Here is a 67,256-nt window from a genome sequence, read left to right on the forward strand (position 1 = left end):
ATGGGCACCGTGCGTTCAGTCTAACGGGCTCCGGGCAGGGCAGGAGCCACACAAGGGGCACCCAATGCATGGGGCTGTAGCCCACAAAAGCTTATGCTCTTCGAAATGCGTTTGTCTCCAAGGTGCCACAAGGCCTCCTGTTCTTTCTGCGGACACAGACCCACGCGGCGGCTGCTCTGAAACAAGGGGGTGATTGAGTTTCGCAATCTCTCAGGAATGGGGTGCAGCTCCCCATGCCATCACTAGGGGGGGCTGCGGGTGCGGACAATGCGGTTTGGTGGTGGAAAGCCGAGTGAGCCAGGGGCGGGGGTCTATTCCGGGCTCTGCTGGTGACCTCGGGGCGGGGGGGGGGGGGGGCTCTCCGTGCCTCAGTTTCCCCTCCTGCCCCTTCCACAGTTAGCTTGTGAGTCCCGTGAAGCAGGGACTGTCCCGCGCTGTGTGTCTCTGCAGCGCCCAGCACAATATGACCCTGGTCCTGGTTGGGGTCAGTGAGGAACTGGGCACGATCGACCCTCAATATAAGCCAGGGTCTGGGCGGCGCCCGGCGCGACGGGGCCCTGGTCTTGGGGGGGTCTGGGCGGCGCCCGGCGCGACGGGGCCCTGATCTCGGTCGGGGTCTGGGCGGCGCCCGGCGCGACGGGGCCCTGGTCTCGGTCAGGGTCTGGGCGGCGCCCGGCGCGACGGGGCCCTGGTCTCAGGGGGGGTCTGGGCGGCGCCCGGCGCGACGGGGCCCTGGTCTTGGGGGGGGTCTGGGCGGCGCCTGGCGCGACGGGGCCCTGGTCTCAGGGGGGGTCTGGGCGGCACCCGGCGCGACGGGGCCCTGGTCTTGGGGGGGGTCTGGGCAGCGCCCGGCGCGACGGGGCCCTGGTCTCGGGGGGGGGGGGTCTGGGCGGCGCCCGGCGCGACGGGGCCCTGGTCTCGGGGGGGGGTCTGGGCGGCGCCCGGCGCAACGGGGCTCTGGTCTCGGGGGCGGGGGGGGGTCTGGGCGGCGCCCGGCGCGACGGGGCCCTGGTCTCGGGGGGGGGTCTGGGCGGCGCCCGGCGCGACGGGGCCCTGGTCTCGGGGGGGGGTCCGGGCGGCGCCCGGCGCGACGGGGCCCTTGGCTGAGGGCTCTGTGTAACGTGAACAATGAAGGATCACGCTTGCACGGTTGCCAGGAGCACTGTTCTGATCAGCTCCGGCCACCCGCCCCAGTAACGGCACGGGGAGCTGGCGGGTCACGCTGACAATATTTACACCCTTTATTTGCACCAGCAGGACCAGCCCCGTTGGTGCTTTACAGCCTCGTTCTCGTTAGCCGGCCCGCGCTGGGGTCTCCGTGATTTTAGCTCCTGGCTCAACCCAGGTGGACAATCTTCCCTGTCGGCAAAGCTCCCGTCGCCCCAGGCCTCTGGGCTGCTTCTCATTTGTAGTGTGGCAGCTGCCAGGTGCCCAGGGCCTGCTCCAGGGCGTCGCGGGGCCGGGTCTCTGCCTTGCACCTTGTGCTGTTACTTACCCCAGTGCAAAACGGCGTTACCTGGCAGGACGCCGGCGGGGCTGGGCCAGTGCTCTGAGCGGCTCCTTCCCCCAGCTGCTGGGCGGGTGAGTCTGACTCACGGCTCAGGGCTGTCAGAGTGGGGCTAGAGCGGGAATTTTCCCCTCTGTAGCGTGGGGCCTGGACCCCCCGGTCTTCGGATCACTCCAGCACAGGGCCCCTGATCAATTCCCTGCATGGCAGAGCCTCCAGGGCTGGTTGCTTCTGTTCTCTGCCCCGGGCCTGACCTGCTGGGCTCAGCACAGGGGTGACGTGCTGAAAGGCTGGACTGTCCCAGGGGCTCAGCACCCAGCCTCCGGGCGGGCGCCCCAGAGCCAGCCCCCAGAGAGGCGCCCCGAGAACCGCCGGGTTGGCCCGAGAGCTCCTTCATGCCGCCCAAACGCGCCGGGCTCTGTTGGCAATCCCGGCCCCGAGGCACTCTGCAAATGCCACTGACCCTTTAACTCTGCTGGCTCCAGGGCCAGCTGCTCCCCAGCCCCTTGACAACAGCAAACAAGCCGCGTGGTGGGAAAAGTCCCGCAGGGGAATGTACCAGCGGTTGCCTGGGTCATACGAACAGGTCCCTTCGCCCCCTGCCAGAGTCTCTCCCTTACGCTCTCTTCACACTGACTGGGGCTTTCACTTCCACAGTTATTAACGTCATTGACCTCCCCGCCCCTGTACCGGGGTCCCTGCCATGCCGCGCCCGGCTCAGCCCCCACAGGAGAGGGAGCCTGGTGTCCCTGAGTCCACTCCATGGCTGGGGATATGCGGGGACAGAGGGTCTTGCCATTCAGCTGATGCGAGTAACGGACCCCATGGCCCGTCTCAGTTGCACAGACCCGGCGATCCCAAAGCCCGTCTCATTAGTGTCGAACCGTTTTCACAGTGATCCCGTGGGTCTCTCCGCGTCGTGACCTGGGCGGCCGCCTCCCCAGCTGGGGCAGAGCTTGTGTGCGGCTCGGAGGCGCCTTCCCCATTGCTGGGAGAAGCGGTTAGAGGTGGCCGTTAGCGCTGTTCCCCTCCCCGCACAACTGTTCCGACTTTATTGTTATTAGGCGTTTCCTGCTGGGACCGGGGTCTCCCAGCCACCTGCTTCCCCAGCAGGGCAGATCTCAGCTGCAGCCAGACGTCCCTCCAGCCAAGGACATGGGAGATTCCAGGCCTGGACATCCTGGGGGTGTCTGTCCTGCTCCGGACGCCTCCCTCCCTCTGATCATTGCTCTGCGGAGAGCAGCGGGTGTGTGCAAGGGAGGGCCCCGTGCTGCCAGAGCAGAGGCCATGAACCCCCAGTCCCGTGGCATTGCCCAGCATCCCAAGGGCTAACGGGGGCCTCCCCATGGGCCAAGGGGGAAAGCAGCAGTGAGGAGCCCCAGAGCTCCGAGTCCTGCAGTCCAGGCCTAGACTCTGTGCTCCACTTCAGGTGTGTTCTGCGCGGCCCCGTTCAGGCTCACCTGCTCGGCCGGCTTGCCCTGCTCGGCCGGCTTGGCCTGCTTCTGCTTGAGCCGGTACTTGCGGATTCTCGTGGAGCGGTAATACAGGTAGATCCCCCCGCCGAGTCCAGTCACCGCAGCGGTCACGGCGAGCAGCACCAGGACCAACAGCAGGACGTTGAGATCTGTTACAGAAGGAGCGAGGCCGAGGAGGACTAAGAGCTGGTTCAGCCTAGTGGGCAGGGCCGCGGGCAGTGGGCTGCGACTCAGGACACCTGGGTTCTACTCGCCTCAGCCACTGGCCTTGGGCAAGTCACTCATGCGCTCAGTGCCTCCGTTTCCCCTTCCACTCTTTGCCTGTTTACATGGTGAGCTCTCTGGGGCAGGGACTGTCTCTCACGCTGTGTCTGGGCAGCGCCCGGCACGACGGGGCCCTGATCTCGGCCGGGGTCTGGGCAGCGCCCGGCGCGACGGGGCCCTGGTCTCGGTCGGGGTCTGGGCGGCGCCCGGCACGACGGGGCCCTGATCTCGGGTGGGGTCTGGGCAGCGCCCCGCGCGACGGGGCCCTGATCTCGGCCGGGGTCTGGGCGGCGCCCGGCGCGACGGGGCCCTGATCTCGGCCGGGGTCTGGGCGGCGCCCGGCGCGACGGGGCCCTGATCTTGGCCGGGGTCTGGGCGGCGCCCGGCGCGACGGGGCCCTGATCTTGGCCGGGGTCTGGGCGGCGCCCGGCACGACGGGGCCCTGATCTCGGTCGGGGTCTGGGCAGCGCCCGGCGCGACGGGGCCCTGATCTCGGTCGGGGTCTGGGCAGCGCCCGGCACGACGGGGCCCTGGTCTCGGCCGGGGTCTGGGCAGCGCCCGGCGCGACGGGGCCCTGGTCTCGGCCGGGGTCTGGGCGGTGCCCGGCGCGACGGGGCCCTGGTCTCGGGTGGGGTCTGGGCAGCGCCCGGCGCGACGGGGCCCTGATCTCGGTTGGGGTCTGGGCAGCGTCCGGCGCGACGGGGCCCTGATCTCGGTTGGGGTCTGGGCAGCGCCCGGCGCGACGGGGCCCTGATCTCGGTCGGGGTCTGGGCAGCGCCCGGCACGACGGGGCCCTGATCTCAGCTGGAGTCTGGGCAGTGCCTGGTGCGATGGGGCCCTGGTCTCGGTCAGTGTTCTGCCATATTACACATAATTTAGTAGTAGGATGAGTTGGGACAGAGATGAACCTGAAAACCACCAGGCTGCAGGATGCTGGACCCATCCCCACTCTCTTCTGGGTGGGAGTGATGCTAGGACGCACCCCCTGAGCCTGGGGGTGGGGAGCTGTGCCCTGGACGAGCCTGCAGAGTACAAGCCACACCGATGGAATGGCCAGACGGGATCACAGGGCCGGCCAGTCTGACCTCCAGCAGGCCACCAGGCCGGAGAATGGCAGCCCGGAACCCCATACTGAGCCCCCATGGCTTTGGGGGCCGTTTGGGCTCCTAAATCCCAAGGAAAGCCAATGGGATTTTACCTAAGAGACCCATTCACTTGTGTTCCTAAATCTCTTTGGGGCTTTTGCAAGCCTACCCTCCAGGTCGCCTGCTGGAGGATCCACCAAAGGCTACTTACACTCCACGTGGATGGTCACATCCCGGCTGGCGTAGCCGTAGCTGTTGAATGCTTTGCAGTGGTAGGTCCCGGCGTCCTCTCTCCTGACCTGCTGCTGCACCCCGATGCTGAAGGGCACCCCGTCCTTCTTGCACACCACGGCTGGCTCTGGGTTCCCCTGTGCCTGGCAGGAGAAGGTTTGCTCCGTCCCCTCCTTCCAGGTCCACTCTCTGGGGCAGCCGGAGTCGTCCATCCTGGGCCCGTCTGGAAGCGAGAGGGGGCAGTTGGTTACGCTGCCCAGTGCCGTGTAGCCCCATCTCCTGCCTGCCCCCGGGGCTGCTGCCAAGGATGGCGTCTCTCCCCTGCCACACGTGCCTCCTCGCTGGGCTCTCCCCACTGCCCCGCCTGGCTCCAGCAGGCCTTGCTCTGGGGCAGCAAGGGGGCCCTGCGTGCAAGGCAAGAGCCTGGACTTGGGAGCTCAGGGGTCAAGCCCTGCCTCTGTCATGGTCGCCCGCTGTGACCCTGGCCCTGGGGCAAAGCCCAATAGTCACGAGAAGGCCTCAGGTTCCCCATCTGTAAAATGGGGCGAGGGATTCTTCCTGCGGCTGGCTCGTCTCATTAGCTTGGGAACATTCCCTGAGGCAGGGACTGTGTCTGGGAGGCGCCCGGCGCGGGACCCTGGTCTGGGCTGGGGTCTGGGCGGCGCCCGGCGCGACGGGGCCCTGATACCCTAATGCTAAGAACTGACTGGACCCAGAGCATTTCTCTGGCGGCTGCTGCATAGGAATGGCCGCCCCAGGTCGCAGGCACAAGGAGAGCAGCCGAGTGCCTCTGAAGAAAAGCTTGTGGGAGCGGAGCGGGAGGATGGGCCAGGAGCCCTGGGTTCGAGTCCTTGGCTGAGGCACTGAGGCTCTGGGGGGCTCAGCTGCCATCTCTGAAAAGGGGGCCTTGCTTCCTGACTGCAGGGGGGTGAGCGCAGAGCGTGGGCCGTGGTGAGGGGCCGGAGCAGCACCTAAGACAGCCCCTGCACTCACAGAGGACAGTGAGCCTGGCAGACGTGCGTTTCACGGTTTGGTTGGCTGAGGCAAGCCTTGCTTCACACGTGAACTCCCTCCCGTTGTCTTCCTCGCCAGCCGTCAGCGGGAAGTCCAAAAGGGGCTGGGCGGGGGCGCTGCGGACCAGGACTCGCTTGGCGTCTCTGAGCTGGAGCAGGACGTCCGGGGGGTGGGCTTCAGGAGAAAGGCACGTAACGATGACGCTGCTGTTAACGTGGATCTGGGACTCAGTTATCTCCAGGATGGGCTCAGGGAGACCTGCAAGGGACCAGGACAGACCTGCAGTTTGGCCTCGGCTGCTGATCCCCCCTCCGAGGGGCTGCCCGCTGGCCTCCCCCAGCAGGACGCTTCCCTCGAGATCGGACGCGTGAGAGGGTCGAAGCCAGCTGGGGCACTGGACATACCTGGCCCATTCAAGTTAACACCCAGATCCCGAATGGAGTTAGGCCCAGATCCCATGGGAGTTAGGCACCTGAGTACCTTTGAGGACGTGGGCCCAAATTCCTCCTGAAATTTGCTCCATGCATGGACTGGTACCTAAATCCCCATGGCTCCCCCCACATCTCCCCTCCAGCTCCGGCCGGTGAGGGCTCCGTTCTCTGGAAGCGCCCGCTCCTCATGCCGTGCGTCAAGGTATGAACCTGCCACTCCCTAGCGGGGCAGGCCAGGCCCGGGGCAGACTGACCCCAGTCTCCACATGGCGGGGGGCTCGGTGGCCTTGCCCACTCCCCTTCCAGCCCAGCGCGGCTCTTACTCTCTGGAGTCGCTGGGAGGAATTCCCTGGCCTGGGCTACGCAGCTGCTCGGACGCGGTGATCTGAATGGTTTGATGGGAGCATCCCCGGCTCAGTGGAGCACCCGTGTGGAAGGGGAGCCAGGTCAGAGCCCCACCGAGGGTCTGTCGGGAGACAAGTCCCAAGCCAGGCTAGGACTGGGGGCGGGAGCAGGGAGGGGATCTGGGGCCGGGGGGCCTGTGGGAAATTGGGCTGGGGGGCTGAGTTTCCAGTGGAAAGTCCAGGGGGAGGAACCGACGTGAACTGAAACCAGCCTCCGTGGGAGGTGAACCCACAGAGATCTGCCCAGCCTCTGTGCCATCCTGGCCCACAGTGCAGACGTCACCTGCCGAGCCCCCGAAATCTGGGCACGCCCCGCTCTGGGCGTGGCCGGGAGACCCCCAGACACTCACTGTAAACGAGAACGCTCTGCCCTGCAGATCTGGACACGGGCCCCACGGACACGGTGCAGGTCAGCTGGCGCTCGCCTGCGGACAGGGGCCGAACCTCGCCCTGGGCTGTGGCCATGTCATTCGACGTGGTGACGGTGAAGTTCAGGCGCTGACCCCCAAAGGACAGGGTGAACCGGGCCTCTCCAGCGGCAGGGAAGACCTTGGTCACGTCACAGCGGGCGGTCGCCTTGTCGCCTACCTCTATATGGTGGGAGATTTGGAGCTGGGGCTCCTCTGGGAGAGCTGCAGCAGGTGAGAAAAACCATCGCGGGGCATCAGGGAAACGTTCAGAGGCATGTAGCCGAGTAGACAGACCAGCAGCCTGGGACTCAGGACACCTGGGTTCTATTCCCGGCTTGGCCACCGGCCTTGGGCAAATCCTTCCCTTTTCTCTGCCTCTGTTTCCCCTGCCACCCTCTGTCTAGTTAGACTGTGAAATCCTTGGGTTAAGGGCTCTCCAGGTTTGGGAAGCACCTGCCCCCATGAGATGCTGAGATGCAGTTTGCTCCAGATCTAACTACCAACCTGTTTATCTAGCCCTGTGCTGTCCCCCCTTCTAGTCCTCTAGCCCCATCTCGTCTCTCTCTATCCCCCCACTGTCCCCTACAGCTGTCTGTCCATCCCCTGCCCAGACTGCACCCCTCTATCTTCCTATCCACCCCCAAACTGTGCACACACACTTCTCTTTCCATCCCTGTACCCCCGCCCATCTAATGGCCCGTCTCTGAACTTCCTGGCCTGTTCCATACCCTGCTGTCACCAAAGCCCCGTAGCAGCCCCGAGCGCGCTCTGCCATCCTCTGCTCCGGCCAGGCCAGGCCCCGAAGGGGACGAGGCACGTGGAGGGGAAGGTTGAAAAAGGGGAAGAAACCATCACCCCAAAGGGGAAGCATGAGCCTGATGCCTCCTGCGCGACTGGGTGTTGCGGGGAACTCCGTGCTGCGGGGGTGAGACAACCCACCCCCTAGGGACCCTCCCTCTGATGGGTGGGCGGGGTGCCCCTCCCTGGGCTCGGACAGTACCCTCGGCCCTGAGCCTCCACCCCTAGCGCTTTGGCAATGTGACGACACGTCCTCCCTCGATGTGGGGCATGGGAGAGGGTGGCATCCCTTTAGATAGCTGTGAACCCTCCACGGGTGCTCCCTGTGTTCGGCATGTCAGAAGCCAGCCCCAGGGTGTGGGGAGCTGGGCCTGGTGGGGCCGGGTGGAACTCGCAAGCAGGGTGATGTGGGACCTCACGCTCTGGTTGTGCAAAGAGCAGGAGCCGCATCAGTCGGCGTTAGGGGAGCTCCCAAAGGGGTAGCCCTGGAAATCTCGGCCACCTGGGAGAACAGATCTCAGCCCCCAACCTGGGACCGGCATCAACGGGCCCAGGACAGCACAGACTCCATCCTGGCCAGGGAGCATTTGTTGCCCCTTTGTGGGGGTGTGAATGTTGGCGGGGGTGCAGGGAGCTGGGCAGTCAGACAAAGCCCATGTGTCCCCTGAACTGCCAGCACCTGGAGCGGTGTGTCTGGCACACAAAGCAGGTCTCCGGTGCACAGAGGACAGAGCAGGGTCTCTGGTGCACGGAGTGGTGTGTACGGCACACGGGGCATGCAGGAACTCACCATAAACCTTGAGCTCCACCGCAGAGGAGCTGTTTTCCAAGTGCGGCTCGTGCGGCGTCAGGTCCAGGGCTGTGTGGCAGGTGACCTCCTGCCCGTGGTCCCCTTGCTGAGGGGTGATCTCCTTGGTCACCGTGACGTCGTCGGGTCCGGCCCTGGTGCGGTTCTGGAAGGTCTCCGTGTGCAGGGTCCGTCCCCCCTGGCGGAGGGTCACGGTGAGGTGCCTGACGGGCGCCACGTTCAGAACCCGGCACGTCAGGCTATAGGCCCGGCCCAGCTCCAGCTCCGGGAGCCGCTCCAGCACCACCCGCTCCGGCGCCCCTGGAACCAGAGGGGGAAGGACCCGAAGGTTGGTTAATTGGATCCCGTAGACCCGGGTGCTGCTGAAAGCCACCTCCTGGGGGAAGAGCCTGGAAGGTGCATTCCTGCACCCCAGGCCGGCTGAGCCGCAGGGCAGCTCCCCCACAAGCAGGGCCCTGCCCCAGAGGGGGCCCTGACCGGCCAGCCGGAGCTCTAAGTGGGGCAGGGGGCTGGGATGTGGATTCCTGCCCTGCCAGGAGCCGGACTAAGACCCACCAACTCGTTCCACCCAACGGCCGCCAGAGGGTAACTACTCGCCGGTGCTGCCTGGCTTAATGGAGCGGAGCCAGTGGCCCCAGAGGGGAAAGGCCCGTGTCCCATTCTCTGCCCCCCGAGCCAGCCAGTCCCCTGCCCTAGGGCCAGATCACAGCTTTGTACCCTATTTTCTGCCAGCGAGTTTCCCCTTTCTCTGGCACAGCCCTGCACCCAGAAAGTCTCCGTGGCACAAAAGCCGCCCCAGACCCCTGCAGCTGGGAGCCAGCGGCACTTACGGTAAGTGGAGATGTTTGCAAACACCACCTTCACACGGCCACGGCAGCTGAAGTAGCACTGGGGGGCCGACGCCCACTCCGTGATATTTTTAAGGAGGAAGGCCACCCACCCGGGTCCAATTTTTTCGTCGGTTTTGGTGAGCGAGGTCTCCAGGCTGCCCCTGACGTCAGGATCCTGGCACGTGGTGCTGCAGTTTATCCAGACGGCCCCCCCGTACGCCACCATGGGAGCTTCTGGCAAAACGCTCACGTCGAACGAGCCCCGCACGGCCCCTGGAACGGCAAACGGATCCGTCACGCTGCGCCTCCGGGGCACGCACACGGCAAAGCAGCGGGCGAGACTCACAGCACAAGTGGGTGAGCCCAGCCCCTTTTCCCTGGCGGGGCCCGATCCTCGCCGAGGTGCAGGGTGGTTTGGCTGGACATGGCTGGGGGTCTGCGCTGCGGCCCGAAGGGGGCCGTACCTAGCCGCTGCTCTTGGCCAGATGCTGGCTGAGCGCAGGCCCCAGCGTCCCCCTCGCTTTGGAAAGGGGCCCGGGTTCGGTTAGCTCCCGGCCTGAGGCGCAGTCGAGGGCCGGAGTGACGGGGAAGCACTTGGGCTCTGCAGCCCCTTTCCAGAGAACCACCTGGTGCTAACGAGGCCCCGCTCCTGCCCGTGCCTTTCCCCGGGCAGGAGGAGCTCGGCCGGCGAGCGTTGTGCAGGGGAACCAGGAGAATATCCCCACCCTCCTTCCCAGCGCTCAGAGCCTGCCAGCAGCCCTTCGCCGCTCTCTCGAGATTACCAGGAACCTGGCTGAATGCGGACGCCCGCCAGGTGCCCCCTCACCTCTGCACTCTGCCCCTCAGCTGCAGTGGGGTTCGAGCGAGGCCTGCGGCTTTGCACCAATCTGCCGAGCCCTGGGCCTGAGTTGTTTGCTTTCCCGGGTCATGGGAGTGGGGAATTCCTGGCCTCGTCCCGCCCAGCCGCGCCCGCTGGGCACAGGAATTCCAAAGAGCGTCCACGGCGGACTCTGCCCTCGCTTGCGGTAGCAGCCACTTACCCCGGGGCAGGAGCCCGGTCTCCCCTTTCACCGGCTCCCCCAGCCCCCCCCAAAGAATTCCGGGTCAGATCCTCAGCCAGTGGGAATCAACCCAGCTCCCTCGGCTTCAGTGGGGCGACGCTGACTTACATCCGCCGGGCACCAAGCCCATCATATGAAATTGGCAAGGACACAGAATAAACAGAATGGGCCAAGCGTGTCCCTGTTGTAACCCCCCTGCAGAACTTGGCCCTGCACAGGGGCTGGGTTTAATACTCAACAGGCTGAACTCTGTGTCCTTCATCTAGCAAAAACATGCTGTTGATTCCAGTGGGAGTTTTGCTCCAAGAGGGACCGGAGTTTTGGCCTCATAATTAACCACCCTAAACTATTCGTGTCGCGTTCCAACCCTCTGAGTCCTGCTCCGGCCCAGGCCCCCCGCCAGCTGAACAATGGCGAGCGGCGGGTGTGCCAGGAGGAGGAAAAGCACTTTCTCTCCCTGCAGCGTGCGACCGCTCCAGCGTGCCAGGTCCATGTCGAATCCAGCCCTTAGATTCCCGCTAAAGATTTAGGGGCTGATTTACCCACCCCCACCTCCCGGCCTGGCTCACCATGCATTTGACCCCCGTGCAAAGCGAGCTTGAAACACTCCTAGATCCAATGGGGGCAGCGCTCCCCTCGCACTTGGGAGTCAGGCCCCCTTCATCAGCCCCACGCACAGGGGCACATTCCAATCTCAGTTTGCCAGCATCGATCCAGAGTCACTCCGGAGTAAGGGGAGGGGGCATAGTCACAGCAGGATGCACAAGAGTGGAATCTGACTTGTGGGTCTGGAAACTTTTACACACACATACATAGTATATGCACTAGGGACATAGACCCCTCCCACACACACACACACACACACACGCTGTGTAAGCACTGGGGACTCACACACACACTGTGTGGATAGAACACTGGGGACACACTTTGCTTCTCGGCACAAGCATCACTTTGGGAGATGCGTGCACACGCCCAGAGTATAACACTGGGGAGTCTCTCTCTCTGTCTCACACCCCCCCCCCTTCTGCTCCATGATCCACCCAGCCAAACCCTGTGGTGCCAGGGTGCAGCGGGCAGCGCCCGCCAGGCCAGGGGGCTGCAGGAGAGGTGATCGGTCAGGCCACTTACCTGCCAGAGCTGTCAGTGCGCACCAGGCCCAGAGCAGGACAGGGACAGGTTGAGCCATGGTACTGCCGGCAAACCCTTCCTGGGGGCTCCGGGGATGGACCCTCCCTGGGGAGCAGCTGGGCTGGTCCTGTGGGGACGGCAGGCGCTGAATGAGCTGCCTGAGAGCTGCTTTATATGTTTAGACCAGAGTTCAGTGCAGTTCCCGGAAGCCCCAGCCTTTCTCGGCTGTGCTGGAGGAGGGGATTTCCAGCCTTGCTTTGTCTGAGGGAGTTTTGATTTTCTAAGGCTTTCCAAGGCGTGGTTTCCCAGGGAAAGGCACACAGCCCCCGTCCCCCAGCCCCCCAGCCCTGGTGCCCTCCAGGGGGGCTGGCTTGGTTGGGACAGAGCCCTGACAATTGATTATGTAGCAACAGGGACAATATAGTGGCTTACCCATCCCATGCTGCCAGGATTCCCAGTCCAGTCGTGCCCCCCAAGCCCCACACACATGCTGCACCAGGGGCCTTATTTGCTATGGAACCAGGGGGTCCCCCCCCCACCAGACCTTGGGTCTCTCCCCCTCCCTGACTTTTCATAGGTCTATATGCTCCACTTCCCCCTCCCCCCGTCACAGATACAGGTCTAGATGCTGACACAACTCTCCTCGCCCCCGAACAGTCGGATGAACCCCCGCACTCGCTCCAGAGGGGATCAAACCCCACAGCAGGTGCCAGGAGCCTCCTCACGATCTAGGGAGCCCAGCTTGAGACGGCGTAAAGGGGTCTGACTGACAGCGGCCCAGTGCTCGGCACTGGCTGGGCACCCAAAATCAACAGCTGCTTTTGCAAATTTTCTGCCTGCACATGGCTGAAAGAGAAAGAGAGAGAGAGAGATAGGGTGTAGATAGATAGATATATAGATAGAGGGGGTGTCTGGGGACAGATAGATAGTGTGACGAAGTGGGACTGTTCTTAATGTTTCCTCTGAATAGTGTGGGGGGTGCCTCAGTTTCCCCCATGCAGTTCTTAAGTATCTCGGGGGTGGGGTAAGGGTGTATGATCGTTGCAGAGCCCTAGAGGGCAGGTGTGTGCAGGGGTCTGGACACAGAGAATGGCCGACACCCTGTTTTCTGGCCACTGATGGCCTGGGCCCTTCCCCCCCTGCAAGGTGAGAGCTAAAGGGTTGGAGAACAAAGGAATCAGGTGCCCTCCTGGCCCAGGAAAGGGACAAAGCCCGGGGGGGGGGGGGCTGGAGGAGTTTGGGGCTGGCTGGGGATGAGGAGTGAAGGGCAGACGTGGTTGGCTGGCTCACTGCCCCCCCCAAAATGGACCCAGCTGAGGGGTCCTGTTCTCTGCACCTACAAGCTCTGTGTTAGACCATGATCCTGTCATCTAATAAACCTTCTGTTTTCCTGGCTGGCTGAGAGTCCCGTCTGACTGCGGAGTTGGGGGGCAGGACCCTCTGGCTTCCCCAGGACCCCACCTGGGGGGACTCGCTGTGGGAAGCGCACGGAGGGGCAGAGGAGGCTGAATGCTCCGAGGTCAGACCCAGGAAGGTGGAAGCCAGGTGAGCTGTGTGTCCTGCAGACAGGCTGCTCCCAGGAAGTTGACTGCCCCAGAGTCCTGCCTGGCTTTGTAGGGAGCAGGTCCCGAGCATCGCCCAGGGACCCCGTGACAGATAGATAGAGGGGGTGTCTGGGGAGAGATGGATAGATAGAGGGGGTGGATGGATTGATAGTAATACAAATAAATAAATTAGATACAAACACACAAATAAATAATTCTAATAATCTAGACAGACAGACAGATGGATGCTACGGAGGGCAAGGGGCTGTGGTTGCTGTTGTTTTTCCTTATGACAGCCGTCAGAGGCCCGGTCAGAACTAGGGCCCACTCCGGATGCTGCATGAACAACAATAAAATGTAACCCTGCCACGCATGCGCGTGTAAAACACCAGACGCGCATCTAACCCCCCGCCCCCGAGGGTCACCTTTACCCCGCCCGTGTGCGTTCCCGCGGCTGCCGCACCCCCCGCCGGCTGCCTGAGCTTGGCTGCAGGGTGAGTGACGCTCGTGTCGGTGGCGCTCTGCGGCGTCTCGTTTCATCCTTGTGGTTTAGGGGTTGAGCAAGGGACAAGCGAGTATTTATAGCATATAAATATAGCAAGACTCTCTGCAGCCAAGTGGGGGGGAACCATTTGGCCTTGTGGTCAGGGTGCTGGGCTGGGACTTGGGGGGAGCTGGTTTCAATTTGCAGCTCCACCACCGACTCCCCATGTGACCTTGGGCACGTCCCTGAGTCGCTCTGTGCCTCAGTTTCCCCATCTGGAAAACAGGGTAATACAACAAGCAAGTCCGTGTTGCCTAGTGGACAGAGCACTTTGCTGGGGCTCAGGACACCTGGCTCCCATTCCTGACTCTGGTTCTGCTGTCCTGTCAGAATGGTGCACACGTGTTGGGGGTCCTTACCAGGGCTTGACAGCTCCATCGCTGGCTTAAAACACCTCTTCAGTGAGAAATGGGGCTGTCTGCGTGTGCTGTTTTCCTTTGCGATGCTGGGAGGCCAGAGGACTGGGCTGCGTGACTCTCCGAGTGCACATGACACCCTCCCACTGGACACCCGGGAGCAAGGAAGTGGTGCTGTGGGATACACAGGCAGCCTGTTCTGCCTCTGGGATGCTGAGCATCGCTGGGGATAGCAGAGCCTTCAAAGAAAGGAAACATTGTGGAATCCATTCGCTCATTGTTTGTATTAAGGTACCTGACCCAGATCAGGGCGCCAGCAGGCCAGGCGCTGCCCAGAGCCCAACCCAGATCGGGGCCCCAGCAGGCCGGGCACTGCCCAGCCAGGGACAGCCCCTGCCCCAAGAGCTCACGCTCGGAGACAAGGGAAGGGTCATTATCCCCAGTCACAGGTGGGGAGCTCAGCCTAGCGGGATGCAGTGGTTTGCCCAAGGTCACACAGGGCGTCTGTGGCAGAGTTGGGAATCAAACCCAGGCCTCCAGAGACCCAGCGCAGAGCCTGACCCACCCTGCTCCCCAGCACCGTGTGCTGTCAGCCCGACCTGCCTACACCAGGGGCTGGGAGCAAGGCAGGCGCAGGGCCTAAGTGCCAGGGCCCCCCAGCCCAGGCCAGTCTCAGGGGCCCCTCCCCCTCATTTGAAAGTCCCGCTTCTCCCCCAGAGTGCCCGTCCCACTCCTGGGTCCTAGTTGAGCTGATCCGCACTGCACAGGAGAGGGGGGCCCGGGCAGGGCAGGGCATGCCTCAGATCTTTGGACCTGTGCATTTGCCAGGCATTTCTTCCATGTATGGAGAAGTGTCAGAGCCTTACCTGGGGATGCCTGGCCTGGGCATTAGCACCAGGGGGTTTCGCTTCCTTTTTCCAGGCTGAGCTCATCAGAGTCATTCCTGCACAGACGAAACAAGCCCACGTTCCCCAGGGGGTTCTCCAAAACGCTGCACCTAAAAACCAGGGCTCAGGATCACGCTTTAAACCAAGCTCCCACCCACGGTAATCACAACCCCCGCCCCCCGATAACGAGCTCTTAACCTGGCTCTGTTAAATAGCTAAACTCCCCTCCTGCCATTTCAGGGCAGCAGGGCTGGAGCTGGCTGCATTCCACCCTAGAGCTGGCTGCATTTCCGTTTGGCGCGGACTTTTCAGACTGCCCAGTGCCCAGTTAGGCACATGCCAAGAAGGCTGCTCAGAAAAGCTCCCTGGCTTGGTCACTAGGGTCAGACCGAGGCGGCCAAGTCTGAAAATCTGGCTGCTTATTTAGGCAGCTAAATGGCAACAGAGTTTCGGAAAGTTTGCCCCGTCTGGGGGTGCGGCTAAGCCTTTGGGAATCTGCTGTGGGAATCCTGGGCAGCTCAGACCCTACTTCCAGGGGGGCAGAGGCAGTGCGGGGTCCCCACACATCTGCCCTGAAATTCCATCCATCACCCGCCCCTTCCTGGCGGCTTCCCCTCCCCCAGCCTTTCCCCAGCGCCCGCGGCTGTGCCTTGGCGGGAGCTCCCGGACCTTGGCGCTGCGGCCAGTGCCTGGGATGTGCCAGATTCTGAGTCTTCTGGAGCCAATGCAGGGGGGCGGGGGGGGGGCATGGCCACAACTGTGACCTGTTCTGTAACGTCCTGGCGCTTCAAGGCTGCGGCTGGGCCTTGGTGGGGCGGGAGGGGGGCTGCATGGACCCAGCGCTCCCCACAGAATCCCCCAGCTTAGCTTCCCCCCTCCCCTGCTGTGAGTGTTTCCGTGGATTCACGGTCAGAATCCAAGAGCCAGATTCTTGGCTTTCCTGTTCCTGTGTTTGGGGCAGGGGCTGGAGTGTGAGAAGTGGATTTAAACCTCATTTGCATGCCCTGTATTCTGAGCCCCGCTGGGTTCCTGGTGTCCACAGAGCAGCCTCAGGGCTGCTCTAACTCACAGTCTGCTCCCCACAAGCCCTGGAAAGCGGGGAACAGCCGTGGTGCAGGGCGTCCCGCTACAGCCCCGAGCTGTGCCCTAAACCAGGGGCTGGGAGCTCCAGGCTGAGCAGGGGGCCCCCGGCACAGGGGATTCCCCGGGGGCCGGTTCCCCCTCACATTAACGCCCCTTTGCTCTGCCAAAGTAAACAGCGCTCTTCCAGACCTGGTGCAGCGTTCCGCCCCTCTGTTAGCTCCTAGTGTATGGGATCAGCTATTCACCCCTCCCGCCCCCCACCCCTACCCTCCCACCCCCATCCACACCCCTCCCTCCCTCCCTCCCCCCACCCATCCCCATCCACACCCCTCTCCCTCCCCCCACATACACACCCCTCTCCCTCTCCCCCCTCCCTCCACATACACACCCCTCACCCCCCCACACACCTCCCCCCTTTACGCCATCCTGCAGCCTGCCCCCGCAGTGAGCCCTCCCATCTCGGGCAGAGGAGCCTGCAGGGTTACGGGGCCCGAATGGCCCCTATGCATTGCTGCCTAGCGGCCTGGGCCTGAGAGATGCTTCCCCCAGCCGCCCAACGCTCCCAAACTGACACCAGCTTGCCACGAAGATGACAACTAACTAGGCAAAGCAGGTCATTAGGGTCATTATTACTGGTATTATAGTAGCGAAATCAGGGCCCCGTCACGCCGGGCGCCGCCCAGACCCCACCCGAGACCAGGGCCCCGTCGCGCCGGGTGCTGCCCAGACCCCAGCCGAGACCAGGGCCCCGTTGCGCCGGGCACCGCCCAGACCCCACCCAAGACCAGGGCCCCGTCGCGCCGGGTGCCACCCAGACCCCAGCCGAGACCAGGGCCCCGTCACGCCGGGCGCCACCCAGACCCTGACCAAGACCAGGGCCCCATTGCGCCGGGCGCCGCCCAGACCCCACCCGAGACCAGAGCCCCGTCGTGCAGGGTGCTGCCCGCTGCCCAGACCCCGGCCGAGACCAGGGCCCTGTTGCGCTGGGCGCTGCCCAGATCCCACCCGAGACCAGAGCCCCGTCGTGCAGGGCGCTGCCCAGACCCCACCCGAGACCAGAGCCCTGTCGTGCAGGGCGCTGCCCGCTGCCCAGACCCCGGCCGAGACCAGGGCCCCGTCGCGCCGGGTGCCACCCAGACCCCAACCGAGATCAGGGCCCCGTCGCGCCGGGCGCTGCCCAGACCCCACCCAAGACCAGGGCCCCGTCGCGCCGGGCGCTGCCCAGACCCCCCCCGAGACCAGGGCCCCGTCGCGCCGGGTGCCACCGACCCCAGCCGAGACCAGGGCCCCATCGCGCCGGGCGCTGCCCAGACACACAATAAGAGATAATCCCTGCATGCAAAAGTTTTGAGTCTAAACAAGGGCACAGCGAGGGGAAAGAACTTGCCCCAGGGCAGGGGCAGAGCTGGGAATAGCACCCAGGTCTCCTGAGTCTCACTCCTGCGCCCGCCCCACCCTCAGTCCCGCTGGAGCCTGCAGCTTTGTGCTCCTGCCTTTGACGGAGGCCAGGCTGCGGCTGGGTGACTCCACGGCACCCTGGGCCCTTCCGGCGCACTGTCAGCCCGGGCTCCGAGGCAGGCCAGTGCGAGAGGAAGGCCTGGTGTTCTGGGGAAATTCTTATGTGCTCAGGGTTATTTTGGGGCTGGTTTGTGGTTTAACTGTCTCTGATGTCAGCCTCACATGGAGCTGCGCTCTGCTCCGCCGGCCCCCGCCATGGCACAGGGGAGGGGTGTGCGAGGGTTTATCAATGGCCAGGGCAGGGGAGCCGTATGAGCCGAGAGGCAGGAAAGTCCGGGTGGGAGGGGAAAGCCAGGGGCTTCTGCTTTGGCCGTGAGTGTGCAGTGCCGGAAACACTGAGAGACACATGAAAGCCTGTGAAATAACACTTCCCCTTTCCCTTTGCTGCAGAGTCCCGTGGGGACTCGTACTTTCCCCGAATCTCCAGACTCTTAGCCCCCTTTCAGGGGAGCTTGGGTGGGAATTCGCCAGGAAAAGAGCTCTGGGTGCAGAAGGGCGTCACGCAGTGAGGAGACCCCCTTTGGCTCTGGAGAGAGAAACCTGGGCAGGCTGAGAGTAACTGTGCAGATAGTCTTACACCTCCCCTCATCCCCGCCAGCCCTCCCCCTCCATCCCTCCCTCCCCCTCCATCTCTCCCTATCCCTCCTCAGCCCAGCCAGCCCTCCCCCTCCATCCATCCGTCCCTATCCCTCCTCATCCCAGCCAGCCAGCCCTCCATCCATCCCCCTCCATCCCTCCCTCCCCCTCCATCTCTCCCTATCCCTCCTCAGCCCAGCCAGCCCTCCCCCTCCGTCCGTCCGTCCCCCTCCATCCATCCGTCCCTATCCCTCCTCATCCCAGCCAGCCAGCCCTCCATCCATCCCCCTCCATCCCTCCCTCCCCCTCCATCTCTCCCTATCCCTCCTCAGCCCAGCCAGCCCTCCCCCTCCATCCGTCCGTCCGTCCCCCTCCATCCATCCGTCCCTATCCCTCCTCAGCCCAGCCAGCCCTCCCCCTCCATCCATCCATCCGTCCCTCCATCCGTCCGTCCCCCTCCATCCATCCGTCCCTATCCCTCCTCATCCCAGCCGGCCAGCCCTCCATTCATCCCCCTCCATCCCTCCCTATGCCTCCTCATTCCAGACAGCCAGACCTCCCCCTGCAACCCTCCCTCCCTCCATATTTCTCCATCCATCCCCCTCCAGCCATCCGCCCATCCATCCACATCCCCCCTCCATCCATCCATCTGCAGTGGTGCTGGAACAGTTTTTAGAGTGGGGGTGCTGAGCTGCACCCCCCCTTACCCCTGTCCACACCCTTTACCATCCTCTAGAGCTGGGGCCAGGAGCAGGACTGAGGCTCCAGGAGGGGGGGACACAGACAGGGCAAGGGGGCCGAGGCTGGGGCCACAGCTGGGGGCAGGTGTGGAGCCGTTGGGCGTGGGGCCAGCAGCTGGGACTCCCCACAAAATCTGGGGGTGCTGCAGCACCCCCCACGCCCCTAGTTTCCAAGCCTATGACCATCCATCCATCCATCCCCATCCCCCTCTACCCATCCCCCCACTCCCCCACATTCTGTCACTCTACCCTGCCATCCCACTCTCTCGGTCCCTACGCACACCCCTCTAGCTATGTCCAGCCCCAGGATTCGCTTGGCTCCCTCTCAGCTAGGAGACCGGCTTGCAATGCAGCCTCATCTAGGGCTGGCAAAGGCTTCGCAGCCCCACCTCTGCAACGGTGGGGGGAGAACCCTGGGCCTCATGGACACCTGATAAATGCCAAGTCATGCACATTGGAAAACATCATCCCAACTCTACGTATAAAATGATGGGGTCTAAAATTAGCTGTTACCACTCGAGAAAGATCTTGGGGAGAGTCCTCTGAAAACAGCCACTCAGTGGGCAGCGGCAGCCAAAAAGCAAACAGAACCCTGGGGATCATTAGGACAGGCATCGATAATAAACGGAAAATATCCTGTTGCCTCTCTATAAATCCATCGTGCGCTCGCACCTTGAGTACTGCGCCCAGATGTGGTCGTCCCATCTCAAAAAAGATACCGTATATGGGATCTGGAAAAGGTACCAAGAAAGGCAACAAAAGTGATTAGGGATTGTGGAACGGCTGCCGTGTGAGGAGAGATTAATAAAACGGGGGCTTTTCAGCTTGGAAAAGAGACGACTAAGGGGGGGTATGACAGAGGTCTATAATCTCATGCCTGGTGTGGAGAAAGTGAATAAGGAAGTGTTATTTACTCCTCATAACGCAATCACTAGGGGTCACCCAATGAAATTAACAGGCAGCAGGTTTAAAACAAACAAAAGGAAGTATTTCTTCACACAACGCAGAGTCAACCCGTGGAACTCCTTGCCAGAGGATGTTGTGAAGGCCAAGACCATAACTAGGTTCAAAAAAGCACTAGATAAGTTCATGGAGGATAGGTCCATCAATAGTTATTAACCAAGATGGGCAGGGATGGTATCCCTAGCCTCTGTTTGCCAGGAGCTGGGAATGGGCGACGGGGGATGGATCACTGGATGTTTCCCTGTTCTGTTCATTCCCTCGGGGGCCCCTGGCACTGGCCGCTGTCGGAAGACAGGACACTGGGCTAGATGGACCATTGCTCTGACCCACTGTGGCCGTTTTGATATAGAACCCAGATGTATCTGCCCCCCACTGTAACCCACTTGACCCCACTCCCCTCCCAGAGCTGAGATAGAACCCAGGAGTCCTGACAGAGTCTCTCTGTCTGCAGAGTTATTAACAAAGTAAGAATAAACTTTAAATATTTAAACCTAACCAGTGTCCCTTAGGTGACTTGCCACGAGGTGTCAGAACATGTTAGTGTTAAGGCTGAATGGGTCTAATATTTATTGACTCTTTGTTCTTTTCTATAGGAATTAGATCCAGGGCTCCTGTCAGCTAAGTTCTCTGCCAGAACACTAGTTTTTTCATGTGCCTACGGGCAAAGCTGCCCCTCCCCACCAGAATCTGAAACGGCGCCCCTGGTAAGCGTGAAAGCAGCTGTGCTGGTGAGTGTGTTTGTGCGAAGGTGGGTATTGGGCCATATGTGCGTTTGGGTGGAGGTGTGCACATTGGTAAGCGTGTAGGAGCAGATGTGCGGTGCAGAGGGCTGTTTGCTTTTGCAACTCCAGCTGGCTCGGCCGTGCAGAAACAGACACCAACATTCCCGGCGCCTGAAGCCAGCAGCTCCGGATGGCTGCAACACACGGCATCCTTGTTGCTCTGCACAAGAGCCTGTGCATGGGGGCCTGGGAGTTTGTTCCTTCCAGGCCCTCAGCACAAGCCCTTCGCCCTTTCGCTGGCTCGAGGCTCGGCTCCCCGCTGCAGATTTTCCCAGCTGTTGCTTCCTCAGGAAGCTCCGGAATGGGGACAGGGATCCTGCCGGGCATGGGGGATTATTCCACGGCTCCCTCTGTGCCGGGGCGGGGGAGAAACAAGGCAGGGACCGGTGAGCTTTGCTCACAGCTGCCTTTGGTCGAGGTGCTGCCCGGAGCTGGCATTTCTCTGGGCTCGCTTCGCTCCGCCTCTCCCTGCGGCTTCCACATGCCCTAGTCCTCGTGCTCGCCCGCACAAAGCCGGCTTCCCGTGGGCCCGCCAGGAATGCAGTGGATAGAGCCGCTGCTTGGACTCCTGCAAGGTCCATTTCCTCCGAGCCCCAGCCTGGGCCGCTGACCAGCACGGAGCACCCAGCTCCTCCCAGCGCTCGGGGGGCGGGAGGCCTCGCCAATGGCCGCAGCACTTTCTCCGGGGTGGGCTGGTGCTGGGAAAGTCCAGAGGCTGCTGCGCACAGCTCCCCACGCCGCCAGAGAGGAAGTCAGCAGCTCTGGGGGTTTCTGGTGGCGGGCGCCGCATGGGGGAGGGAAAGCAGGGTGGGGAGGGAAAGCAGGGTGGGGAGAAAGCCCAAGCTGCAGGGGGAAGGTGCTGGCCCCCAGCCGAGGCTGCCGGAGAGCGGCTCTGGCTACGCATACATGGATCCCTGGCTCAGAGCTACGCGCCGTCTTCCAGCCGTCCCTGGCAGGAGCCCCTCGGCGTGCCAGAGCCCCCAGGGGACCCCCTCTTCCTACAGGCCTGACCACGCGGCCCCACGGCCTCCAAGGCTGAGTCTCTGGGCCCCAGCCCTCCTGCTGCCCCCCGTGAGCTCTGCCCGGCGGGTCCGGCTGAGCCAGATGCCTGGGCACAGACCTGGCCCCTCTGCCGGGACCAGCGCGGCTCAGCCAGGACTGGCAGCGAACCCCGGCTGCGGCCCCCAAGCAGCAATGGGCTCGTTAGCCCCCGGCCTGGGAAGGCCCCAGGTTGGCGCAGAGCAGCGAAGGATCAGACACATGGTCCGTGCGGCCGAGCCAGGGCTCCGCCCGGCCAAGCCGCCGTGGGGTCCGTCTGGGCTGGATCTCCGACTCTGTCAGTCCCGGTGAGAGCTGCTGAGCCCCTCTGCGGGCCCGTCCTCATCCCCTGCCTCCTGACACCTCCCAGGCCATCGTCCTGGCCCTGCGGAGCCCGGCCCAGGTCCCACGTGCTGCCGGCCCGTTACATGACCCCTCGGTCTCTTGCTCAGCACCCGGAGCAGCTGCTTAAGCCTCCTTTTCTCGCGGGTCGCAGTGCCGGGGCCTGGCCGCTCAGGCACGAAAATATTACAGAAAATGTCCACGTTGTTACAGGGGCTTTGGGGTCAGAGCAATGGAGCCAGGACTCCTGGGTTCTTTCCCTGGCTCTGAGAGTGCAGTGGGGTCTGGTGGGTCTGAGCGGGGAGGGAGGGGGCTAGGAGCCAAGACTCCTGGGTTCTCTCCCTGGCTCTGCCTCTGCCATATGAGTCACTGCAGCTGTCTCCTGTGGGAAGGAGCTACGATCCTGACAGGCAAGTCATGAGCCTGCGTTCTCGTGAAGACCTTGGGCCTCCTTTCCTAATCCCAAGCTAATTTCAGCAGTGCAAGCCAGGGCCTGTAGCGCCGCAGGGCGGGGGCTTGACATGCTGCTAGCTCTCACCCCCGCTGGGATGGAAGGGCTCAGGGAGTCAGGGAAACGAGTCGCTCCCATGATCGAAGAAGCTGGGGCTGGAACTGCTTGGTGCCCGAAGGAGCAACACCCCCCCCCACCCGACTGCACATTGCCTTTGGGCACCCCCCACCCCGCTGGACTCGGAGCAGCCCGGACAATTCCTGTTACCAGCACAAAAAGACAACCCTGGGCTTCCACTACCCAGCTGAAGCTGTAAGAACCTCCCCCCACCCCAGGTTTTAAAATGCAAAATAACCTCCTGAAAGACACTGCTCTAACCACTAGACCCCTCCTCCCCAAAGCTGAGAATAAAACCCAGAAGTCCTGACTCCCAGCCACACTCCTCTAACCACTAGATACCACTCCCCTCCCAGGGCAGGGAGAGAACCCAGGAGTCCTGGCTCCCAGCCCCCTGCTCTAACCACTAGCCTCCCCCGCCCCAAAGCTGGGAAGAGAACCCAGGAGTCCTGCTCCCTCTCCTTTTCTTTTGCTGCTTGTGAGCCATGATAACACCCTCTTGGCACCAGTGCAAAGCTAAGGTTCCTGCCACTCTTTCCGGGGCGGGGACAGGATCGGGTCGGCAGAAGAGGAAGCTCTTGAGGACTTTTCTTCCTCCACCGCAAACATCGGCTGGAGCGCCAAAGCAAACCGCCACATCTCCACGGAGATTATCAGCCTGGAGCCGTGTACCTGGAATTGACCGGGCCCGTCCTGGCACACACAGACTGAGACAGGCTCGAGCCAAGCAAGGAGGAGCTGAGCGGCTGCTGCCCTCAGAACTAGCCTCAGCCACAGCTGTTAAGGCCAGGAGAGACCCAGGACTAGGGCCGGTCTACACCAAGAAGTCAGGTCAGCTTCACTGCATCACTCAGGTGTTACGCCGACCTAAGTCCCAGCATGGACAGGGCCAGGCTGAGGGGAGAAGTCATCCATCGTCCTAGCTGCTGCCTCGGAGAGGTGGATTCACCCCAGCCCCAGGAGAACTGCTGCATCTGTGCCAATGTAGCGTGTCTGGTGTAGACACAGCCTAGGCCTCCTGGAGAACACAGGCCGAAGAACAGGAGAGGGGCTGATGGCATCATCCCAGACCTCTACAAAGCCTTTGGGTACCCGCCCCCCACCTTCAGACCCAACAGAATGAGCAATCAAGCCTGGCTATGTAGTAAAATCAGCTGGGGAGCTACTGCCCAAGGCCCTAGGCTGCGTGCAGCTCTGAGCGGAGCTGCGTGGGCTGGCGGGCTGCCCTGGGGCTAGGCGATCGATTGCTGTGTGTTGGAGGCAGGAGCTGTGAGAGAAAGCTGGGGCACAGAGCTCTCTGGAGGGGCAGGGGTGGGGACGTTGGGGCCAGGGCACGGCCTGCTGCGGCTCGTTCCCACAGGGTGTGCGTTCTCCATCACCAGCAGGAGCGCAAGTAGGGCAGATCGGCGGCTCACCGGTGCGGCACCTCCTGCTGGTCGTCCTGGGAATTAGCTCGATTCCAGCCTTGGAGCGCCCTCTGCTGGCCAGTGGCTCACCTGCCTGAAGCCCCTGTGTCCCTCCCGGACCCCGGAGCCCCTTTACCTCAGGGTTCTGCCCCAGCAGCACCCCCACATGCTGGGTTTCCCCTCCCAGGGGAACTCCCAACCCTCTAACCCACCTTGCCTCAGTGGCTACAGCCAGTCATCATCTTGCTCCCAGTCACTGCGGCAGACGCAGTCTGTAATGGCCACTCATCACTGGCAAGGGGTCAGCTGCCTCTGCCTATCCCCGGGCTGCCCCTCCCAGCCCCAGTCCCTGCTTAGGCCTTTAGCAAGGCCTCAGCCTGGGGGTTTACCAAGCTGGAGCTCCCCAGCTCCTCTGGCCTTTCCCCAACCCTGCTCTGCTCCCGGCCCCCTGAGCTCCCAGGCAGCCAGGTCCTTCTCTCTCCATGGCTGGAGTGAGACTCTCACCGCTTTTCCTAGCCGCAGCCCTCTCCAGGGTTGCTTTTAACCCCTGCCTACTGGAGTGGGGCAGCCTCCCCACTACGCCTCCCATACGTAGTAACCGGGAAGAGATTTTTAGTGGATACGGGGTACTGGAAAGACTTGGAGGTGGCGGTGGGGCTGCACTCTGCTCCTTGAAGGAGCAGAACACGGCTAGGGAGAGCATTCATTCTTTAAATGGCTTTAACTGCACAATACATATACTAACAAACTTAAACAAAGGCTTGGTTTAAGTTTGTTAGCATATGTATTGCGCTGTTTGGCCAGGAGTCCTCAAGAGGGGAGGGGTGGAGTGGGGAGGGTGTTGGGTTGGGAACTGTCACCTGATGTGCTGGGACTACCTCTGAGCTCGGTTTCCCTGGCAGCTTGGGACTTCAGTGCCTTGCCTGGTTGTGCCAGAGACATTCGCCTGCTACAGACACAGACCCAGGTCTGAACCACGTCCCACACAAGCTGCAGGCTTAACTGAAAACAGCTTAAGAAGTGCTCCTGTCTCCAGCACCCAGATACCCAGCTCCCAGTGGGATCCAAACCCCAAATAAATCCATTTTACTCTGTATGAAGCTTATACAGGGTAAACTCAAATTGTTTGCCTTCTATAACACTGATAGAGCACAGCTGTTTGCTCCCCCAGGAATTAATTGCTTGCTCTGGGTTAATTAATAAGGAAAAAGTGATTTTACTAAATACAAAAAGTAGGTTTTAAGTTGTTCCAAGAAATGACAGACAGAATGAAGTAAATTACCAAGCGAAATAAAATAAAACATGCAAGTCTAAGCCTAATACAGTTAGAAACTAAATGCAGGTAAAACTCACCCTCAGAGATGTTCCAATAAGCTTCTTTTACAGACTAGACTTCCTCCTAGTCTGGGTCCAGCAATCACTCACACCCCTGTGTGACGAAGTGGGACTCTTCTTAATGTTTCCTCTGAATAGTGTGGGGGTGCCTCAGTTTCCCCTAGGCAGTTCTTAAGTATCTAGGTGGTGGGGTAAGGGTGTATGATCATTGCAGAGCCCTAGAGGGCTGGTGTGTGCAGGAGTCTGGACACAGAGAATGGCCGACACCCTGTTTCCTGGCAACTGATGGCCTGGGCCCTTCCCCCCTGCCAGGTGAGAGCTAAAGGGTTGGAGAACAAAGGAATCAGGTGACCACCTGGCCCGGGAAAGGAACAAAGCCCAGAGGAGGAGGGGCTGGAGGGAGTGTCAGTTTGGGGCTGGCTGGGACATGGAGTGAAGTGCAGACGTGGTTGTCTGGCTCACTGCCCCCCAAAATGGACCCAGCTGAGGGGTCCCGTTCTCTGCACCTGCAAGCTCTGTTTTAGACCATGTTCCTGTCGTCTAATAAACCTTCTGTTTTACTGGCTGGCTGAGAGTCCCGTCTGACTGCGAAGTTGGGGTGCAGGACCCTCTGGCTTCCCCAGGAGCCCCATCTGAGTGGACTCGCTGGGGGGAAGCGCACGGAGGGGCAGAGGATGCTGAATGCTCCGAGGTCAGACCCAGGAAGGTGGAAGCTGTGTGAGCTGTGTGTCCTGAAGACAGGCTGCTCACAGAAAGGCGACTACCCCAGAGTCCTGACTGGCTTCATGGGGAGCAGTTCCAGAGCATCGCCCAGGGACTCCGTGACACCCTGTAGTTACTGTCCTTTGTTCCAGTTTCTTTCAGGCATCTCTTTGGGGTGGAGAGGCTATCTTTGGAGCCAGCTGAAGACCAAATGGAGGGGTTTCCCAGGGCCCTATATAGTCTCTTTTGTGGGTTGAAACCCCTTGTGTTTTCCTATGCAGAATCACAGCTACAAGATGGAGTTTTGGACTCACATGGGCAAGTCACATGTCCGTGCATGACTCAGTTTGCAGGCTGATGCCATTTTTTACAAGTTAGTTTGAATGTCCCCAGGAAAGCCCAGATGTGGATTGGTGTCTCTCAAGGTCCATTGTCAGTGAAGTGTTTCTTGACTGGGCATTTACTGAGAATAGTCTTTTCTCAAGCAGCTGACCAACTGCGTCACTGAGGCGACTTAAAATCAAACAAGTACACAGCCAATATTCATAACTTCGAACACAAAAATGACACGTGCATACAAATAGGATGAACATATCCAGTAGTTCATAGCCTTTGCAGAGATAGGTTACATGGCATTTCCAGCACAAAACACATTCCAGTTATGTCATATTTACACTCATAAGCATATTTCTATAAAGCATTATGGGGTGCAACATCACAGGGGGGACAGAAGGTGTTTAAACAGTGTTTTTTATTCTGTTTCTCCCCATTGGTCTGAATTATCCATGACATCCATACTGCATCACATCAAGTCCAAATCATTAGAGCAATGCCTCGGCTTGCACTGACCAGATGATGTTTGGATTCTGATGTCAGCCCAGTTCTGCAGCCTGATGGGAATCAGGTGTTGTCCCCAGTGTACCGAGAACTCTTCTTTGCAGCCAAACTAGTCTAACATGCATTTTGTTAATTGGAACTGGAGCAGCAACACAAAGAAAACAAACGCCTCCTTTTCCAGCTTTGTGGGTGAGAGAACTATGAGTGAAGATGATAATGCTGGACACCGACGGCCTTAAACCAGCCGCCTCAGGAATCTGCCAAGAACTTTGCTGAAAGTATGTTCCTCATCTTAGCAACAGAGCTAAGACGTATCACACATCTGCCCACCTCTATTCGAATGAAGCTCCTTCTGATCTGACAGCTCAGTCCTTGTCAGCTTCATCCAGAACAATTTACAACCTTGGAACCTAGTCCTGTAAACCCTTAATCATTTGATCAATCCCATTGAAGAGAATGGGGCTATTGGCATGAGTATGGCCCACTTCTGTGGGCTGATGAGCGTTTCAGGAGTCTGTTCTGTTCGTACAAAGGAAGTTGAATCCCCCATTGAAATGCAGCGTTTGGGTACAATACCATAAAGCAGTTTAAGATGCAGTTCCACTTCAAATTTTTCTTTTAACAAGTCCTACATATGCTGAAATGGCTCCTCAGCCAACTCCCATCTTCCATTTAAACAGACTGAATACTACATATGGGCGGGGGAAGTGAGTTATTCAGCATGTTGATGTTGTATATACAAAGCGGGGGAGTCGGAGGGGATGGGGAGAGTGTGGGGGCCCCAGGCTGGGGTTGGGGAGGAATCACATGGAGGGTCACGGGGGGACGTCACGTGCTCCCCTTTGTGTCCCTCTCATGAGGGCAGTACCAGCAAGAAATGATTTCTACTTGCACCAGGAATAGACCCGGCTTGCAGTGTCAGTTTCTCCTCCGAGGGGTAACAACCCTGGGAAGGCCCCGTGGCTGCTGAGACGCTGGGGCTGAACGGGGCCAGCCTGCTAGAAAGGACGTGCTGTCTGGACACAGTTTATAACACGCACCCGCCGGAGCCAGGCCTTCCTCCCCCACCTCAGCCCTTGTACAATCGGAGAGCTGGCTCTGCGCCCCAGAGGGACGTTCGGGGATGAGATGAGCTTGGCTGCTGCCCTCACAGCTTCCCTTTCCTCCCAGCTCACAGGGTTAGGAGCGTGCTGTCCGTGACCCTTCCCGAGCTGCACCCCCCGCAGGGCACTGACGCTGGGGACTTGCCAAGCTGCGAACAGCTTTTGCCCGAATCAGCACAATTCCTCCCTCCCTCCCGATATGTGTTTACAAAATGCTGGTTTAGCAACACAGCTGAAAACGTGGGGATTTTTGCTCGGCTCCAGGCCCAGCCTGGTCCTAAAGTGAGACTAGCAAGAGCTGTTTGCACCTGCCCTCTCTCAGACCCTCACCAAACACTCCCACACCCATGCCCCATCCGTTACAGTCTTCTCCACACCTCCCACCAGACCCCACGCGTCCCGGCAGTGGGGGGTGCCCAAGGGGTGTGTGGGGAGGAGACGGCCGGGGGCTGGGAAAGGATGGCCTAGACTTGGGCAAGGATGGCCTAGACTTGGGCGGGTGACCGACTTCCTGTGTGACCTTTGGTAAATCATTTAACCTTTCTGGTCCTTAGGTCCCCATCTGTTAAAATCCATCGAGGAGGAAGACTCGAGGACGCAGGCTGTCAAGGTTCCTTCCCCACTCTGAACTCTGGGGTACAGATGTGGGGACCCGCATGAAAGACCCCTAAGCTTATTCCTACCAGCTTAGGTTAAAACTTCCCCAAGGCACAGATTTCTTTCTTGCCTTGGGATTGCTGCTACCACCAAGTGATTTAACAAACAACCAGGGAAAAGACCACTTGGAGTCCTATTCCCCCCAAATATTCCCCCAAGCCCTTACACCCCCTTTCCTGGGGAGGCTTGAGAATAATATCCTAACCAACTGGTTACAAAATGATCAAAGACCCAAACCCCTGGATCTTGGAACAATGGAAAAATCAGTCAGAGTCTTAAAAAGAAGGATTTTATTTAAAGAGAAAAAGGTAAAAGAACCACCTCTGTAAACTTGGGCTGGTAGTTAACCTTACAGAGTAGCAGAAAATTCAAAGAGCCCAGAGGAACCCCTCTAGCCTTAGTTTCAAAGTTACAACAAAACAGGGATAAACCTACCTCTAGCAAAGGGAAAATTCACAAGTTGAGAAAACAAAGGTAAACGAATCCACCTTGCCTGGTTGTTACTTACAAGTTTGAAGTATGAGAGATGTGTTCAGAAAGATTTGGAGAACATGGATTGATGTCCAGTCCCTCCAGCGAAGGAACACAGAAACAAAGAGCCCAAAACAAAGCCTCTCCCAGCCATTTGAAAGTATCTTTTGTCCCCATTGGTTCCTTTGGTCAGGTGCCAACCAGGTTACTTGAGCTTCTTAACCCCTTACAGGTCAGGAGGAATTTAGGCTCCCCCCATGGTTCTGACACAGGCACCCTGGGGTGAAGAGCGGGGCAATGGGGAAGCTGGCAGGGGAAGGGAAGCGTCACCCCACTTTGGAGGCGTCTCCAGTCCTTGCCCAAGGGGCTGTTTGCAGCTGCAGCACCAGGTGTCCCAGCGGAGGGGCTGAGCCAGCAGCGGGGAGCGGCCCTGCCCAGCCCTCTGCCTCCCACGCACCTGTGTGTGGTTGCTGCAGAGCTCATGACCTCCAGCTGTGTGATCCCTTCGCAAGCTGGCAACCCTCTTCTATTGCTGGCTGCTTGTGCCGACTCAGCTCCCAGCCCCATGCCCAGGTATCACCGGCGTCTGCACTCCCTGCATCTCCTTTGGCTGCTGCCCTGCCTGCGGGGTGACTTGTGGTCCCCAAGGGGGGCCAAGTGAATTAGGCGCCTTATTCCCTTAGGTTCATGTGAAACTCCCAGCCTGGCAGATTTGGTAGGCGAATGTAGGAGTTGGCTAGAATGGATCTAGTCTGACCTCCTGCATGGCCCCGGGGCCAGAGAATTTCCCCGGCCTCCCCTGCACGGAGCCCAATCACTGGTGTTTGGCTAGAGCAGATCTTCCAGAAAGGCTCTGGCAGGATGCAAAGCCATCAGTAGACAGAGAATTCTATAAAATCATGCCTGGGATAGAGAACGTGAACCAGGAAGTGGTATTTACTCCTTCTCATAACACACGAACGAGAGGTCAGCAAATGAAATTAACAGGCAGCAGGTTTAAAACAAACAAAAGGAAGTATTTCTTCACACAACACACAGCCAGCCTGTGGAACTCCTTGTCAGGGGATGTTGTGAAGGCAAAAACTATAACGGGGTTCAATAAAGAACTAGATAGGTTCCTGGAGGATAGGTCCATCAGGGGCTATTAGCCAAGATGGCCAGGGATGCAACACCATGCTCTGAATGTCTCCAGCCTCTGTTTGCCAGAGGCTGGGAATGGGCGACAGGGGATGGATCACTGGATGATTCCCTGTTCTCTTCATTCCCTCTGGGGCACCTGACACCGGCCACTGTCAGAAGACAGGATACTGGGCTAAAGGGTCCCTTGGACTCACCTAGGATGGCCGTTCTTATGCCCCTTGGGAGTTTGGTCCAGTGGGGAATCACCCTTACTGGGGAAAATGGGGGCCTTATTTCTAACTGGCCTTTGTCTGGTGTTAACGTTAGCCATTGGCTCTTGCTCTGCTTTGGTCCACAACTTGGAGAGCCCTTAGGGCCTCCCGTGACCGGCTCACCTCTCGAGCGGCTTTCTGAGCCGCGACACCGACCGAGTGCTTTAAGTGTCCACTAAAACAATGAGGAGTCCGGTGGCACCTTAAAGGCTAACCGATTTATTTGGGCATTAGCTTTCATGCATAAAAAACCACTGGGATTTTTACTCACAAAAGCTTATGCCCAAATAAATCGGTTAGTCTTTAAGGTGCCACTGGACTCCTCATTGGTTTTGTGGATACAGATGAACACGGCTCCCCCGATACTAAAGTCTCCATTGTACAGCATTTCCTCCAGCCCTCAGTTTAGCCATCTCTTTGCTGCTCCTTCCTGTGACGAAGCGGGACTGTTCTTAATGTTTCCTCTGAATATTGTGGGGGTGCCTCAGTTTCCCCTATGCAGTTCTTAAGTATTCTAGGTGGTGAGATAAGGGTGTATGATCATTGCAGAGCCCTAGAGGGCAGGTGTGTGCAGGGGTCTGGACACAGAGAATGGCCGACACCCTGTTTCCTGGCCACTGATGGCCTGGGCCCTTCCCCCCTGCAAGGTGAGAGCTAAAGGGTTGGAGAACAAAGGGATCAGGTGCCCTCCTGGCCCGGGAAAGGAACAAAGCCCAGAGGAGGGGGGCTGGAGGGAGTTTCCGTTTTGGGGCTGGCTGGGGACGTGGAGTGAAGGGCAGACGGGGTTGTCTGGCTCACTGTCCCCCCCCAAAATGGACCCAGCTGAGGGGTCCTGTTCTCTACACCTACAAGCTCTGTTTTAGACCATGTTCCTGTCGTCTAATAAACCTTCTGTTTTACTGGCTGGCTGAGAGTCCCGTCTGACTGCGGAGTTGGGGGGCAGGACCCTCTGGCTTCCCCAGGACCCCGCCTGAGCGGACTCGCTGGGGGAAGCGCACGGAGGGGCAGAGGATGCTGAATGCTCCGAGGTCAGACCCAGGAAGGTGGAAGCCGGGTGAGCTGTGTGTCCTGCAGACAGGCTGCTCACAGAAAGGCGACTGCCCCAGAGTCCTGACCGGCTTCATGGGGAGCAGTTCCAGAGCATAACCCAGGGACTCCGTGACACCTCCCCACTTCAGAAATGGGAGGCCCGTGACTAGGTGAGAATTGCAGCTTCTGCTGGAGGTCAGACCAGATGATCACAAAGCTCCCATCTGCCCAATTCCTGGGCGCCCTGCTCCCTACGCGGTCATTCCCAGCAGCACAAAGTTTTCCTTGTGCTTGGCACAGACTTTGCACCAGTGCGAATGCCTGCACGAGGGGCTGGGCCAGGGGGCTCCAGCCCAGGGAATCTATGAATGAACTCAGCATGGGCCATTGCCCGGCGCGCCAATGGAAGGACCCAGCCTGCCTGGAGGTGTTCAGCTTGCTGCAGAGCCAGCCGGCAAAGCATCCCCTCCCCTGGGCCGTGGAGTGCAGCCCTCCCCAGGGATCGCCCGAGAAGCAGCGGATGGGGGGCTATCTCCATGGGTGCTGCCGGCTGCTGATGGTGTCAGGCCCATGGCTGCCTTCCCTGTGGCTGGCAAAGGGCCCCAGCTGGAGGCGAGGGGGGGGTCTTTCTAAAGCTGCAATCGGCTCCTGTAGTTTGGCACAGGAAGGGATTTATTTGGGGGCTGGAATCTGGATAAAAAGCTTGAAGGACTCTTGAGAGCCGGGTTCCTGCCCCACGCCGTGCAGCTCTCCCTCCGGCAGGAAGCAGGAAGGTCGTGTTCCCGTGGTTGAGGGCAATGCTTGGCTGGGCTCAGAAGGTTCCAGGCACCGTGCGAAATCCCTGGCCTGCCCCAGGAGCCGAGAACTGAACTCCATCTGGCCTGGCTCGTGCTGCTGGGACCATGCTAGGCTGACAGGCACACCAGGAACGCAGGGCCAGCACGCAGCTAGGTCCCAGTGCCGTCGGCACTTACATCCCGTCTGCCCGTGGAACCAGTGGCGGGATGCAAGGGCTAGTGGTTAGTGCAGGGGGCTGGCGGTCAGGACTCCTGGGCTCTATTTCACTGACCCTCTGTGCCTTAGTTTCTCTACCTACAAAGCAGGGATGATAACACCGATCTACGCTGTCACAGGCTTGCTCTCTCCTGGCACCCCCAGGGGGTGAGACAGGCCCGGGACTGCCCAGGTCCAGGCCTGGGCTAGGCAGTCATCTGCACCCATCCGGGTGCGGGAGGCTCAGCCCTCGGCCGAGTCTATGGGAGTGCACCCGGTCCAGGGCTGCCGTACATCCCCCAAGGACAGGAACCGGAGCTGGCTGCGGGCTGCCCACTGCCTGTAACAGTCCAGTGCCCGCAGCCCAGCTCTCGCTGGAGTCCAAGCGCAGATGGCCAGGGCCCGGCCCACCTGCCACTCGCAGGCTGGTTGTCTGAGCAGCCTCGGTCCTCAGCTACATTTCTCTGCAGGGGAGGACAGGGGTGGGGACCAAGGGGCCATTGCCTGCCTGGGAGGGAGGGCACCCTGGCTAGCCAGCACCCACACCTCTGTGCCCTGCCCCATGCAGCGCACTGTCCGGGTCCAGCAGCCCAACCCACGGCGATGGCTTCTCTTGGCACCAAGCACTGACCGGGTCCAGGACGTGGGACAGACCCACCAGCCGAGGACTCACCAGCGGGGATGGGCGGGGGCGGGGGCAGGGGCTCCAGGAGGATCTGCCCCTTCCAGCGCCCGTGAGCGCTGCCCCAGCCAGCTGGGCTTCCCCCTTCCTAAGGCCCTTCCTCCAGACCTCCATGGAGCCACCGCTGCTCTTTCACCCCGTCCTGCTCAGCGCAGGGTTTGTGCCCCCGCAAAGCCCTGGCTCCGTGCTGTGTTTCTCGCCAGCCCCCAGCTCGAAGGCGTGTCCCCGTATGAGGCAGGGCAGCCCCGCACGCTGCGACGTTTGCAGCAGGGACGTGGGCAGAGCTGGGGGCTGGTCCCCTGTTGTGTATCACTGCCCAATGGCGCTGGGAGACAGTCGAGTTCAGAACTAGGGAGCCCTTGCGGGTCAGCCCAGCCAGGCCAGGCCAGGCTGAAGCATCCCCCCGTCCCCGTCCCTCACTGAGCCTCCCTCATGCCCGCGTGTCTCCAGCACACTGCTCCTATTTCACCCCTGCGAGGTGCGGAGACTCAGCCCCATGAATGGGCGTGGGAACAGAGCAGGCTCTAAATACCGCACGGTCCCTACCAGGCCCGGCTCAGCGCCCGCCGGGAGCCTGCCTTAGCATGCCTGACGTACAGGGTCCGATCCGCCAGGCACTTCCTGCTGCCACGTACACCACCCCTCCACAGTGGGTGGGAAAGGTGTGTACGGAGAGAGCTAGACAGATAGCGGGAGTGTGGGGGGATGGATAGACAGATTGATAGCTGGCTGGGTATGGAGACAGAGACCAGAGGCTCCAGAAGTCTCCAGGAATTGAAGATTAATCTTCCATTCAAAATTATGCCGTGAGACGAAACCTCCAGGAATCCATCGAACCAAACTTGGGCCCCCGGCGATGGGGTTTCTAGCCACTTGTGGTTTACCAGATAAGCATGGCCGGGTCACTGCACCCGATTGCACAGACTGACTCACGCTCTGCCACCAGGTTCTGGGGAAGTGAGTCAGGTCTGCCAAGCCCACGGCTCCCAGCTCCTCTCCCCCGGCCCCGGCCTGCTGCTGACACTTTCTCCGTTGCCGCGGGCCAGGCTGATGAGCCTCGGTCACAAGCGTTCCAGGAAATGGCCGGCGCGCCCCAACCCCAGGCCCACACAGGGACCTTCCCGGACACCTGGCCCAGGGAGAGTTTCAAATGGAGAAAACAGGAACATGGCCATGCCAGGCAGGATACGGGGCTGGGGGGGCAGGTTCCATTATGGCTTGTTTGTCACACTGGATGAGGCAGCCAGACCCTGCCCTCAGCCCACACAGAGGCTGGGGCCAAATCCTGGGGTCCCACCCCGAGCCCCCCGAGTCCAGGCCTCTGACCCCATCTCCGTAAGATTCAGGCCTGGTCCTGCCACCCTAGCCCAGTGCCAGGCTCCCCTGCAGGCAGCCCCAGCACCCCCTCCTCCGCATTCAGCCCGCCCACCCCTGGCCCGGGGAACGTGGCTGCTTTTCGCAGGGCTTGGCAACGCCTGCCCGGGCCTGCAGCGCCGAGATGGAGAAATAAGGGACCTCCCTGTAATACGGGACTGTTGGCAGCCCCGCTCCGGAACCAGGCCCACTTGCCATGGGCCGGGTCTCCCCCCAGCCCTGGCCTGCTGGCTGTCACGGAGTCCCCGGGCGATGCTCTGGAACTGCTCCCCATGAAGCCAGGCAGGACTCTGGGGCAGTCGCCTTTCTGTGAGCAGCCTGTCTGCAGGACACACAGCTCACCCGGCTTCCACCTTCCTGGGTCTGACCTCGGAGCATTCAGCCTCCTCTGCCCCTCCGTGCGCTTCCCACAGCGAGTCCACCCAGGCGGGGTCCTGGGAAGCCAGAGGGTCCTGCCCCCCAACTCCGCAGTCAGACGGGACTCTCAGCCCGCCAGTAAAACAGAAGGTTTATTAGACAACAGGAACATGGTCTAACACAGAGCTTGCAGGTGCAGAGAACCAGACCCCTCAGCCAGGTCCATTTTGGGGGGCAGTGAGCCAGACAACCACGTCTGCCCTTCACTCCATGTCCCCAGCCAGCCCCAAAATGGAAACTCCCTCCAGCCCCCCTCCTCTGGGCTTTGTTCCTTTCCCGGGCCAGGAGGTCACCGGATTCCTTTGTTCTCCAACCCTTTAGCTCTCACCTCGCAGGGGGGAAGGGCCCAGGCCATCAGTGGCCAGGAAACAGGGTGTTGGCCATTCTCTGTGTCCAGACCCCTGAACACACCTGCCTCTAGGGCTCTGCAATGATCCTACACCCTTCCCCACCACCTAGAATACTTAAGAACTGCATAGGGGAAACTGAGGCACCCCCACAATATTCAGAGGAAACATTAAGAACAGTCCCGCTTCATCACATCTCTACCCCCTTCGAGATCGAACTGAGCGGGGTCACTTTAACCGGTGACCTGGGGAAGTTCGAAGCCACCAACGTTCCCATGGATGCCCCAGCATCTCTCCCATTCCTTGGTAGGAGTTACACCAGGCCCTTCCAGTTTCACGCCCTCCCTTAGGTCGGGGGTGGTCAATAGCACTCGCAGGCCACATGTGGGAAGGTTTATGCGGCCCGTGCCCTTTGGCCACCCCAAAACCCCAGGGGGTCAAACTGAGATTGGGTCTTCTCCCCAACAAGCTGGCCAAACACTGCCACTTGGTTAGAGGACTAGTTAACTTTCTTAATAGCTTTCACTCCATCTGAGACCTTCTCAAAGCTCTCCACACTGGATCTTTCAACAGGACAGTCAGTGGATCCATTCACAGCAGAAAATTTCTGGCTGTCAGGAACGGAGACTTTCTTGATTAAATCACTTTCACACCCTTCAGTTGCAGTAAACTGCTTGCAAAGACTCCATGAGGATTCCTTTCCCTAGGGCTTTTCTATGCAACAATTCACCCTTCACAGAAATTCTGCCCTTACCCTCTTCACCTAGGGCTTGCTCTAGAGGAACACTTTCCTGAGCAACAACAGACTCTTTCTGGGTCTCCCTTACATCCAGAATTACCTCTGGCCCATCAGACGGATTCCTACACAATCCCCTTTCAGGCAAACTCACAGACTTCCTAGATAAAAGGTCAGAAGCATTCTCCTTCCCTTTGCCACACACAAGTTCAGGAATCTTTTCCTTCTTGCTACAGGTTTCCACACCCTCAGTAGGTAACAATCACTTCACCTTCATGCTCTCCTTGTGCCCTGGCTAGGATCTCACCCTGATCAGACAGAGTTGCGACACCTTTTCCCAACCACACACTAGCAACAGGCAAAATACAAGCACCCTAAGTTGGAGGCGCAAGTGGTGTTCTCGTCCATCCTCCCCATGGAAGGAAAAGGCCTGGGTAGGGACCGTCGAATCGTGGAAGTCAACGAATGGCTACGCAGGTGGTGTCGGAGAGAAGGCTTTGGTTTCTTTGACCATGGGATGGTGTTCCATGAAGGAGGAGTGCTGGGCAGAGACGGGCTCCATCTTACGAAGAGAGGGAAGAGCATCTTTGCCAGCAGGCTGGCTAACCTAGTGAGGAGGGCTTTAAACTAGGTTCACCGGGGGAAGGAGACCAAAGCCCTGAGGTAAGTGGGAAAGCGGGATACCGGGAGGAAGCACAGGCAGGAATGTCTGTGAGGGGAGGGCTCCTGCCTCATACTGGGAATGAGGGGCGATCAACAGGTTATCTCAAGTGCTTATATACAAATGCACAAAGCCTTGGAAACAAGTAGGGAGAACTGGAGGTCCTGGTGATGTCAAGGAACTATGACGTGATCGGAATAACAGAGACTTGGTGGGATAACTCACATGACTGGAGTACTGTCATGGATGGTTATAAACTGTTCAGGAAGGACAGGCAGGGCAGAAAAGGTGGGGGAGTAGCACTGTATGTAAGGGAGCAGTATGACTGCTCAGAGCTCCGGTACGAAACTGCAGAAAAACCTGAGTGTCTCTGGATTAAGTTTAGAAGTGTGAGCAACAAGAGTGATGTCGTGGTGGGAGTCTGCTATAGACCACCGGCCCAGGGGGATGAGGCTTTCTTCCGGCAACTCGCAGAAGCTACTAAATCGCACGCCCTGGTTCTCATGGGCGACTTTAATTTTCCTGATATCTGCTGGGAGAGCAATACAGCGGTGCATAGACAATCCAGGAAGTTTTTGGAAAGCGTAGGGGACAATTTCCTGGCGCAAGTGCTAGAGGAGCCAACTAGGGGGGGCGCCTTTCTTGACCTGCTGCTCACAAACCGGGTAGAATTAGTGGGGGAAGCAAAAGTGGACGGGAATCTGGGAGGCAGTGACCATGAGTTGGTTGAGTTCAGGATCCTGACGCAGGGAAGAAAGGTAAGCAGCAGGATACGGACCCTGGACTTCAGGAAAGCAGACTTCGACTCCCTCAGGGAACGGATGGCCAGGATCCCCTGGGGGACTAACTTGAAGGGGAAAGGAGTCCAGGAGAGCTGGCTGTATTTCAAGGAATCCCTGTTGAGGTTACAGGGACAAACCATCCCAATGAGTCGAAAGAATAGTAAATATGGCAGGCGACCAGCTTGGCTTAATGGTGAAATCCTAGTGGATCTTAAACATAAAAAAGAAGCTCACAAGAAGTGGAAGGTTGGACATATGACCAGGGAAGACTATAAAAATATTGCTCGGGCATGTAGGAATGTTATCAGGAGGGCCAAATCGCACCTGGAGCTGCAGCTAGCCAGAGATGTCAAGAGTAACAAGAAGGGTTTCTTCAGGTATGTTGGCAACAAGAAGAAAGCCAAGGAAAGTGTGGGCCCCTTACTGAATGAGGGAGGCAACCTAGTGACAGAGGATGTGGAAAAAGCTAATGTACTCAATGCTTTTTTTGCCTCTGTTTTCACGAACAAGGACAGCTCCCAGACTGCTGCGCTGGGCATCACAACATGGGGAGTAGATGACCAGCCCTCTGTGGAGATAGAGGCGGTTAGGGACTATTTAGAAAAGCTGGATGTGCACAAGTCCATGGGCCGGACGAGTTGCATCCGAGAGTGCTGAAGGAATTGGCGGCTGTGATTGCAGAGCCACTGGCCATTATCTTTGAAAACTCGTGGCGAACCGGGGAAGTCCCGGATGACTGGAAAAAGGCTAATGTAGTGCCCATCTTTAAAAAAGGGAAGAAGGAGGATCCTGGGAACTACAGGCCAGTCAGCCTCACCTCAGTCCCCGGAAAAATCATGGAGCAGGTCCTCAAAGAATCAATCCTGAAGCACTTGCATGAGAGGAAAGTGATCAGGAACAGCCAGCATGGATTCACCAAGGGAAGGTCATGCCTGACTAATCTAATCGCCTTCTATGATGAGATTACTGGTTCTGTGGATGAAGGGAAAGCAGTGGATGTATTGTATCTTGACTTTAGCAAAGCTTTTGACACTGTCTCCCACAGTATTCTTGTCAGCAAGTTAAGGAAGTATGGGCTGGATGAATGCACTCTAAGGTGGGTAGAAAGCTGGCTAGATTGTCGGGCTCAACGGGTAGTGATCAATGGCTCCATGTCTAGTTGGCAGCCGGTATCAAGTGGAGTGCCCCAAGGGTCGGTCCTGGGGCCGGTTTTATTCAATATCTTCATAAATGATCTGGAGGATGGTGTGGATTGCACTCTCAGCAAATTTGCGGATGATACTAAACTGGGAGGAGTGGTAGATACGCTGGAGGGGAGGGATAGGATACAGAAGGACCTAGACAAATTGGAGGATTGGGCCAAAAGAAAGCTGATGAGGTTCAATAAGGATAAGTGCAGGGTCCTGCACTTAGGACGGAAGAACCCAATGCACAGCTACAGACTAGGGACCGAATGGCTAGGCAGCAGTTCTGCGGAAAAGGACCTAGGGGTGACAGTGGACGAGAAGCTGGATATGAGTCAGCAGTGTGCCCTTGTTGCCAAGAAGGCCAATGGTATTTTGGGATGTATAAGTAGGGGCATAGCGAGCAGATCGAGGGACGTGATCGTTCCCCTCTATTCGACATTGGTGAGGCCTCATCTGGAGTACTGTGTCCAGTTTTGGGCCCCACACTACAAGAAGGATGTGGATAAATTGGAGAGAGTCCAGCGAAGGGCAACAAAAATGATGAGGGGACTGGAACACATGAGTTATGAGGAGAGGCTGAGGGAGCTGGGATTGTTTAGCCTGCAGAAGAGAAGAATGAGGGGGGATTTGATAGCTGCTTTCAACTACCTGAAAGGGGGTTCCAAAGAGGATGGCTCTAGACTGTTCTCAATGGTAGCAGATGACAGAACGAGGAGTAATGGTCTCAAGTTGCAGTGGGGGAGGTTTAGGTTGGATATTAGGAGAAACTTTTTCACTAAGAGGGTGGTGAAACACTGGAATGCGTTACCTAGGGAGGTGGTAGAATCTCCTTCCTTAGAGGTTTTTAAGGTCAGGCTTGACAAAGCCCTGGCTGGGATGATTTAACTGGGAATTGGTCCTGCTTCGAGCAGGGGGTTGGACTAGATGACCTTCTGGGGTCCCTTCCAACCCTGATATTCTATGATTCTATGATTCTATGAACCCACGGAGGGGCAGAGGAGGCTGAATGCTCCGAGGTCAGACCCAGGAAGGTGGAGCCGGGTGAGCTGTGTGCCCCGCAGACAGGCTGCTCCCGGAGAGGAGGCTCCCCCAGAGTCCTGCCTGGCTTCGTAGGGAGCCGTTCTAGAGCATCGCCTGGGGACTCCGTGACAGAAGGCGAGGTGGTGCCCATGGTCATGGACCTTCCCCGCCCCCATAGCAGAAACTGTGTAAGACACAAGGGATTCTGTCCAGCAGGCAGGGGGTTAACTCCGTTTGTGTCTGCAGGTGGGCGGACACAGCTTGGAGAGGGGGGGAAAGAGCGGCAGGACTCCTGGGTTCTCTCCCCAGCTCTGGGAGGGGAGGGAGAGGGGCCTAGTGGTTGGAGCAGGCGCTGGGTGTCCTGGGTTTGAGTCCCAGCTCTGGGCGGGTCCAGCCATTAGCACAGGGAGCCAGGACTCCTGGGTTCTTCTCCCAGCTCTGGGACTGGCTGGTCAAATGCAGCCTGAGCAGCGGCCGGTTTGCTTTCCCGGCTCTGGGGCAGCCTCCGTCCTCCGACGGCTCTAGACCTGGGGCTTGTCCACACAGGGCGTCGTGAGGGCGCCAGTGCGGGGACACACCCAGCCAGAGCGGGCCTCTACCTCCCCCAGCAACAGCAGCTAGGCCGGAGGAAGCATTCACCTGTCGACCAGGCCATGGCTGCTCCAGAGGGTTAGGTTGGCACAGCCCTGGCGATCGGGAGGCCCTGAGCACCGTGGCCATGTCAGCCTTGTTAAGGGTAGACCAGGCGTCGGGGGTCCCCCTTGCAGAGGGACAGGCAGCTGATTACAGCAGCCGGCCGGCTTTAGAAACTGACCCTCGAAGGGTGTGGGATGAGCGACTCACCTCCTGGCTGCCTCAGCCTAGGACAGTGGCCAGCCGGGGCCGATCCAGCCTTCAGCCCAGAGAACGGAGCGAGAGCTGGATCTCCCGGGGGACGTCCTAGGAACACGTCACCCCTCGTAGGGCTGCACCTGCCAGGACCCCAGAGCTTTCATGCACATCCGCAAGTCGAGTCTCAGGGCACCTCGGGGAGACAGACCGGGCTTCTTGTCTCTGGTTGACATAGGGGGAAGTCAGATGAGGCCCAAAGCCACATGGTAAGTCAGTAGCGGAGTTGGGAATAGAACCCAGGAGTCCTGGCACCCAGGCCTCCCTGCTCTAGCATACTAGACCATAATCCCCTTTCTGGTGCGAGAAATAGAACTCAGGAGTCCTGTCTCCTGGCCCCTGCTCTAACCACCGGACCCCATTTCCCTCCCAGAGCTGGAAACTGAACCCAGGAGTCCTGGCACCTACGCTAGCCCTCCCTGCTCTAACCACAAGAGCCCATTCCCCTGCCCTCTGCTGAAAGTAGAACCCAGGTGTCCTCACTCCCAGGCCCCCACACTCTAACTACTAGACAACATTTCCCTCCCAGTGCTGGAAATAGAACCCAGGAGTCCTGGCACCCAGGCCCCTGCTCAGACCAATAGTCTTAAATCCAGACCAGACTTTCTCACCCAGTTGGCCATGACCCCCGGGGGCAGCGCGAGGGGGTTGAATGTTGTTACAATTCTAAAGCGAAGGAAAGAAGAGGTCAGATCACTCGGTGATATCCTGGGGCCAACAGCGAGCCTCCGAGTGACTTTGGGCAGCCAGTGCCTTCCCCACATGTCAGCGGAGCAGCTGTCCCATTATTCGTTCTGGGCACATTTTTTACTCTTCCAGTAACTGTGCGGTGGCGCAGGGGAGAGGTGTGTGGGAAAGTTTTTCACCGCAAATAAGGGGCCAATAGAACTGGGCAAAATTTTTCAACCAAACCCTTCTCCCGGCGAAAGCTGCGGATTGGGTGACCCAGAGGCATTCTGCGACTTCGGGCCAGTCTCGCCGCATGGTTTGTTTTGGAAAAACCAAAAAATAAAAGAAACCAAAAGTCTGAGAAAGTGGAACGGTTTCAGTTTTTCAGCTCGAAATTCCCTTTCCTTTGAAAAGGGTTACCATCACTCCGAATCGAAAGCAAACCCTTCCGTCAGCCGGAGCGAGACCTGTTCCTGCCTGTTTGATTCACATGTAGAGAATGTTCGTTTTCAGGCTGCTCCACAGAACCTCCCACACTGACCCCCGCCCCGTGAGTCATTTCACCTTCTTCCGGCGAACAGAAGGGAAGTCATACAGGACACAGCCTACCCCTCTTGGAATTCCCTGTGGCCAGGGGATGTCTTCCAAGGCCTCCCGGCTAAATATAGAGCCAGCAAACAGACATCGGCTTTGGGACAATCTTGGGAAATCCCCCCCCCCCCTCCCGCCCCCGAGAAGAGTCACAACATTTGCTCTGCATTGCCGGCGGCTCTGCACTGCCCCTTGCCCTGCCCTACACCCACCCCAGCAGCCCACACTGCCCTCAGCGAGAGGTAACCTGCACTCACTGCACAAGGGGGGTGGTGTCACTATCGGGTGGGGGGTTATGGGTAGCTTGAAGGTGGGTTCAGGGGGCCAGGAATGGGACGCAAGGGCCTCTCCCCCCTCGGGGGCATGGGCTCTAATCTGCCACCAGGGCAGGGGACTGTGGCTCAGGGCCACGGGGCTGGGACGTGGGGCCCAGTTAGTAGATTGCTCGTGTTCGGAGGCCTGTGTGAAGTGAACGAAAGGTGGGAATTCAGGTCAGATCGATGTGGGCAGCTGGTGCCCTCCCCTCAGAACCTCGGCGTGAGGGGCCCCCGTCGTGGCTCGGGGTCACCGCCGCCCCTCCGCATGGACAGGAGCTTGCTGCTTGGCTTGACTGTTCTCCAGCTGCCTGCTGCCCCACGTGGCGACAGGACGCCTGGCACTAGCGGTGAGAAAGGCCCGTCAAATGCCATCTCCCGGAGGCTGGCAAGGGTCAGGCCTCAGGCCCCATCAAAGCGTCCAGGAGCCGGACTGCGGATTGCACAGGCCGAGCCCCCTCACATCCCAGTGCACCCCAGGTGGCCCATGAGCTCATTGACTTGCGACAGCAGCTGGCCGGGAGGGTGGCGGGGAATCCAGTGGGAGCCAGCTGCTCCTCGCAGGCAGGCTGTGGGCGGGTGGGTAACCGCTCTGGCTTCTCGCCGCAGGGCGTCCCAGGTTGCTCAGAGTCAGGTGGAGGCAGCTGCAGCCCCGATGGCCGCCCGGTCCTGAGCCGTAGCTTACGTCCCACATTCCCCTAGTCCGGGATGAAGAGCTGGGGGCGAGAGCCCATCAGAGCAGAGATATGAGCCGGACAGTTCTATACACGCCTGGCACCTGTACTGTAGTGCAGAGAGGCCGTGCAGGCTAATGGGTAGTGCACTGGCCTGGCACGCAGGAGATATGTGTCCTAGTCCCAGCTCGGCCACAGGTCTGACCTTGGGTGAGTTGCTGCTCCGTGCCTCAGTTTCCCCACCTGTACAATGAGGATAATGGTAATCCGATGCAGTGGGCTGTAGCTCACGAAAGCTTCTGCTCAAATGAATTGGTTAGTCTCTAGGGTGCCACAAGTCCTCCTGTTCTTTTTGCGAATACAGACTCACACGGCTGCTCCTCTGAAATGGGAATAAATGTTTCACAAGAGGGGAAATGAACCCCTGGAACAAGGTTCCCGGGGAGTGGGGGATTCCCCCTCACGGACAATTTGGAAACCAAGATGGGATATTTTTCTCAAAGCTCGGCTCTAGTTCAAAGAGGAATTCTTGCGGGGGCAGGTCTGAGGCCTGCGCTGTACCCGAGCTCAGACCACGTGATCACAGGGGTCCCTCCGGGCCCGGGAAGGACTCAGCCTTCCTGTGCGACGGGCTGGAGACCAGCTATTAGCACTGCACGCCCCGTGCTTTATAGTCAACGCCTCGCACGGGACTAGGCCAGACCCCGCCAGCTCATCCTGTACCCTGGCAAGGGTGCAGCAGCACCCCCTGGTGGGCAAGGGTGGAACAATCTGTCCTTCGGGGAACTTATTTGCTAGCGCCAGGCACTAGTTGGCTTGTGCCCCCGACAAGGCAAACGAACACGGTTGTGATCCGTGGGCGGTCCCACGGCGGCACTGCAGGTGTGCCTGAGTGCCATTCCCCACGGGGCGTCACCAGCAGATCTGGGCCCGGGGAAACCAAAGCAAACTAACAAAATAGCGTGTCTCCCTTCACAAGGTCTCATCACAACGTATGGTCCATAAGGGCTTCCCCGCAGGGCCCAGGCTCCAAGCTCCCAAACTTCAAACCCACAAAACAAACTGGTCGGGACAGTCCTCTGGAGCTGGGGAGAGAGAGCATCACCGTTAGCAATTTGGGTGCCCTGCCCTGCCCTGCCCTGCCTTGCCTTGCCCTGCCTTGTCCTGCCCTGCCTTGCCTTGCCCTTCCCTACCCTGCCTTGCCTTGCCTTGCCCTGCCTTGCCCTGCCCTGCCTTGCCTTGCCCTGCCTTGCCTTGCCCTTCCCTGCCCTGCCTTGCCTTGCCTTGCCCTGCCCTGCCCTGCCTTGCCTTGCCTTGCCTTGCCCTGCCCTGCCCTGCCCTGCCTTGCCTTGCCTTGCCTTGCCCTGCCCTGCCCTGCCCTGCCTTGCCTTGCCTTGCCCTGCCTTGCCTTGCCTTGCCTTGCCCTGCCCTGCCCTGCCCTGCCTTGCCTTGCCTTGCCCTGCCTTGCCCTGCCCTGCCCTCTCCAGCTTTCCCAGCCCTTTCCCAGGCAGCTGCAGCCTGCACCTGCCCAGCTGCCTGTCCCTCTTTAAATCGCCCAGCCCACTCAAGGCAGGGCCTTCTTGGCAACGCAGGCTGTCCCTGAACGGGGTCCTACACCGCTGGAACGGCTCCCTGGGGGCAGTGGCAAATCCTCCATTGACTTCGGGCATCATCGCATTGGAGCAGGGACCTGCCTTTCGCTCTGTGTCTGGCCCATGACGGGCGGGCCGAGGTGCTACCGTAATACACCTAATAAACAACGTACAGCGCCTCGCACAATGGGGGGCTGCTCTACGGCGGGGAGGGATAGCTCGGTGGTCTGAGCATTGGCCTGCTAAACCCAGGGTTGTGAGTTCAATCCTTGAGGGGGCCATTTAGGGATCTGGGGCGAAAATTGGGGGTTGGTCCTGCTTTGAGCAGCTGGTTGGACTAGATACCTCCTGAGGTCCCTTCCAACCCTGCTAGTCTACAATTCTGTGACAGGCTCTAGGTGCTACTGTAACACTCCTAATAAATAACGTAAGCACCCAGCATGACGGGGGCTCGGGGCCACGGCTGAGGCTCTTAGGTGCTACCGTAATACACCTAGTAAACTTTACAGAGCCCAGCACAATGGGGGCCTGGGCCACAGCTGGGGCTCCCAGGCACTACTAAAATACAAAGAAGGCGAAGACCCTGCTCAGGTTCAACCGCACGTTGCTGGGCTCCGTGCAGGAATCGCTGGGTTACCCAGCAGGTCAGACGGGGGATCCCAAGCCCAGTAGCGATACGCTGCGCATTCCCGGCCGGCGTTTCTCTGCTGATTCACAGCCTTTGCCCCTATCAGATGTGGCGTGCCCATGATTTCCAATAAAAGCATTAGTCAGAAGCACGTTCACAGTAGGAATTTCAATCGCAAACCCTGTGACCTGCCAAGGTTCACTCTTTATCACTTTCAATAGGCCTCAGAAGCAAGAAGTGCAGATCTGAGCATGTATTTTAAACAGCACCCGGGGTCAGCGGGGAGAGGCTGTGGGGCAGGGCTGGGAGGGTGGGGGGAGTCTAGGGAGTTAGAGCAGGAGGGTGGGAGCCAGGACTCCTGGGTTCTTTCCCAGCTCTAGGAGGGGAGTGGGGACTAGTGGTTAGAGTGGAAAATGGGCTCTAGAACGCCTGGTTTCCATTGCTAAAACGCTGGCTTGCTGTGAGATGTTGGAAACAGGCCTGCCCTTCTGTGACTCAGTTTCCCTGTCTGTAATATCTGGGCCCTACCTGCCCGGCGGGGATGGGGGTCGGAGCATGCTACCCCTGCAGGGTGTGTGGGGGAGGGGAGTGTAGCCTGGGAGGGCGCGTGGTGTCGCGCAGCTAACCCAGCTTTAGCCCCAGGCGCGGCCGCTTACGATCAATGCGGCTCCCTGCCGAGGCGACGCTCACGTGCTCCCCGTAGCTGGCGAAGCAGAGGGGCGCCAAGGTCCACGTCTCAACTTTGTGGATAGTCAGGGCCCCCCAGCCGGCACCTTCGGCACCGATGTCCCCCAGCCCAGGCGGGTGCGACGGGTGTGCGTGCTGGTGCAGCTCGGAACCGAGGCGCTCCCGAAGGTCACGGCGGGGCCTTGGGGCACGATCCTCATGCCACAGGGTGCACTGGGGAGGGGCGGCCAGACGCAAGCGGCGGAAGGGCGGAGAAGGGGACTCGTTAGGACACCAGCAGGGCTCTCGGGGATGCTGCAGGCTCAGTCTCCCCAAAACCCCTAGAGGCCCCGCAAGAGCAGCCCGTGGGGCGGGACCGTGTGAGGAGTTACTGTGGGCCCCGGGCTGTGATGCACCTGAATACCCATGGGCCAGAGCCCGAGCTGCCGTGAACTGACCGTTCTGCTGGCTTCAGTGGGCTTTCCACCGTCTGCACCAGCCCCTTGCCTCTGCCCTCTGCTGCAGGACTCCCTCCATTGAGAGTAATGTTGGTGAGATCCCCACAGGGCGGGACCCTGAACAGGCCCCGCAAGCCCCATCCCTGCAGCGAATTCACTTCCTGTCCCAAAACACTGGGCAGCCGGGAAACACCTCCTGGAGCCCAGCTGGCTGCATCTCAGCGCTGAGAGAGCGCTCCCTGGGCAGCATTGCTGTGCACCTGTTATCTAGCTGCCATGTCCCACCCCAGAAATGGGTGCATTTCAGCTTTGGGCAAGTGAGCCCTGTGCAGCACGGATGCATGGCTGTTAAACACCTCCTGTGTCTCACCCCAGAAGTGCACGCCTCGCCACACCGTGCGGGCATTCCCTGAGCAGCACTGCCCTGTGGCTGTTAAACTGCTGCCATCCCCCACCCCAGAGGCAGCTGCATTCCAGTGGCAGGTGCAGCAATCCTTGTTTATCCCTTATCTGCTTCACCCAGGGGAGGCTCAGAGGATTAACCTGGCTTTGCACAGTGGGAATGAACCTTGCTGGGGCACTGCGGGGTGCTCGGACTGGGGGTTATTTCCTTTAGAAGAGAACCAAGCTGGGGCATATCTGCTAATGCGGGGAGCGGCCGCTCTTTCCAGGAAATGCTGCTGGACACAGAACCCTGCTGCTCTGTGCCAGCCGACTTCAAGGCTTCCCCTCCAGGATGTGGGTGTAACTGCCCTGCCGGCTTGGTACATGCCAGCAGGAGAGGAGCACGGTGTGAAGTTATAAACAAAACCTTTCTCTTTCCCCTCAGTGAAACCTCCCTGGACCCGACCCTAGAGATTCCCCAAACTGGAGGAAAATCCGCAAGATGCTGAACAGTTTGAAGCACCTGCTCTAACCTGCTTCCTGTGCCCTCTTGCCATGCAAACTCCCTCCTGTTGGCACGCTCGCCAGCGTGTGCAGAGCAGATCCTGCCTTCACAGACGCTTTTCCCCACTGTGTTTACGGCTTCAAAGCTTTGGGTTGGCTTTCTACTGTTCATACGAACTACAGGGAGTGGAAACTTGGACCAAGGTTGTATCCTCTGCACCCGTGATGGCTTCCTGCCACTCGATGGATCTGCCTTGTACAGAAATGTGTGTAGCTACGACCTGTTCAGTGCTATGGAAATACGAGGAGCTACGTGTGTGCCTGGGACAAGATGGACACAGTCTGCCAGGGCTTGTCACTAATCCCAGAACCCAAAACCGGGGAGTGGGGCTGGGGGCTGGCAGGACCTTTGAGTCCAGCCCTCTGTGCTGAGGCAGGACCAAGCAAACCTGTTTACTATAGAATCATAGAACTGGAAGGGATCTCAAGAGGTATCTAGTCCCGTCCCCTGTACTCAAGGCAGGACTAAGTATTATCTAGACCATCCCTAACAGGGGTTTGTCCAACCTGCTCTTAGAAACCCCCAGTGATGGAGATTCCACAACCTCCCTGGGCAATTTCTTCCAGTGCTTCACCACCCTGACAGTCAGGAAGTTTTTCCTAATGGCCAACCTAAACCTCCCTGGCTGCAATTTCTGCCCATTGCTTCTTGTCCTATCCTCAGAGGTTAAGAAGAACAATTTCTCTCCCTCTTCCTTGTAACAACCTAGGATGCATTTCATCAGGCCCTGGTGATCTGAAGACATCTAACCTGTCTAAGTAAGTATGGACTTGTTCTTTCCCTATTTTAGACTCTGGTCCTACCTCATTTTCACTGGCGCTCACTATGTTAGACGTCCAGTTGCCACCAATCTTCTTGGTGAAAACTGAAACCAAAGAAGTCATGAAGCACCTCTGCCATTTCCACATTTTCTGTTATTGTCTTTCCCCTCTCACGGAGTTGGGCCTGCTCTGTCCTTGGTCTTCCTCTTGCTTCTAATGTAGTTGTAGAATGTTTTCTTGTTTCCTTTTATGTCCCTACCTAGTTTGATCTCGTTTTGTGCCTTGGCCTTTCTAATTTTGTCCCTACGTACTTGTGTTATTTGTTTATATTCATCCTTTGTCATTTGACCAAGTTTCCACTTTTTTGTAGGACTCCTTGTTGAGTTTCAGATCACTGAAGATCTCCTGGGTAAGCCAGGGTGGTCTCTTGCCAGACTTCCTGTCTTTCCTATGTAGTGGGATAGTTTCCTCTTGTGCCCTTAATAATGTCTCTTTGAAAAACTGCCAAATGGCTTCCAGTATTTTCCCCCTTAGACTTGCTTCCCATGGGGTCTGACCCACCAACTCCCTGAGTTTGGTAAAGTCCAACTCCTTGAAATCCATTGTCTGTATTGTGCTGTTCTCCCCCCTACAATTCCTTAGAATCGTGAACGCCACCATTTCATGATCACTTTCATGGTACAATAGTTTGCCCAGCACTTTGAGGTCCTCAGACACCACTGCTATCAGGGAATTATTATTAGTGAGTCTGCGTTACCCACCTCCCTGTGTTCATCCTGCCAGCTAGGAAGAGACTTGGATCTACTCTGGAGTTCTGCAAAGAAGCAAACGGCTCCTGAGCCCAGCCTGGCTGGAGTGGTTAGACTCACTAGCCGGCAGCCAGCAGCAGGGCCGGCTCAGGCCCAGACGGGGTCATTTTCACCTGACTCCGAGTCCTGAGCTAGTCCCCTTCGGTTGGGCGTGTGGGGCAGGGATACAGCACAGCCGCCTTAGACCTTCTGCTCACACCTTGTTCCCCTCCCTCCCTCTGTCACACTGACTCATCTGCACCTCCAGTGCAAGCCTTGTAGCCCCCTTGCCATGCCAAACGGGATCCCTGCCCTGCCCCCTCTCCAACGTGGGCTCGAGGACTTCCCGAGGTCCCTTCCCGTGATTCCCAGCCCATCGCTGTTCTGTTCTGGGAAGGGTTTTGCCCTTTCCAGGTGCATGGGTGACAGAGGGGCAGGTCCTTTCTGGGTATGCCACGTAGACTGGTGCCAATCGGTGCCACCCCTGCCCAAAGCGAAAGAATCAGCAGCGGCTACTCAGAGGTGCAGGGGCCTGAGGCTGGATTTGGTTCGTGGTGCCTGGGTTTGGTTTTAATCTAGACTTTGAATGATTCAGGGTCACCAACATCGAGAGGTTCCTGCCCTGCTAAGAATTGAGCTGCGCCCACCCCAAACCCCCTGGCTCGTTCCATGCAGGGGACACAGACGAGTTAGCTCCCTAATGAGCTGGGGCTGGCTGCAAACCAGCAACCGACAAGGGAAAGGGCCTGTGTCCCACTGCAGGGCCCCTCGAACGCCCGTGAGCAATACTAAGCGTCATTAACAATGACTAATGCCCGGAGCTGAGACAGGCTTGGTGCTTTACCGTGCCAAGCGCTAACTCCTCCATGGGCGCCCACGGGGGCTGCTCCAGGGTGGGGGGTCGTGAGCCGCACACAGAACAGAAGGTGCCCAGAGAGTCGGTTTATTTGACCCCAACAAAACCAAGAACCAACGTGAGCCACGGGGGAGCATGGTGTGACCTGGGCGTCTGGACTGGCCCCGCGGTAAATGTAACGGTCCCAGGGCCCAGGAAAAACGCTGGAACTGGGGAAAGCTGAAAAGAACTGAAATTTCCAAGTGTTTCTTCAGCAGGGCTCAAAATGGAACAATTTCAAATTAAAAAAATCAGATTTTTGGAATGGGTGAAATTTTGAAATTCGCACACGCCCTGTTGTGCCAGACACGCGTGCACACGGGCACCGGGGCGAGACACCCTGGAGAGCTGCGGCCCGGCTTGGCTCCTCTGCTCGGTCCCAGCCCACCAGCCGGGGCACATCAGGGAAAGGGCCGTGACCCCACTGGCCCCCAGAACCAGTCCCCTGCGGTGAGGGCTTCGGGCTCTGTCACGGCGTCCCCGGGCGATGCTCTGGAACTGCTCCCCATGAAGCCAGGCAGGACTCTGGGGCAGTCTCCTCTCTGGGAGCAGCCTGTCTGCAGGGGACACAGCTCACCCGGCTTCCACCTTCCTGGGTCTGACCTCGGACCATTCAGCCTCCTCTGCCCCTCCGTGCGCTTCCCACAGCCAGTCCGCTCAGGCGGGGCTCCTGGGGAAGCCAGAGGGTCCTGCACCCCAACTCCGCAGTCAGACGGGACTCTCAGCCAGCCAGTAAAACAGAAGGTTTATTAGACAACACGAACAGGATCTAAACCAGAGCTTGTAGGTGCAGAGAACAGGACTCCTCAGCTGGATCCATTTTGGGGGGCAGTGAGCCAGACAACCACGTCTGCCCTTCACTCCATGTCCCCAGCCAGCCCCAAACTGAAACTCCCTCCAGCCCCTCCTCCTCTGGGCTTTGTCCCTTTCCCGGGCCAGGAGGGCACCTGATCCCTTTGTTCTCCAACCCTTTAGCTCTCACCTTGCAGGGGGGAAGGGCCCAGGCCATCAGTGGCCAGGAAACAGGGTGTTGGCCATTCTCTGTGTCCAGACCCCTGCACACACCTGCCCTCTAGGGCTCTGCAAGGATCATACACCCTTACCCCACCCCCTAGATACTTAAGAACTGCACAGGGGAAACTGAGGCACCCCCACAATATTCGGAGGAAACATTAAGAACAGTCCCACTTCGTCACAGGCTCACACACCTCTGGGCTCCTCCTTCTCCTCACCCAAAGCTTCAGGCCCATCACTGCCCAGCGCTTCCCCCTGCCCTGAGTCGCCCTCCCCACCGTGGGCTGGCGGGGGCAGCCCTGGACCGCAGCTGCCCCGGGCCGCAGCTACGACTTCATGAAGCGTCTTCTCACAAGCCACAGGCCTGCGCCGCCGAGAACCGAAATCACCCCCAGCACCGCTACGACTATCATGATCCCGTGCCTTTGCTCAACTGTAGGCAGGAGAAACAGGAGTCAGGGGGGAGCCCCAGCTTGCCTCCCTCTCCCCTTCCCTCCCCCCCAGAGCCCGGGTGCCCCTTACCCCAGCCCCACAGAGCCTGGGTGCCCCTTTGTCCCCCCCCCCACAGGGCACAGGTGTCCCTGAGCTGCCTCCCCCTGCACAGGGCCTGGGTGCCCCTGAGCTGCCCCCCAGCACACACAGGGCCTGGGAGCCTCCCTGCCTGCCGTCCCCAACCGCCCCTCCCGGGGCACTGCGGGACACGGTAGCCCTGTCTCGGTGGCCCCCAGCCAGTCCTTGCTGTCTGCCCTGACAAGAAGGGGGTCAGACCAAGCCGGCAGGGCTGGGGACCCTGCCCCAGACAGAGACCACCCCCTGGCCCAAGGAATAGCTACCGCCAGGACCCACAGACACGTCACGAGGGAGCCAGTGACCGAGGCAGGCCTGGAGCCCGTGGCTCCGGGTCCCAAGCTGGGACAGTGCTCCCAGCCTTGGGCCCGGCTCTGGGGGCTGGCACGGAGCCCCTCCGCAGAGGGGAAGGAAGGAGCCCTGGCCCCCAGGGGTCTGGTGCAGCTTCCGCACCCCATGCTCAGCCCTTCACGCGGCCGGGAAGGAGGAATGGCCAGGGAAAGCCAATAGGACACCACTGCCCGCACCTATGCTGATGTTCACGTGCCCTGAGCTGGCCCCGTATCTGTTCTGTGCCAGGCACTGGTAGGTCCCGCTGTGGGCGCGCTGGGCCGAGTGCACCGTCACTGTCCGGCGGCGGTCAGACAGCTCCACGCTGGCGTTGGAGGGCAGATCCCAGAGCAGCTCGGGCAGGGGGTTCCCCTCGGCACTGCACCGCACCGTGAAGTTAGCGCCGACGCCGAACTCCAGCTGCTCCACGGAGATCTTCACGCTGTGGGGCAGGGCTGCGAGGGCAGGGGGAGGGCAGGGGTCAGCAAGGATGGGCCGGTTGGGAGTAGGCCTGGGGGGGGCTGATCCCCACCTCCCACCCATGTGCCCCACACTATCAGGCTTGCCCTGGTTTTCTCCTGGCCGCCCTGCCAAGGGGGCGATGGGTATCACTGTGGGAGCAGTGCTGGGAGTCGGGGCTCCAGGGTCAGAGTCCCAGCTCGGGGTGGGATCAGAAAAGGGAACCCTGCTGGGGCTGCTGCAAAGGGAGGGGGGTCTAGTAGTTATAGGCAGGTCTTGGGAGCCAGGACTCCTGGGTTCTATCCCTGGCTGTGGGAAGTAATTTTGTTTCTTATTTCCATGGTCACAGAAAGACTCAAAAAGAAATAGCAAAAAAAATTTAAGTAGATCAGAAGCAGGAAGCCTGCTAACAACCAGTGGGTCCGCTGGATGATCGAGATGCTAAAGGAGCACTCAAGGACAATAAGGTTCTTGCAAAGAAACTAAATGAATTCTTTGCATCGGTCTTCACGGCCGAGGATGTGAGGGAGATTCCTAAACCTGAGCCATTCTTTTTAGGTGACAAATCTGAGGAACTGTCCCAGATTGAGGCGTCATTAGGAGGTGGTTTTGGAACAAACTGATAAATTAAACAGTAACAAGTCACCAGGACCAGATGGGATTCACTCAAGAGTTCTGAGGGAACTCAAATGTGAAATTGCAGAACTGCTAACTGTGATCTGTAACCGATCATTTAAATCAGCTTCTGTACCGAATGGCTGGAGGGGAGCTAATGTGATGACAATTTTTAAAAAGGGCTCCAGAGGAGACCCTGGCAATTACAGGCCGGTAAGCCTGACTTCAGTACCGGGCAAACTGGTTGAAACGATAATAAAGAACAAAATTGTCAGACACATAAATCAACATAATTTGTTGGGGAAGAGTCAACATGGTTTTGTGGAGGGAAATCACGCCTCACCAATCTACTAGAATTCTTTGAGGGGGTCAACAAACATGTGGACAAGGGGGATCCAGTGGATACAGTGTACTTAGATTTTCAGAAAGCCTTTGACAAGGTCCCTCACCAAAGGCTCATAAGCAAAGTAAGCTGTCACGAGATAAGAGGGAAGATTCTCTCATGGAACAGTAACTGGTTAAAAGACAGGAAACAACGGGTAGGAATCAATGGTTAGTTTTCCGAATGGAGAGAGGTAAATAGCGGTGTCCCCCAGGCGTCTGTACTGGGCCCAGCTCTATTCAACATAATCATAAATGATCTGGAAAAAGGGGTAAACAGTGAGGTGGCAAAATTTGCAGATGATACAAAACTACTCAAGAGAGTTAAGTCCCAGGCAGACAGTGAAGAGCTACAAAAGGATTTCGCAAAACTGGGTGACTGGGCAACAAAAGGACAGATGAAATTCAGTGTTGATAAGTGCACAGTAATGCACATTGGAAAACATAATCCCAACTATACCTCTAAAATGATGGGGTCTAAATTAGCTGTAAACACTCAAGAGAGGGATCTGGGAGACACAGTGGAGAGTTCTCTGAAAACATCCGCTCAGTGGGTAGCAGTCGTCAAAAAAGCGAACAGAATGTGGGGAATCATTCAGAAAGGGAGCGATCATAAGACAGAAAATGTCACATTGCCTCTATAGAAATCCATGGTACAAATCCAGTATTCATCCTTGAATCCTGCGTGCAGACGTGGTCACGCCATCGCAAAAGAGAGCTAATGGAATTGGAAAAGGTTCAGAAAAGGACAAAGAAATGATGAGGGGGATGGAACGGCTTCTGTATGAGGAGACATTAATAAGACTGGGAATTTTCAGCTTGGAAAAGAGACGACTAAGGGGGAATATGACAGAGGTCTGTAAACTCATGCCTGGTGTGGAGAAAGTAAATGAGGGAGTGTTATTTACTCTTCATAACACAAGAACTAGGGGTCACCCAATGAAATTAACAGGCAGCAGCTTTAAAACAAACAAAAGGAAGTATTTCTTCACACAACGCACAGTCAACCTGTGGAACTCCTTGCCAGAGGATGTTGTGAAGGCCAAGACTATAACAGGGCTCAAAAAAGAATGAGATAAGTTCCTGGATGATAGGTCCATCAATGGCTGTGAGCCAGGATGGGCAGGGACGGTGTCCCTAGCCCCTGTTTGCCAGAAGCTGGGAATGGGCGACGGGGGATGGATCACTGGGAGATTCCCTGTTCTCGTCATGCCCTCCGGGGCCCCTGACACTGGCCGCTGCCGGCAGACAGGACACTGGGCTGGAGGGACCTTTGCTCTGACCCAGTCTGGCCGCTCTGAAGTTCTTATGGTCAGGAAGCTGCACGCTAAGGACTTAGCGCACTGATCCCCACTTGCAGTAACCGAACAGCTCCTCACCCCAGACCTGCAGGGTGGCCCTGGTGCTGTCATTCAGCACCTGGGGGCCCACGCGGAGCCAGGCCTGGCACACGATTTCCTGCCCGTGCTGCGTGGGCTGTGCCACGAAGCTGTACCCCACGGCTGGGCTGCCGCGGCTCTCGCTGAGGGTGCTGCCCCCGCTGCTCAGGGTGACGTTGATGTCGGAGGGGCTGGAGCCGGACACAAGGCTGGAGACGTTGCAGGTGATTTGCTCCTGGCGACCAGCCACCATCTCAGCTCCCAGGTGGATCTCGGGGTGTGAGAATCCTGTGCAGGGGGGAGGGGGAAACAGAGGGGAATTGACCTTACTGAAGCTTCTCCCTGCATATAACAGGCCAGGGGCTCTGCCTTCTTGTAAAGACTGTGCTTGGTGTCCGGGGAGCCAGGACTCCTGGGTTCCATTCCCAGGGGTGGGAGGGGACTGTGGGGGCTGGTGGTTAGAGCAGAGGGAGCTGGGAGGCAGGACTCCTGGGTTCCATTCCCAGGGGTGGGAGGGGACTGTGGGGGCTGGTGGTTAGAGCAGAGGGAGCTGGGAGGCAGGACTCCTGGGTTCCATTGCCAGGGGTGGGAGGGGACTGTGGGGGCTGGTGGTTAGAGCAGAGGGAGCTGGGAGGCAGGACTCCTGGGTTCCATTCCCAGCTGTGGGGGGAGCCGGTGCTGGGAGCAGAGTGCTGGGAATCCAGACTCCTGGGTTTTACTCTTTGCACTGACTTCTAGTTCTTGGAAAAGTCCTTCCCCTCCCCATGCCCCGTATCCCGTCCGCAGCACTGGGCACACCCCACCGGGAAGGGGTGGTGCTGGGGGGGCGAGTGAGCGCGCGGTTAACCCTCAGCGTACGGTACACGTGGAGCCTGGCTTTTTCGATGATGTTCGTGGAGGTGACGTAGCACTGGGGCTCCAGGTCCCACACCGCGAGGCTGGAGATGTGCAGAGACGCCCAGCCGGGTCCCTCGTTTGTCACCTTCGGCACCGACGTCTCCCAGCCCAGGTGGGCGAGAGTGGAACAGGTGCTGCTGCAGTTCAGAACCACGTGGCCCCGGAACGCCACCGCCGGCTCCTTGGGCACGATGCTCAGGCCGCATGGGTCCAGGTACACTGGGGAGCAGGGCAAGAATCAGGCAGGCTCCCCCCAGCCCACGTGGCCACAGCAGCCCTCTGGGGACACCACATGGGCCAGACCAGGCTCCCCCCATGGACCTCCCAGGCTCAGCAGCTGGCCCCACAGCCCAGGCCTCCCTCTGGGGCATCGGCCTGCGGCTCCAGCTGCAGGGCTGGTTGGGGGTTGGGGGTGGGGTGACAGCTGCATGTAGCCCCAGAGCGTGAGGAAATACCAGATCTAGGGGGGCCTTGGCAGCCTTCACCCCCCTCCTCCCACCTTGTGATACAGCCATTAATTAGCTGGGCCCTGGGCTGTTTTATCCCCAGGAGCCCGCCTCAGGGATGCACAAGGGGGCAACATGCCCGGCAAAGTGTTGGTCACAGTTCAGGGCAACTTCACCTGTGTTTGCCCCCCCCCCGCCCTGTGGTCCAGCAAGGGCACTGCACTCGGGTCCCGGCTCCTCGGGCATCAGATCCGAATAGTGTGGGGGTGCCTCAGTTTCCCCTATGCAGTTCTTAAGTATCTAGGTGGTGGGATAAGGGTGTATGATCGTCACAGAGCCCTAGAGGGCAGGTGTGTGCAGGGGTCTGGACACAGAGGATGGCTGACACCCTGTTTCCTGGCAACTGATGGCCTGGGCCCTCCCCCCTGCAAGGTGAGAGCTAAAGGGTTGGAGAACAAAGGAAGCAGGTGACCTCCTGGCCCGGGAAAGGGACAAAGCCCAGAGGAGTGGGGGCTGGATGGGGAGTCAGTTGGGGGCTGGCTGGGGACATGGAGTGAAGTGCAGACGTGGTTGTCTGGCTCACTGCCCACCCCCCAAATTAACCCAGCTGAGGGGTCCTGTTCTCTGTACCTACAAGCTTTGTTTTAGACCATGTTCCTGTGGTCTAATAAACCTCTGTGTTACTGGCTGGCTGAGAGTCCCATCTGACTGCGAAGTTGGGGGGCAGGACCCTCTGGCTTCCCCAGGACCCCGCCTGGGCGGACTCACTGGGCGAAGCGCACGGATGGGCAGAGGAGTCTGAATGCTTCGAGGTCAGACCCAGGAAGGTGGAAGCCGGGTGAGCTGTGTGTCCTGCAGACAGGCTGCTCCCAGAGAGGAGACTCCCCAGAGTCCTGCCTGGCTTCGTAGGGAGCAGTTCCAGAGCATCGCCTTGGGGCTCCGTGACAGGGGGAAATGACATCATGGGGGGACCTCACTCTCCCTACAACACCACACCTGGAAACACCTGATGAATAAAGACTGAACGGGGGGGAATGATGGTCCCAGGTTAAAGGGATTTCTAGCCTGTGTGTGAAAACCTGAGAAAGCCAAGGCAGCTTGTGCCTTAAGAATCTGCCAGCCTGTTTATCACTCAGGTGAGAATTTGCTCATTAATATCCTATCGAGTGTGTTAAGCTCAGTTTGCAGTTTTATTTACTACGTAATTTGTTTTGCTCTATTTGCTTTCACTTACAATCACTTAAAATCTATCTTTTGTATTGAATAAACTTATTTTTGTTTTGTCTAAAACCAGTGTGTGGGTGTAATAACTCGGGGCAGAAAGCTGTTGTGTATTTCCTCTCCACATTGAGGGAGGGGGCAAATTTCATGAGCTTGCACTGTACATTTCTCTGTGCAGTGCAAGACAATATCATTTTGGGTTTACACTCTGGGGTAACTGCAGCTGGGTGTGTCCCTACTTGTATGTGTGCTGGTAAAGTGCAGGCTGGAGCCTGGGAGAGGGCTTGGCAGGCTAGTCACAGCAGTACAGTGTAAAGGGAGGCCAGGCTGGTGGGTCAGGGGGGCTCAGTGGTACCCCAGTTCCAGGTAGCACCCCAGGGGGAACCTGTCATAGGCGTCTTGGCCCCAAATACAAGCTACTCCCCCGGCCCTTCCTAGCGCTGCTATTCTGCAGGTGAAAGCGCTACAGAGAAGACACAGAGAAACGAAAGGACCGGCACAAGCGTCCTGGAGACCACCCCATGCAGTCCTGCAAACCCCACCCCGCACTCAGAACAACAAGCACCCGAGTGACAGGTCAATCTCCCCTGTACACCGCTCGGGTCTTTGGTCTTCAGAGTCTGGGAACAGCTAGTCAGCCGGACAGTGATTCTTTGCTCAGGACGTAGCCTCTGAAAGTTGGGTCTGCAGGTGGGAATTTGCTTCCCACCCATCCCCAGCTATTTTGTGGGAAACCCACTGAATTTTTCTTATCCCCAAAGTCCCTTTTTGTCTGGCACATAGTTTAAAATTGTCCTTTGATGCTCAGCCCACTTCTGAGGTCTACACTGCCCCTGTTGCCCAGCGAGAGATGCTACAGACATCCCACACCAATATGCAGACTTGGCATTTCCACGCCAATGGACCTCCCCCCAAGCTGTTTAAACTTGATTAACTCAGCGTGACGCAAGACCCAGCAGAAAATTGCCAGTCGCATCCCAGGGACGGCTCGGCCTTTCTTTGTAAATTGGGGGGGTTGGTGGTGACGTTACAAAGAAACCAAGAATAAAATCATTACAAATAACGAGTCAAAACTAAGGGTTGTGGCTCGGCTGTAACCCACCAATCAGATCTGGGTCTTACCTACGGGTCTGAAAATATTAACTTTTTAGCCTCCCCCGGGCTCGGGTTAGGAACGGGGGCTGGAAGCCCACGGGGCAGCATACCAGCTGGCAGAGTGCTGAGCAGGAGGTTCTGTTTCCTGCCTTAAGCCTGACCTAGGAGAAGTAATTTCCCCTTTATGGGGTTGTTTTCCTCCTTCAGTCTCTGGGAGCTTGTTGCAGTTGGACTGGTTCTCACACTGCTTCTGCGCTGTGCCCGGCACAACAGGGCCCCGATTCCAGCCAGGGCTGGTGGGTGCTACCGGAATATGCTCCATCAATCTCCCCAGTGCAGAGAATCACAACCTCCAGCCATCACTAGTGCTTGGGAGGGGCCCGCAGCCAGCACAGAGCCATTCTGCCAAACGCTTTTGCCAGCCTGGGAGCGTCTCTGCTACTCTCAGGGTTTGTGTTTCAAAGCCGGGGGCCGGCCCTGATGCTCCCTCCCCTGCAGCATCAGCCGCAGCCCGTGGGGCGCTCGGTCTAGCCCTTCGGAGCCCCTGCTCTGTGGGAGGCACCCGTCAGGGCTCGCCTCACCCCGTCTGTGCACAGTGCGAGCTGTGAGAACATTGCGGTTCCAGCCAGGTCCCGGTGCCCCTCTCCAAATTACCCCGCCCCGGCTCCAGAGCTAAAGGCACAAGCTGGCACCTGCCAGGCAGGTTCAGCGGCTCTGGCGTGTGGCACCGCGGCACGACGGGCAAGTTGGGAAGAGAAGGCTGAACCCACGCTCGACCGCTCATCTTCAAATTCCCCAGCCTTGCGGCCTGAGCTCCGGCCAGCCCCCTGCCAGCGGACCGGAGACCTCGCAGCTTACCCAGAGGCAGGCAGCGGAGCAGAGCCAGTGTTGTCAGGCCAAGACAGAGGCAGCGACCTGTCATCCTGCACCAGGAGAACCGTGCGCCTGGAGCGGAGCGGGCCTGTGCGCCGAGTCCACCCGCAGGGCAGGCCCCACCCCTTCCTGCTCCGCGGTGGGCCCCACGTCCTGGCGTGCTCTCCCTGCTCTCTGCGAGCGACCAGCCCAGCTGCTAGGGGCAATCCCTCGAGGCCCACAGGCAGGCTGGTCCCAGTGATGCTGCTCCTTGGGGCTGGCACAAGATGGGTTCAAGCCACCTTGGCACTCCCCACCCCGCAGACTCAATGCTGCTCTGACCCTCTGCTTCCCCCCGGGCCCCGGGGGAGCAGAGACTGGGCACCGTGCGTGCTGGCCGTGCACCCCTCTGCCTCCCGCACCAGGAGCTGGGTGCAGGCCTGTATGTCCACTCCACACTGGGCTGGGAGGTGACTCGTAGGGGGCATTTCCACCCCTTTTATGCTGCCCAAGCAGCATCAGCCCCCAGTCTCCCCAAACTGCAACTCAATCCCCATGGTGCCGATGCCTCCGGCCTCTCAAGGGGACGCAACCTCCCCACCCCTGTGGTGCATCCCTGGGGGAGCCAGATGCTGCCCCCCTCCCCGGGGGTGAGAAGCAGTAGGAGGGTAGACAGGGGTGGCTGATCCATGCCGTGACCCCTTAAAGGCAGTGAAGTATCCAAGACCTTTCCACCCGGGCAGATGTCCTGGCTCTAACTCAGCCCCCTCTCTTTGGTTTCAGCTGCATACAGGCTTCTACTTCACTTCCTGTCCCAAACTGCGGGGCAGTCTTGTTGTGCAGCTGTCGTGCTCCACCCCAGAGGTGGCTGCATTTCCCTGGTGAGGGAAAGGACCCGGTCAGCCCCTCCCCTGAGGTTGGGGAACCTTGAGTTCTTTTTCTAAAACCACCAATAAAGGGCAAAGCTGCTTCTTATCACACACTGCCACAGCAGCTTCTGCAAGAACAAACATGATGACAGCATCACATGGCCCGGATGTGTGAAAATCTTGGCTAACACCATTAGGCAGACACAAGGGTCTGTCAAAGGAGGCCAGTTGCACCCTTGAGAGCAAGGGGAGGAGTTCCAGTCTGGCCTTGGCCAGGTCACTTGTTGCCTGCAGTCTGTTCACATGGCCCTACACACAGCCTCAGAAACCCAGCTGCAATGGTGATGGGCACCAGTGTAAGAAGCCAGGTGCCCGGATGATGAATCAGAGGTGTCTGTATAGGGGGTGGGGGTGGGATTGTATAGTCTGTATGGAGAGGTTTCAGAGTAACAGCCGTGTTAGTCTGTATTCGCAAAAAGAAAAGGAGGACTTGGGGCACCTTAGAGACTAACCAATTTATTTGAGCATGAGCTTTCGTGAGCTACAGCATCCGATGAAGTGAGCTGTAGTTCACGAAAGCTTATGCTCAAATAAATTGGTTAGTTTTTAAGGTGCCACAAGTCCCCCTTTTCTTGTATGGAGATAGGCAGTTCTGGGGAGAGACGGAGTGACATCCAGCTGTTTAACTCTGACTTGCCCCTCTGTGTTCCGCACCTCCACCGCGGCATGGCCCTGTGTCGCGTGCACGGCGCTGGCTGTGGTAATCTGGGCCTGTTGCTCTCTGTGGCTGCCTTTCCTCTGGGGAAAAAAACAGTCTTCAAACAGGCACCGAAAGCAGCAGAAGGGAGGGGCTGGGCCCTGCGTGGACACTCCAGACCTGCTGCGACCAACCTGGCTTTCTGGAGTTCCCAGCCCAGCTGCCTGAGGCCTGAGACTGCCAGAAGGAAGGTGCTGGAAGATCATCCTGCCTGAGGTTAAAATGTTCTGGCCTCGTGCTCAGGGAGATGGGCTGCAACTCCAGGAACCCGGTGTCTTGTCCTGCCACAAGCCCTGGAGCCGGATTGTCAATGGGGAGCTCAATGGGGAGGCGTGGGGGCTCAGCCCATGGGAAAATCCAGCCCTTTCAGTCTCTCTGGGCTCTAGTTCCCCATCTGTAACATGGGGAGAACGGCCCTGCCTTGTCCTGCCACGGGCTCTCCGGGGCTGGGACGGTCTCTCCGGGCCCCTGCTTCTCAACCCATGGCCCGCTGGTGGCCCAATCAGCACACAGCTGCCGTTGACGTGACATCCTCAGGGCCATACAGGCAGGATATTGTGTGGATGCAGCCCACAATGGTAAATCAGTTGAGAAGCACTGATCTGGGCAGCGCCCGGCACAACAGGGCCCCGATCTCGGTCTGGGCAGCGCCCGGCATGATGGGGCCCTGATCTTGGCTGGGGTCGGGGCAGCGCCCAGCATGACGGGGCCTGATCTCGGCCAGGGGCTGGGGGTGCTATCATAATACACCTAACAGTAATTTAACAAGGCAGCCTTGCATGGTGAACGCCGGGTACGCAGAGGCTGGAAGGGGACAGGACGATGGCATCGAACGTGACGTTTTTTAAAACTGCACAGAAGCCACCAGGAAATCGCGGTTCTGAGCCAAAGAAAACAGACCCAGGGCCTGTTCCTGCCCCCTTGCCCCAGGCAGGATCCGGGGTAACTGCACAGACGAGGGAAGCACAAGCAGACTCTGGCACCAAAGGCCTCCCATGAGCCCTGTGCTCAGACCCAGGCAGGAAGCTGCAATCAGCAGTCACACAGCAGAGGAAGGACCCAGCACTTTCCGCTCAGCGCACTGGTCTCCCTGAAGCTCCAGGAGCGGCTGCTGGGGGGGTGGGGGGAAGAGGCGGGCGATGCCCCGGAGCTGAGCAAGGGGCGGTGGGGTTGGAGGGAGCATGGACGTACCCACAAGCCTGCCCAGGCTCCAGCAGTAGTCGGCGTGACACAGCACAACCAGGAACAGAAACCAGCAGCCCTGGCCTCCTCCACTGCCAGAACATGTGTGAGAAGCGGGAGCAGGCCCCGCGACCAGGCCCGGTTGGCAGCAGGGTGCGATTGCAGGCCTGAGAGATCCCATCTCACTTGTGGGGGGCAATGGGCCAGCGTGTTACACGAGCAGGCCTGGAGGCGGCACGCTGGTTTGTGATTGTAGGGTCTCAGAGAGGACAGGCTGCAGGCAGCAGTGTGTTATTGTAGGGCCTCTTGTGAATGCTACACAGGCGGGTTTGTGATTGTAGGGTCTCCTCCCCCCGGTTTGTTATCATAGGGTCTCCTCACCCACCAGTTGGTTATTGCAGGGTCTCCTAAGCACTGACCTGCCGCTGTTCATTATCAGTATTTTACAGAAGGGTTCCAGAGCATGAATTCTTTAGAAACTTCAACTCCTGCGGATGAGGAACAAGGCCCACCCAAGAGGAATTAGCCCTTGGGAGTGACTGTGGGTGCAGCTCTAGCTGGCATGACTCAGCCCAGCCTCCACCCTGCCCTGGGCAGGCGCTGCCCTCCTGCCCTGCCTGGAAAGCTTGCCCAGCCTGCCCTGGCTGCACGCGTGATGCTCCGTCTGTCTCCCACACACCATGCCTCCTGCACCTGAAACAGGTCTGCCCTTCGGCCTCACGGTGCAGGGGATCATTAACCTCACCCCTGCTGTGAGCTTTGCCTGGGGGGCCTGGTGGGCAGGGCTCCCGCCTGCCTGGCATGGGTAGCATCACAGAGCAGGGAAGCCTAGGGGCTGGGGGACATGTGGGGCAGGGATGCTGTGCAGACAGACTGGCTCAGCCAGCAGTGATGCGGGGGGTGGGTCCTGAGACTCAGCACTCACCCTTCGCATGCCTGGGGGGGCCAGCCCTTATGCTTGGGGTTCGAGCTGCCCTGGCCTGAGCCCCCCCACCCGTGACAGACATGGCCTTTCCCAGCACCCGCGGTACCTGGTGTGACACGGCACCTCAGAGTAGCATCCTGGACCCCACATGTGACGATGTGACTCAGCAGGGAGGGGGGAGTGTTGACCTGGGAATGTGCCCTGGGGATGGGAGACCTGAGAGCCTGTCACCTGAGCCAGGAGGGGGAGGGGGAGGTAACACCTCTGCCCAGGAATGTGGACGGAGACTGCAGCAGGGAACCTGCTGGGTGGGTTTAGTTTTTCAGGTTGGGGCTGGGTGGAGGAACACAGGGAACCCCAGGGCTGGGGTCTAAGCTCCCTGCTCCCCCAGAAGGACGTGATTGAGGGGTCCTGGTTGTACCCACAAGCTCTGTTGTGGACTGTGTTCCTGTTGTCCAATAAACCTTCTGTTTTACTGGCTGGCTGAGAGTCTCAGTGGATCCCGGGTGCAGGGCCTGGACTCCCCCACACTCCGTGACACCACATATCCCCCAGTCTTGTAATGAGGATCTGTGGTGTACTAAGCATGCCTGGTGAGGTGTCACTGAACATTAATAACCTGTTGGATTGTACGTGTTGTCACTGCATGCGAGGGTCTGACGCACTGCTGTGTGTGTTACTGAAATCCCCTGTGAGGCTGGGAACACCCACAGCCAGCCTTTCAGGTACAAGGGAGCAGCCAGACAGCAGTTAATGGCTCATCAACACCCATCAAGGAAGGAATCCACCGTTCTAGAGACTGTGTGCAACGGAGACGCCCGACCAACGGGGACCGACCAACTCCCACCTCACTGCATAGACCTTTCCAGCACACTGGAGGGAAGTGATGTCATCACTTGGCCTCACTCCCCTCACAACTCAACACCTGGAAACATGGCTGGAGGCAAAGACCGAACTGGGGGAGGATGGTCCCAGCCTGTGTATTGAGGATCTGTGACCTGTTTGTACCATCGGTCAGGGTGAGACATGGCTTGAGTCATCTCCTGCTTAGCTTGCTGAACTTGGACTGCAAATTTATTTTTGTTTCTTAAGTAACCCACTCTGATCTCTACGCTTGGTACTTGTAATCACTTGAATCTCTCTCTGGGCAGTTAATAAATCTGCTTTATATTTTACCTACAACAGGGTGTTTTGGTTGAAGAGCTTGGGAAATCTCAGCTCACTTTACAAAGGCTGGTGCGCGTCCTCGCCACATCGAGGGAGGGGCGGACTGGGTAATGAACTTACGCTGGCCAGGCTTCTGACCAGGGCAAGACAGAACAGCTCTGGGGTGCACGGCTGGGGAGGAATTGGCTGGAGCCTTCTGTTGTTGGTTCAAGTGACTGGGAGATCGTTCATGTACCGCAGCTGGGCATGTCCCTGCTTGTGGATGGCTGTGTAAATGCAGTGCCTGTCAGAGGCTGGTAACTTGACAACAGCATCACAGGGTAAGAGGGGAGACCCCAGGCTGCTCAATCAGCAGTCACACAGCAGAGTCTCTCTGGGCTCAACACTCCCACAATCCAGGCTGCACCCCGGGGACACCGTCACACCTGGACAAACCCAGCTCCATCCGCGGCAGCCCCAAGGGCCAGACCAGTCCTCGCTCCCGCGCTGGCTGCTCCTGGCCTGCAGCCCCAGCACATCACACGGGTTGCGTGGCCACGTGCCACATGCAGGGCGAGGGGTGAGGCCCCCCCGGGGACTGTGCTCCTGCTCGCTTCCTCCCCTCCCCCAGTTTAGGGTAAACCCTTCGGGCAAAAGGGAAACACCCCCCCGGGCTGGCAGCCCCTGCCCGGAACGCTGAGCTCGGGCGCCCTGGCGCCCCAGCCCCACAGAAGGCAGGACAAGCCAGCACCAGGCAGTGCAAGAGCAGCAGCTCTTTAATGGCCGTGCATCGGCAGGATGGGCTGTTTAACAGTCATGCTCCCAGCAAGCAGGAGAAGGCAGCCCCCCCCGCCCCCCCCCCAAGGGCACGGCCCAGCCTCTCTCCTGTCCACCGGGCAGCGAACAGTCACTTCCAAGCCACTTTGCGGCCCCCAGCTGCATTGTGGGAGGGCAGCGGGAAGCTGCCTCGGTGCCAGTCCCCTTTCCGCATGCGCTCAGTGGGGCCAACTCACTCAACGAGCTAGCCGACCAAGAGGCCTCCCTGCGGCGGGCGCCGTCCCTCGGGGCTAGGGGAAGTCGCTGTAGGGCAGCCGGAAGGGGTACAGGGCGGTGTAGCGGGAGTCATGCCACAGCAGCTTCTCCTCCAGGAAGGCGAGCGTGTCCAGCGTGAGCACCAGCGTCTCGTGCTTGAGCATACTGTGCACATTGAGACCTGCGAGAGACCCAGGGCGGGGTCAAGGCGTGCCCAGCCCAGCCAGACTCTGGGCGGTGCAGGGTAGCCCAGCACCCCCTGCCCACATGGCAGCTCCTGCGATGGTTCCTGACCCCTGTGGACTTCCTCCCCTCTCTGGCTGTGCACATTGTTGTGTGCTGACATACAGTCCCCACTCCCCACCCCAGAGCCAGCTGCATCTCAACACCAGGCCAGGGATCCCTCTATAAACAGCCTCCACGCCCCAGCCCAGAGCCAGCTGCATCTCAGTGGGTGAGGGGATTCTCCCCCCACCCACGCCGGGATGAGAGTCATGGAGGGCTGGTGCTTGCGGTACTGCAGGCGGGGGACGAGGTGAGGGCCAGGAGTACGAACTCCCCTTACAGGGCAGTATGCAGCAGGGAGGGAAGGCACCGCGTCCCGCAGGCCAGGGCTCTTGTGAACACCCCCAGCCTGGGCCACTCTGGGAGGCCAGCGTGGTGACTTTGAGGGGCCGTCCCCCGCCCCCTCCAGCACTCACCTAGGGCTGGCACCAGGGTGATGGTTTTCAGGCTGGCTGCTGCCTTCATGATGTTCTCTGGCATCTTGTTGCTGGAACAGAGGCAGAGAAGGAATCGTGAGCTCAGCCCCAGGCTGCCCCGGGGACTCCCCCACCATGCCCGAGACCCTCCTCCAGGCTGCAAGCCAGCTGGGTGCATTGGCACGGGGCAGCAAGGAGACCAGTCCCCACTTCTCTTGGGGAAGGCTGCGAGTGCTACCCCCAGACCCCACCCCTGCAGCGCTCCCAGATCTCTTGCCAGCAGGGGGCGCTCTTCCCCAGCGCTCTCCTCTCCCGCCAGGCCCCCAGATCGTGCCCTCTGCTGGGTGTCTGGGATTTACGGTTCTCCTTGGCTGAGGCCAGAGAAGGAGGCGCCGCATCTCCCCCCACCCACTCCCACTCCCACTCACACGTCGACAATCAGCACGGACTGGCCCCAGTGCCTGTATTGCGCTAGGTCTGCCAGGTACTGGGGGTCACAGGTCGGCATGTCCAGGCCATCCACAATGTGCAGGTTGTCCTGGAAACACAAAACACGCTCGGTACCTTTCAGCTGCTTTACCCCCCTGCCACCATCCCCCGGAAGCAGGGTGACCCCCGCATCCCCCCTCCAAGCCAGCTGAGGCCCTTCCCATCCCTGAGCCAGCCAGACCCACCCCCTTCAGCTGGCTAGGAAAGGACCTTCTAGGAAGGGGTCACAATCCCGCAACCTCCTAGTTACCAAGTGACCAGAATGCCTGGCAACAGGGCCCTGCATCTGGCTGAATGAGATCCTGGGGACCCCAGCCCACCCCTCTTCTATCTGTGAGCAAGCCAAGGGATTGTACACACAGCAGGCCAGGGCCAGAGCAGGGGCCAGAACCCAGGAGTCCTGGTTCCCAGTCCCCCTGCCCAATCTAACCCAGTCCCATAGCCAGGGACAGAAGCCAGGAGTCCCAGTTCCTATTCCCCCCCCTGATCTAACCCAGTCCCATAGCCCGGGACAGAACCCAGGAGTCCTGGCACTCCACCCACCCACCCACCCACACTAACAAGCCCAGCGGCCCACGAGGGCCCTGTACACAGACAGTCGCACACGCGCTACCTGCATCAGCTTGGCCGTCAGCGCCACCTTGAGGCCCAAGACCCGCACTTTCATGGGCAGCATGTAGTAGTAACTGGTGGGGCCCCTGGGGCCATGGATGATGCCGCCTGGAAGGGAGAGGCAGCGGGAGGTCAGGAGGGATCAGTGCCCGGAGGCGGGGGCTAGGAGGCTGCATTCTATATGGCTAGGAGGCCACCTCAGATTCAGGGGCACAACAGGTTCTGCCCTGAGCAGCCCCCCTGCTCCCACACTGCCCTGCACTGACTCCCCATCCAGGGAGCCCGGCCCGGCGCCCCGCCCCCTGTTGAACCCACACGCGCTGCGGCAGCACCAGTCATGGGCTCCGTGGCCCCGTCTGCGCCCTGGCACACGAACAGGAGCAGGGCCCAGAGTCACGCAGCTTCCGGGGCCCTGTCTCCGTTTGCCCCCTGCCCCTCACCCGGTGTCAGGGTCAGGCCGGCCTCTGCCCCAGGTGGGGGCAGAACACACGAGGACTGGGAGCCACTCACCACCGCGCCAGAGGGGGGAGCGGATGCTGCCGTGCCTGGCCCGGCCGCTGCCCTTCTGCGCCCAGGGCTTCTTGCCGCCACCGCGCACCTCCGCTCGCGTCTTCACCTTGGCATAGCTCTGAAAGGAGAGTGCGGGTCAGAGCGCCCAGCAGGAGTGAGCACCTCGGACCCGCCTGACCCAACATGCCCACACTCAATGGGGGAAACTGAGGCACAGGGGAGGGACTCATCCGACGCCACAGAGACGGGGATTGAACCCAAGAGTCCCGACTCCTAGGCCCCCCACCTCTAACCACTAGATCCTGCTCCCTCCCGGTGCTGGGAACAGAACCCAGCTGTCACTGGCCTGTGGGCACTCTCCAGCCCCCTCCTCAGACTGAGGAGCTG

At 59.2% G+C, this 67,256-nt stretch overlaps 3 protein-coding genes and 1 long non-coding RNA gene across 8 annotated transcripts in view; all 4 read right to left on the reverse strand.

The window, feature by feature from the left end:
- Positions 1 to 1,217: 1,217 nt before the first annotated feature.
- On the reverse strand, positions 1,218 to 11,605 carry LOC140900846 (intercellular adhesion molecule 1-like). Of its 2 annotated transcripts, XM_073318739.1 has the most exons (7): positions 11,447 to 11,605; positions 9,258 to 9,530; positions 8,410 to 8,727; positions 6,762 to 7,043; positions 5,556 to 5,834; positions 4,543 to 4,785; positions 1,218 to 3,131 (listed from the first exon to the last, which is right to left on the reverse strand). In XM_073318739.1, the coding sequence occupies exons 1-7, from the start codon at positions 11,502 to 11,504 to the stop codon at positions 2,914 to 2,916; spliced, it is 1,671 nt and encodes a 556-aa protein (XP_073174840.1). In that variant the 5' UTR covers positions 11,505 to 11,605; the 3' UTR covers positions 1,218 to 2,913. The 2 variants fall into 2 exon arrangements, with proteins under 2 accessions (XP_073174840.1, XP_073174841.1); XM_073318740.1 differs by lacking the exon at positions 11,447 to 11,605 and having other exon boundaries at positions 9,368 to 9,435.
- A 603-nt stretch (positions 11,606 to 12,208) lies between these two features.
- Positions 12,209 to 14,877, reverse strand: LOC140900692 (uncharacterized). The gene is made up of 3 exons (XR_012155694.1): positions 14,757 to 14,877; positions 13,894 to 14,129; positions 12,209 to 12,292 (listed from the first exon to the last, which is right to left on the reverse strand). It is a non-coding gene; the product is annotated as an uncharacterized lncRNA (long non-coding RNA).
- A 35,246-nt stretch (positions 14,878 to 50,123) lies between these two features.
- LOC140900860 (vascular cell adhesion protein 1-like) lies at positions 50,124 to 58,818 on the reverse strand. 2 transcript variants are annotated; one of them, XM_073318770.1, is made up of 5 exons: positions 58,653 to 58,818; positions 54,994 to 55,251; positions 54,136 to 54,423; positions 51,499 to 51,756; positions 50,124 to 50,837 (listed from the first exon to the last, which is right to left on the reverse strand). In XM_073318770.1, exons 1-5 carry the CDS (start codon positions 58,714 to 58,716, stop codon positions 50,731 to 50,733), a joined length of 975 nt encoding a protein of 324 aa, XP_073174871.1. In that variant the 5' UTR covers positions 58,717 to 58,818; the 3' UTR covers positions 50,124 to 50,730. The 2 variants fall into 2 exon arrangements, with proteins under 2 accessions (XP_073174871.1, XP_073174870.1); XM_073318769.1 differs by lacking the exon at positions 58,653 to 58,818 and adding an exon at positions 56,247 to 58,626.
- Positions 58,819 to 64,278: 5,460 nt separating this feature from the next.
- Positions 64,279 to 67,256, reverse strand: part of MRPL4 (mitochondrial ribosomal protein L4) — a 6,349-nt gene continuing 3,371 nt past the window's right edge. For all 3 annotated transcript variants that reach the window (XM_073318718.1, XM_073318719.1, XM_073318720.1), the window contains 5 exons: positions 66,870 to 66,987; positions 66,361 to 66,467; positions 65,687 to 65,796; positions 65,259 to 65,329; positions 64,279 to 64,738 (listed from right to left, as the gene is read on the reverse strand). In XM_073318718.1, coding sequence (XP_073174819.1) covers positions 64,593 to 64,738; positions 65,259 to 65,329; positions 65,687 to 65,796; positions 66,361 to 66,467; positions 66,870 to 66,987 — 552 coding nt within the window. In that variant the 3' untranslated portion in view covers positions 64,279 to 64,592. The remainder of the gene's footprint in view (positions 64,739 to 65,258; positions 65,330 to 65,686; positions 65,797 to 66,360; positions 66,468 to 66,869; positions 66,988 to 67,256) is intronic.

The sequence above is a fragment of the Lepidochelys kempii genome, chromosome 20 (assembly GCF_965140265.1).
Source record: "Lepidochelys kempii isolate rLepKem1 chromosome 20, rLepKem1.hap2, whole genome shotgun sequence".
Taxonomy (NCBI): Eukaryota; Metazoa; Chordata; order Testudines; family Cheloniidae; genus Lepidochelys; species Lepidochelys kempii.

What these genes read in the sequence shown, in the direction of transcription:
- LOC140900846 (XM_073318739.1), bottom strand. Translation starts at nt 11,504, where the DNA reads ATGGCTCAACCTGTCCCTGTCCTGCTCTGGGCCTGGTGCGCACTGACA. An exon ending in CGCACTGACAGCTCTGGCAG is followed by an intron (nt 9,531 to 11,446) that starts GTAAGTGGCCTG and finishes TTGCCGTTCCAG; the next exon opens with GGGCCGTGCGGGGCTCGTTC. An exon ending in TGTGACCATCCACGTGGAGT is followed by an intron (nt 3,132 to 4,542) that starts GTAAGTAGCCTT and finishes CTTCTGTAACAG; the next exon opens with ATCTCAACGTCCTGCTGTTG.
- LOC140900860 (XM_073318769.1), bottom strand. Translation starts at nt 56,442, where the DNA reads ATGATGTCATTTCCCCCTGTCACGGAGCCCCAAGGCGATGCTCTGGAA. An exon ending in CCATCCGTGCGCTTCGCCCA is followed by an intron (nt 55,252 to 56,246) that starts GTGAGTCCGCCC and finishes CCTGCTCCCCAG; the next exon opens with TGTACCTGGACCCATGCGGC. An exon ending in GCACGTGAACATCAGCATAG is followed by an intron (nt 50,838 to 51,498) that starts GTGCGGGCAGTG and finishes TCCTGCCTACAG; the next exon opens with TTGAGCAAAGGCACGGGATC.